At 44.7% G+C, this 71,378-nt stretch overlaps 4 protein-coding genes across 5 annotated transcripts; 1 reads left to right on the forward strand and 3 right to left on the reverse strand.

The window, feature by feature from the left end:
* Nucleotides 1-7,394: 7,394 nt before the first annotated feature.
* Nucleotides 7,395-28,497, reverse strand: LOC131262822 (solute carrier family 66 member 2). Of its 2 annotated transcripts, XM_058264903.1 has the most exons (6): nucleotides 28,065-28,497; nucleotides 17,402-17,538; nucleotides 15,565-15,867; nucleotides 7,936-8,100; nucleotides 7,686-7,840; nucleotides 7,395-7,621 (listed from the first exon to the last, which is right to left on the reverse strand). In XM_058264903.1, the coding sequence occupies exons 1-6, from the start codon at nucleotides 28,265-28,267 to the stop codon at nucleotides 7,538-7,540; spliced, it is 1,047 nt and encodes a 348-aa protein (XP_058120886.1). In that variant the 5' UTR covers nucleotides 28,268-28,497; the 3' UTR covers nucleotides 7,395-7,537. The 2 variants fall into 2 exon arrangements, with proteins under 2 accessions (XP_058120886.1, XP_058120887.1); XM_058264904.1 differs by lacking the exon at nucleotides 15,565-15,867.
* A 2,079-nt stretch (nucleotides 28,498-30,576) lies between these two features.
* LOC131262834 (mitochondrial import inner membrane translocase subunit Tim21) lies at nucleotides 30,577-31,569 on the forward strand. Its single transcript, XM_058264916.1, has 2 exons — nucleotides 30,577-30,713; nucleotides 30,844-31,569. The coding sequence occupies exon 2, from the start codon at nucleotides 30,845-30,847 to the stop codon at nucleotides 31,532-31,534; it is 690 nt and encodes a 229-aa protein (XP_058120899.1). The 5' UTR covers nucleotides 30,577-30,713; nucleotide 30,844; the 3' UTR covers nucleotides 31,535-31,569.
* A 17-nt stretch (nucleotides 31,570-31,586) lies between these two features.
* Nucleotides 31,587-32,639, reverse strand: LOC131262823 (transmembrane protein 231). The gene is made up of 2 exons (XM_058264905.1): nucleotides 32,181-32,639; nucleotides 31,587-32,117 (listed from the first exon to the last, which is right to left on the reverse strand). The coding sequence occupies exons 1-2, from the start codon at nucleotides 32,637-32,639 to the stop codon at nucleotides 31,587-31,589; spliced, it is 990 nt and encodes a 329-aa protein (XP_058120888.1).
* A 484-nt stretch (nucleotides 32,640-33,123) lies between these two features.
* LOC131264082 (inactive hydroxysteroid dehydrogenase-like protein 1) lies at nucleotides 33,124-37,833 on the reverse strand. Its single transcript, XM_058266370.1, has 5 exons — nucleotides 37,656-37,833; nucleotides 37,268-37,501; nucleotides 36,736-36,956; nucleotides 36,497-36,592; nucleotides 33,124-33,378 (listed from the first exon to the last, which is right to left on the reverse strand). Exons 1-5 carry the CDS (start codon nucleotides 37,831-37,833, stop codon nucleotides 33,124-33,126), a joined length of 984 nt encoding a protein of 327 aa, XP_058122353.1.
* Nucleotides 37,834-71,378: the final 33,545 nt, after the last annotated feature.

Below are 71,378 nucleotides of genomic sequence, written 5' to 3' on the forward strand. Positions count from 1 at the left end.
TCTCGGCCGCGGTCGGCGAGTTGACGGAAAGATTTTGTAGCCAAAACCATCAACAAGATATCGGTCACGATCGGTCGATATTCCGGGTGCCGAAGAAGCAGGAAGTACCGGAAATAATCCGAGCTTGTTTTTCTCGACACAGCTGCGTGCTCTTTGTTTGCTTGATCGTCTCGATCGTGGCGTCGAAACGGAACTCAGTTTTGGGTAATTATAAACGATCCATTTGGCGTTCCGCGACCACGCATTTGACTGTTCTCTGTTGTCGAGGCAGCTTCCCGGCGTCGTTACGGTGCGGTAAATATTATGGCGATGGTTTTATGCGCAACGGTTCGTAGCGTTTTCAACTTGCGTCGCGAACCGGAAGAAACCTCTCGCGAGCTACTTTTTGATTCGACGGATGTTTTATTAATGAGATTATTAAAAAAAAATGATGATCTCGAATACACAACGCACCAGCTGTGACGCAGTTAGTGGGTATAAATCATTGAGAGCCGACTTCATTACGAAAGATACATTTTAAAGAAGTAAGTAAGAAAATAATTCAAACATTAATTCCTAAATAAAAGAAGTACAAACATAAGCGCTCGAATGAAGAAGATATATTTTTAACCATCGAGAATCTTTTCTTGGTTATTAACGATTGATAAAATTCATAATGGAAATTAGAGTAATAAACGTCCACTGAAGAATACAATTTGTTGCGAATGCAAATTGAGGAACTAAAGTTGCATTTTTAAACGTTAAATTTTCAATTGCCATTATGTTGGCGAACATACGACATTCAGATGTTGTAGTATTACAAGAAAAAAATAAAGTGTAGCACAAATATATTTCCATCCCATTTGCCGGTGATGGATTATGCACACGTGGTCCCAACAATCACCACTCACTGCCCCGAATGACCTCCTCAATGATCTACTTTCGATGCTCATAAATCAATTACTCTCCATGCGCCACAGTGCCAATCAAAAGAAACTACTTCCTTCGCCACCCGAACCGAACCGTCCCCAGCCACCGTTGGGACACTGTCCCCAATCCTCGGCGGATTGCACGATGGGTTTTAATCACTTGATTGCTTTTTGCCCCGGGAAGAGTGCAGAGTAACCGTTATCCGTGCACGGTGGCATTATTCAGAGTGCAAGTTTTACTCCCTTTTGCGTACTGTGGCAAGGGGGTTGGAAACCCCTTCGAGGGGAGGCAGGTGACAGTCGCCTGAACAACGCCATCCGTAAACAGCTTAACGGTAGACGGTGGCGCGCAGGATAACATTTCTTGTGCAAAACAAAAAAAAAACAAAACAAGAATAAAAAAAAGTGGAAAAATAAATAAAATATGCAAATCTTACCTTCACTTTGCTCCCTTCGACGGGGCGGGGTGCTTCGAGATGGAGCCGATGACATAAAGCAATCTCTCGCGTCGCCCCGCTGGGGACCGCAGGCAGCGGTCGAGAATTATTGCAGCTGCTTATTATCCCTTCTCGGTCCCCGCCGGTTGGCTGCACAGGCGGGGCTTTTAAAGCAGACCGGCACCGACTTCCGGCACCGACGCTACTGGGTTCGCGATAAGCACACAACACTGTTTTAGTGCCCACCATCCAACACCGACGCTCTTACTCTTGCTGCGCCGGGCCGGGCGTATCAGCAAAACGGTCGGGTGGTATTTGCTTTCACCGCCGGAATGCACCCGGGTGCAAGCTCGGCTGCACCAGTGCAGCAGGATTTTACACCGTTTGCACTTCTTGATGGAAGATCTGGATGCTGCCGACTGCCCGAGGGCAAGAAAGCCATGCAGATAGCTTTAGCAAACCAACCGAGGGGGAGGGATTGTAGGTCACCGGAGCGATTTTTTTTTTCAAATACAACACACAAGTACACTTGCGGAGGAAGGCGAGAAAACGCGAGAGAAGCTTGGATGATTTTTCGTTATGAACATTTTTGTGTTGACGACCCAAGGGAAACAAGAACTGGCCCGCGAAGCGTGATATGACGGCTTTCACTGTAAATATCAATTTTAAAAATGCAAACGATGCCGTTCGAAACGATGAACCGTGTTAACCGTTTTCAGGCACGTACGCAAGCCAAACAAATACAAACACACACATACACATACACCTAGCGTACACGAACCCTTCGCTTTGACCCTGAAAAAGGGAGGGACCATTCGAAAATCAGCTGTCCGAGAACTATCGCGTCACTTGAAGCTTTTAGTTAAAAAAAAAAAAGGAAACCGGATTGAAATTTAACGATTAAACGAAGTACCAGGCCGGCGGTGGCCTTCGGTTACATTCACCGCTGTCAAAGGCACTGACGCGTTCAATTTTCTCTCCCCTGCACGGCGCGTCAACAACGTGAAGAAGGCTGAATCCTCCATGTTGTTTGCCCCCATCGGATGAGGCACACGGCTCGGGCCGATAAACGGAGAGTTCACATTGGGGCCTCGACACGGCCGTTCGGTCAAATTGAAAGCGCTGTCGGTCGATTGATTTATTTTTGGAGGCGTTTTGGCGAAAGATAATTGATTCCCAAGTACGAGTTTGAGCGGTTCGACGTTGAAGGAGGAAAGGGTTTTACCCCCCCAACCCTTATATCCGTAGTATGTACCTTCACAAATGCACTCGGACGCGATTCGTAAATAAACCAGATGGAGGAATTACACCAGCACAATGTGACGCAAACCGGTGTAAACCGCTGTGCACAATTTTGCTTTCACGTATACTTTTTGTGCGCGTTTGCATTCACACTCTTCCTCCTTCACTATTTCGATCCTTGCGGCCTCGGAGAGCGTGTTTTCCTAGCTTTGCTCCGCGTACTGCCGTAACAAACAACTGCGTGTGTATCTGATCCGCGCACGACGATCCAAACACGACAACAGTTCAACGCCAACTGCGCGTTCGAAGGCGAATGTATCAGCGAAACGGCGGACCCGTTCCCAAGCACGCTGTCAAACTTCGTGCTTTCCGTGCCGAGCGGCAGCATGGGACTAGCGCACGCGAGATGTTTACGTTCTCTCAGTTCTCCCATCCATCTGACGGCCGGTTTATCTCCGATTTCGCGTGGTGGCGCCATGGATGGGACGATGTTTTGCGATGTTTCCCGCTCGCAATGTTAAGCACACCAAGCTTTGCGGGAGCTTTTCACACCATACGGAACTTTTTCACTACGACGAAGCATGCGGAAAAGTTTCCCCATGGCAACTCGATGACTGGGCGGCTCCATTTGAAAGTGTTTTAAATTAACGCGTTCTATGTACTAAACCTTGCCGTTATTTATATTTTTTTTAGTAATTCTTTCAAAATTCACCAGTGACATGGTTACACAGTCGAAAGAATTATGATTATCATTTCTCGTTTATTATACTTATCTCGGATATCAACCTGCCTTCCTGCTTCTCGGTCCTATCAGCAAGCCTCTTCGTCTATCACTATGCTAGTGCACGTGCTTTGTCGAACACATGCACTTTTTAAACGGGAGAAAACCAATCGGCTAGATTCAATGGAAAACTGGTCCGCGAAATTAACATGATCTCGTACTTGTGAGTCAACAAAAGGGGAAAACAAAACATCTAACCGATGCTGAATTTAGCTACAATTGCATCGCAAAAAAGGTCTATCACCGATTGCAAAACAAAAATGCAAATCGAATCCGTGCTCATCGCACACGGGACGTTCGTGTTTTGCTTAGGGATGTTAAATTAGTTGATTTGTTGTTTCACCTTTTCCCCCCTTTAGTCTCATTACACGCAAGTCTCTTCTAGTATCGTTCGTTTGAAAGGCAATAGAATGTAATTTGTTACATTGCAGTGGTTATAAGTGTATTCGTTTCTAGTTTTCATTCTCATTCTGCTAAAGCTTCTATCCATTTCTACACATACAGTTGATGCCTCCAGCCACACACTTAATCCACGGCTGCGTGAAAAATATACCTGCTCCTGGAGAAATCGAAACGATAGTACAATTAACATAGATGGCACTTGACTGGTTACTCTTACGTTGCAATGATAGTTCTGTTCTGGTCGACCGTCCGAATTGTCTCGGTGAAAGAAAACTTTGATTCATTTTAAGATTGTTGTTTGCGTTACATCCAATCCAAACGTTTTGGGGTATTAAAACAAATGAACATAGTTTGTTTAAAGTTCCTATGTTCCTAACTTCCTTTGGGTAGAATAGATGATTGTGGTATACCAACGATTCGATCGGCACTCGAACCAAAGTGCAGTCAAGAATGGTTCCTATTGGAGGTGCGTAATGCAGCTTAGTTTGTAAAATTGTTTCCGTTCGTTCAAGGTTACGTTTCGTATAGCTGAGGGAAGAATTGGATTGCAAAAGAGATATACATATAGGGTGATAGTTTCCTTTCACTCGATCGTTCCTACATTTCCCGCTCGCGGATCGCACGCATCAGAGTTCAACTTATTGCCCATTGAATGGAAGAGGTGTGTTAGTAACTGATTATGATTATTTCAATCAGTGTGCGATATATGTTAGTTTTTTCTTTACATAGCGTTGAGTTAGTTTGGACTTTTCTTAATCATAAATATTAGGCTCGATTCCCTTCTCCTTCATTGCATTTTGAAAAAGCAAATGCAAGGTATGTAAAGAAAAACCTCTCGATTAGGGCGCATTGTTGTAAAACCTCTTACACTTAGAGACTCTTTCCGAATGGGGCGAATGCACTGAAAATTCCCACAATCACTTTCTGCCAGCTTCAACCGAACATAAACAAAACAAACAGGGTTTCAACGTAAACTCAAGATAAACAACACCAATCACGTGCTTCAATTGCTTCAATTCATTGGACTAAGGTAGGAAGAAGGTTTGGATTCAGGCTTTACTAACGTTCTTCACTACGTTTAATATAGCTAAATTCACTATTCGGAACGGCATTGTTGGCATTGTTGAGTGAATGTAAATCGACTTACAGAAATTGCTTTCAGGGTGCTTTAGACTAATCTCACATCGTAAGTAGTTTCTCTGATACGCTCGAAAAAGAAGAAGGAAAAAGACTTATCTAGACAAGAAAATAAACTAATTGCTTACTCGAAACGTACGCAACATCAGCGTAATTACAAACAAACAAAATCCATCTGTCTTCGTTGGAAAGAACACATGTTTTTTTGTTTTTAAGACGGGGAAGCAATGGCGGTCCTGTTGATTGCTTGGGTTCATACTTAGTGGAAAGGGTTCCTCCGGAGGAATCTCATTCGCGCGAACTTGCGAAAATGTATTTTCACACGTTAACATGTAGAGATGATTATGATTAGCCGCTGCCATTATCTACACGCTACAAAAATAAAGTCTCTTTCTTGTGACTACTATTTTACATTCCCTTAGGCGCTAGTTTTAATTTACAATTTATAAATTAACCCGTCCCCGTACCACGTTGACCACGGTGATGATGGCCACTGCGATCCCCGGTGTCCCAGACAGGCAGATGATGTTAGTTTTAAAAACCCCCCAAAAATATTATCCTATTCAAGTGCAGTAGAGTTTGCGGTTTTGGTTTGTTTGGTAGTACTTGTTTTCGTTCCCTACACGAGTCAGATTCTTAATCCGTCTTTGTTATCGTTTCGTCCCATCCTCCCCCGTTCCTCGATCGTGCGCGCCTCAGTGTGTCCCACGTTTGCTCTCCCTTCACAAGGCGATCGAAGTGAGTCGAAGAAGGATTCTCGTCGGCCACTGCTATAAAATTACTTCCGGACTTTCCTGGATGAAGATGGCGTCGAGCGAGTCGAGCCGCGAGCCGACCAACGGCCGTTGCCGTAGCTGCTCGTTTGCGCAAGCGGCCGCCGCGATCGCATCGTCCACAGCCACGTGCGCTTCGTTTTCGCACAGGTTTCGATTGCTGTCGCTGGTGCTGGTGCCCGTTCCGGAGGCTGAACAGAGCAGCGACGATATGGGACCGACGGTGGTCCGTTGGCTTCCACCACCTTCGCTGCTGCCGCTGACGGAGCAGGAGCGTTCGTTAAGGATTTCGAGCTTGTTGAAGTTGAACATATTGTTAGCCGCTACGAGCCGCAAGCTACGCGAACGCTCCACCATGTCTTCGTCCACGAGATCGTCGTCATCATCATCGTCATCGTCATCGTCATCTTGCTCACCGGCATTATTCGTCCTGCTTGGATCGTGAACCGCGATCCGAGTCGATTCATCCGACGTCCTGTGCACCACCTGGAATGCATCTTCCTCTCCGTGATGTGACGAAGCGTCTCCATCGCCGGTTTCACCCTCGTCGAAGAGAGTGTCCCCATCGTGCCGAAGGTCCTCCACCAGCCCGGACACACTAGCCGCATCCTCGCTACAGCAGCAGTTCGTCACGACGTCCGCCAGTAGGTCCGTCTGCGTTTCGACCGATCGCATCGTGCGAGATTCATGGTTCATAGTGGGTATGGTTGTGGTGGTTGTTGGAGACTGCTGGCGTTGCTCCAGCCGCTCGATTTGTTCCGCATTCATCACTGGCCACAGGGCCAGTGATGCGTGCCGTCATAAGATGTCTTCGAGCGATTTTGCGTTCGTTGGATAGTGGTGCGTCTTCGGTTGCACGGTCGGGATCTTCTCGTCGCTCGTTTCACCCACCTTCAGCCGAGTATCTTCCCCTTCGCTCGGTCTCCGACCCTTCTCGCCCAGCTCGACCATTGCCAAATCTTCCCCTTGGGTGGACTTCCCCGTTGGCGTTGCACCAACCGTAGGCTTCTTTTCACTCGAAACACATCCTCCTGCCAGCAGCGCATCGTAGTGCTTCAGGTTGCTCCGATAGTGCCCACACCCGAGAATGTACTGCTCCTTGTAGCTGTTGCTGTTGAGCGTACAACTCGAATCACGCCTCTGCTGCTGTCCACCGAGCCCGGAAGTGGCCGTGTCGAAGGAACAATTATCACCCGTCAGTGAGTGGCAGTTAAAGGCCTCCTCGCCGCCCGTCACCGCATGCCCCCTTGGGGAAGGTTGATTGTCGGCCGCAAGATCGCACAGCTCGCCCAATCCCGTCCCATTGGATTCGGTCGCACTCAAGCTCAGCTGGCGACGCTTGGGAAGCGGCAACGAGGCCGTCTTCTGCCGATCGCTAAACTTCTCTGATCCACCGCGCACACCTATGACCGCTGAGTGCCGGACGGGAGTCGTTTCACGCGGTGACGAGGAGATCGAGTGCGACTTGGAGTGATGGAACTTGGAGCCGGTGCCCAAGCGACCGTTTCTTCCGCCCGCCGCTTGAACCGCCGCTCGACCCGGCGTGAGCGAGTTGCGATCGGTGCGCGATCGCAGCGAAACCGAACATTCCGCCGCACCGAGCATACTGCTGTAGAAGGAGGAAGCGGCCGACGAAGAGCAGGCCGCTGCAAGCGGGGCCAATCCAAGCAACCGATTGCAGCCCACCCCGATGTCGCGCCGCCCCGGAAGGATCGGTGCCGTATCGTGCGAGTCGGGCGAGGAAAGGATCGGACACCCATTCGGCGAATGATTTCGATGCAAGTGGATACTGTTCTTGTTGCTATTGCTGTTGTTATTGTTGCCTTGAATAGTTGCCATATTTTGGGGGGCAAACTGCTAATCGCCACGGTGCGCGTTGCGGGGCGCTGGATTCTTACGATAGATGTAGACCTGCAGGAGAATTGCGAGATCTAAGCTGACCTAAAAATGAGAACATGATGATTAGTTGCCTGTTGGTTCGAGCCTTCTGACACGGCCACCTTACCTGCAGCGTACCGCAGATCCAGAACTGTGTCGGTGCGTTCCTTAAAACGAAGTAACCAGTCTTAAACATATCACCAGCGGTCCACATGATCACCATGCAGATGCTCATCCCGTGGGTGGACTTATTCTTGTAGTTCCTTACAAACTGTGGAAGGCCTACGAGAGAGAAAGAGAGAGCGAGATTGAAAAATTAAAACCATTAGAAAAGCGGATATTACCAACGAACGAGTCCATCTCCGGACGGCACCTACCTAGCATTGCTTCGGTAAAGACGGCCAGGAAGCCGATCGACTCCATGAACCAGGTAACGGAAAGCATCAGATACGTGATGGCGGCCCCGACGGCCCACACCACCAGCATAAAGTCGACGTACGACTGGAAATCCGTCCACTGCCAGAAGTACCTTGAATCGAAATCTACAGGTGTTTGTGTGTGTGTGTGTGCGGGAGATTTTTTTTTTATTTTGAGTGAGCAACGAATGAGCATTTCGTTTTTCATTTGCGTTGGACGTTTGTGCAAGTGGTTGGTAGAATGAGAGAAAAAAAAGTGAACAACAGAAACACAATTAATATTATTAAATTTATCGTGCCAGCTCTTCAAACAAACGCAAGACCTAGTTGGTTCCTGGGCTTGCACGTGTGTTTTCCCAACCCCGGGATTATACACGGGACATTGAGATGGATATTATTTATGTTGATGGATTGGTGGTTAGCGGGTGGCATGGAATGGGTGGCACAAATGAACGGCGAAGCGAAGAACGAGATATCCAACGAGGAGGCCGATGTGAACAAAACAAAAACAGCACATGCTATAAGACACGCACAACTCCAAAATGCCATCGCTGCGGCAGTTGATGATGGGCAGAGATGAAGCCAAACATGCAAACGAACGAACGAGCGAGCGAACGAACAAACATTCCTTTGCCGGTGATCCCTTTTGATGAAGATGACACGACGGGGGCTAAATCTGGCCTCAACAAGGGACATATTACATACCAACAGAGAGAAAAACAAAGCAAATGAAGACGACCACGGACAGAACACGAACGAACGCCGGTTGCGATGAACCTCCTATTGAGTAATAGTGAAGCGAAAAACGAGACAAAAAAAAACACACACACACTCGCCAAAGGAAGTGGCCGTTTTCCACACCAAATGGGATTATTTTTCTACATGACAAGAGCCGTTTCCTTGGACATGCGACCGTGGTCGGCACGTTTCGGTACCGATTGCACCTAGTCCACCCCCTTCTCCTTAACCTCCGTCTCCGTTCCGTTTCGTTTGGAATCCAGGTGTGGCCTCCAAACCCTGGCCATTACTTACACATTTTGTCGTTGCCCCTGTTGTGTTGGGGGACGGAATAGAAGGACGAGCAAACGGAAGCTATCACCACTCCCAGAGCAGTGTGCGCGATTTGGTTTTATTATATTTATGTTTCTCCCCTCCGCGTCCCTCACGTCGATCCGGGGGGAAGGAGCATCGATCGGTAAGACACACGCTGTGCGAGAAAAGCCGGAATTGCATTTATGCACGAAAAGGGGCAGCAAATGCAGTAGCTTGTCCCCAACTCCTACTCCCCCTTTCTTCCTCCCTCCTCTTTGGTGATGGTTTTCGCGCCCATAATTGCATGCTCACGATGGGGTGGCGGTGCGCACGACCATTCTCGCCAATTTAAGGCTCGGCACGTGCTCCGTCAGATTCGCGGGAGGACGCATTCACACTACCGACAGTAACAGCAACGCAAAGGGACAGGAAGGGTCGGGCGGTCGGAATTGTCAGTGGCACGAGCGCATCTTCTTCCGAACAAGTGATGGCCAAGGTCAGTTTGAATAGTATATTATTGATCGATTTTGAAAATGTTTAATTGTGCAAAGTGATGCGTTGGGTAATTGAGATTCAGATTCAGAAAGATCTGTACACAGAAGGAACGATTGTAAATCCTTGAATCCTTGATTCGCAAATCTTCAAAGATTTACAGGAATTTCTTGTATTTATCGCAATTTAAAAATTAACATTTGACGTATATATGAATTGTTGTTTGGAGGTTGTGAAACTGAATTCGGTTGATACTGAAATGAATAAGAGATTAACATCTACGAATCTCGTCGAAAGATTAATAAAATCTAAGAAATATTTTTCTTATAACCCTTCCTATGTTTTACCCTTCCGAAGACGATCCTTCTCGCACGCAAACTTGACACCAGCGTCCCATTATGATAATGCGCACGATAAATTGCAATATCCATGTTGGCGCAAGGAAGGGAAAACTCGGCGATCATTCGTTTCCACAGCGGATTGGCGATAGCGGCGAAAGACAAATTACATTTTTATGAAGTCCCCATCGAGGAAGGAGCGCCGGTATCCTTCGTTCGGCGCTGATAACGACCGCTGCGCTCCGAAAGGATGGGTCAGAGAAGATTGGCTTTCCTTGATGGGTGCCGTGAGTGTATGTATTTTGGATTTTCTTGTTCGGCCTCCAGTGTGCCCAACCCACATCGAAAGCTATTAATTCTGTCAAGCTGTCAAAGCGTGTTGTCCGTTCTGGCAGCATTGGAAAGCATTAAAGGGACCACCACGTGGACGCACCTTTTCCGCCATCGTTATCTATTAGCCCGGTTCCACTGGGTACGTTCATTAAAAGTGGGGATATTCGTGATTTCAACACACAAACGCACACACATACACACAGGCTGAGCCATTCCTGATGGTGGTGACATCATTAAGCGAACTTTGATTGATGATGGCCGCCGAAAAGCTGGTCCCCCGGCGCACCGTCGGGTTGTGTAAACAGAAGTGCAGAAGGAAAATCAACCAAAGCTCCGCTAAAAGCCAAATCAATTCAATAAAGCCCATCAGCAAAACATCGCTGCGGTACGGTACGCCACGGAAAGCCATCACCATCATCCTCACTGCTCCCGTGGGGTTATCCTTTTCCCCCTTTTAGGCAGCGAAGCCTCGATTGGTTCTGATTGACGTGGTTGGCAATAAAAAAAAAAAAAAGAAACACCAACAGCAACAATCTAAAAGGCCCGTTCAAGGGTAAGGATCGGTGGTTCCTTGGGGGCTTTCACCGAAAATACAAAAAATAACAACGTTTAGCCTTCGTCCTTCATAAAGGAGCCGGTGTGCGAGTTTTACGCGAGGATTAGCAAGGCTGTAAAAACATGATTTATTTCGACGCACCCACCCACATCACGTGCACGCACGTTCGGTCCGAGACGGGAGATGAGCCTTGTTAGAGCGCCACCCCCTCCCTGTCACTGGAATGGTGTCAGCTGACGTTGCATCGTCATGGAAATTGCTGTTTTCCCAACGCCCGAGAACTGGGCCCCAACATTTCCGGCAGGAGCTTCAAAGTCGAAGCTCAAGGCCAAGAAAAAACATCCGCCCCCGTTTTGACAGCGACCGAGGAGGAGGAGGAGGGGACGGGTGTTGGGTGTGCTCCTTTGCGTTTGACGAGGAACTTTGGTTTGATCGGTTTTTAAGGTCACATCCGTTCCGTTACTCCGGGACATATTGTTCCGGGTTGGTTACACTCCGGCTGGTTTGTGTACGGGGTTTTTCGTTTTTCGGTGCTGTGTTTTGCCCACCGCCCGCCTTGGGAAGGCAAAGTTCCGTCGCTTGCATGAGACATGCCATGCTTTATCACGTGCTTCATTGAATGAGAAAATATTTACCCTAATCGTTTGTTGCGAAGCCCAACCTCAAAGAAATACACAGTTGAAAGCACACAAACAAAATTATTGAAAGCGATTGATTGAACTCAATCTTTGCAAGAATGTTCAAGAGAATATTTTTTTTCTCAAATTGTTTGAGTACAGCTATTGCCACAAAATTTCAAAACAAATTTTAAATTCAAATTCAATTAATGTTGAATGTTCACTTAAATTTTCAGTATTACTCATTTTCATTGGTCATTGAAAATTGTGGGATAGATTTTTTTAATGAAAATTGATAATAATAAACATTATAACGCTTTTTAAGAAGTTTTTATATTTTATCTATGCTTCTAAAACGGAAATACGAAGAAATGTTCCTATAATTTATTTCATTTTGTTTATACAAAGAATTGTTCATCATAAATGTTAATATGAAATATGAAAAATTTAACATTTCTGGGATTTTATGCAAAATACATTTGTAAATTCTAGATTTTTTTTTATATTGATCAATGCCATATCGAATATGTTTGAGCATGTTCCATTATTTTGTATATTTTTGAATTGCATGCATCTTGCTTCGTCTTTTCCTACATCAAAATTAAGTTTTTGTCGTCAAAGGTTAAAATTCATCGCAAATCGCTTTGAAAATACAAATGAGAACATTTGCCAAAAAAGGTAGACATTAAACAAACAGTTTTCCAGGTACAAGTAGAGAAAAAGCTGTTGCTATCACTGTACACAAAGCTTATTTTTAAAAGTAATACATGGGATTAGCAAGCAAGTTTTGTAGCAAAGAAAACACTCAACGATTGCCGTGAGGGAACCGTTGTTTCCGGATCGTAAATTCATCCAATCAACGAACAATACTCTCCCCCGTCTTAACCCTGTTCCCCCTAAAGTCGTAGGCAAAAAGGAGCTTTCCCAAGGAGTGTCTACGTCGTCGGGGGGAACCAACCAAGAAAGGCTTAGCAGCAAAACACGAAACCAGCTGAGCTGATTATGCTAACCCCAAGTGCTGTCACGAAAGAAGCGGAAACAAAAAGCTTTCGCCGTCGGCGAAAACGGGCCCAAGCCGTTGAACATAACTCTTTGATATTTATGTTGGTACGGGCGGACAGGCAAAGGATTGAACGGTACGCCCGAGGACACACCGAACCGAGGAAAATCCTTCGCCCGCCGGAGAGCGAAAAGCAAGAGGACACGTTCGCACGTTGAATGTCACCGGAAGCACTCGGCCGCAAAATGCGAGGCGAGGTGTACGAATATTTGCGGTCACTGAAAAATGTGGAACGGGAAGGAGAAAATCGTTCAAATGTGAAATAGATCCATCGGACACACCACCTTCTCTACTCCGAATGGCCTTTCTAGCCGTGACCGGGAGGAACTGAAGCTTGCAAAGTTGCACTCCGCACATCCGATGTTCACATTTCCGTTGGCAACTTCATCGTCACCAGGAAGGACAGCGCCCGGATAGTCGAAAGGATTATCATGTGCAAGTTTAACAATTTGCAAAGACGTTTACCCATTAAAGGGCACGTGTGGAATATAATATAACCATCAATTCCAGGAAAAGGGGGACCCGGAACGCCATCGAACGAAAGTTCACCGTGACCTTCAAAATGCCGACTGGAAAATGTTTCCACCGTGCACCGTGTGATGCCACTCCATCATTCGGGGTATATCCCCCTCCCTTGGGTCCCTTGAGGAAACGTAAAAGTTTGCGAGCGCTACCACTTAGAAATGGATGGAGAGTAATTAAGTAATTCCCGCCGGGTAAATTCTTCCCTAAAGACGCTCGATGTGGCTTATTTTCGCCACTCCGCAAGTAGGAGCCCTGTTAAGACACGGGGGAAGGAAAATTAATCAACCGCAAGTGGTGCCGGGTGCTTAATGCATTCCGGCTGGCTCTCGGGGCTGCCGTTACCGTCTGGCGATAACATGACGTGACCGTTTGCCGGTTCTGTTGCGTTACTGGTGCTCGTTTCGGAGCGTTTCTGAGACTATGTTTAGAATGGCATATTTTTAGGGCAAAAGTGCGTACCTCTGTGACGACGTCAGCCAACAGTTCGTTGGAGTTCCTTGTTCTGTCCGATATAGTGATGTGAAAACCCGATCGGAGCTGAGAATCAATCCAGCTCCCATATGGGGTGGATCCAGCTAATCCGATTTGAAACATTGCTGTGACAGTTACCAATCGTAAAACACAAACCCAGATCCCCTGGAATCTCATACCCGGGGGTGTCAAACAAGACAGATCAAGCTCCCAAAGGATCTGAATCCTAGGTGGATCCTAAGAGACATGAGCTCAAAAGCCTCGTCGTGGCAGCCATATTGAAATTGAAACGATCTTAGTTTTGTTTACCACTAAAAGCGCACAACACCGATGTATTAGCAAGTTACTGTTACTGTAAACTTTACTGAGGACGCGGTATCACCTAATTTGATGGCCATCGCGAGGTAATCCAGTGCTTCTGTTAGTTTGTTTCCACCGATGGGTGATGGGTCATCCAAAGGCTTTATGGAAAATTATGTAAAATACCACGAGGTAATCGTGTCTTTTCCACAGTCTACGCATTATTTGGGCACAAAGTAACTGAACACGATATATACAGCATGTTGCTCACTGTTGAAAATAACAAAAATCGACACTGAATACACAAATATAATATTTGTTTGGGATGAACCCACCTCGTCTGTTGATCCACTTTGTCTGAAACAGAATTCTTAATTTGTAGTGCAAGGAAACAGAATCTGAATTACCAAGGGAATTTAATTCGAACGTTGGATCGCAATCATGAATCCGAGTGCGGAGGACCCTGGATTTTGAACCAAATCCAGATCGAGTTCGTTTCAGCTCCCATTTCCCATCACTAGTCCATTCGCACCATAGCGGGAGGGCGCAATTACAAACGGTTGGTTTATCTTTGTTATGATTTTCTTTATGATTCCGTCTGAGCCACAAAAAGCTTGAGGTTTCTTAAAGGAATTTCATTTGAAAAGTTTATTTTACACGCAGTCTTGGTCCAACTTTTATTCCACCATGTTTGAAGCATTTGAAGCACCGGCATTTGATAGTAACAACGTAACATCAGCCGAACCACAAATGCTAGCCGTGAAAAATCAGAATTAACTCCCGACACGCGCAATCCTCGCTGGTGCTGGAGGTAACAGCGGAGTTCGTTACCTTGACCGGAGGACACGAGGAAGGTCACATAAAAAGGACCATTCACATCCACCGACACGAACAATAATAGTATTTTGAAGGTCCCATCGGGAAGAAAGAAGGTAAAAAAAACAGTAACGGGGAAGAAGTGTGTGCCGGCCGGAAAAATCACTTCAATTAGTGAAAGAAACCAGAAACGGAACAAGGCTTTTCTCTATTGGCACTTTCGGCCACAATACCGGTGTTTCTCCCCCTTAACGTCCTCGAGAGATGGTCGATGGATATATTCCGCCAAAGTTCAACAACAAACGAGGACGGGGTGCAGGACTGATTGGAAATCTTGTAAAGACCGATCGATTGGATTTCCCCAAGGAGAAGGGGGTGGGTTGTGGAGTGGTGAAAGCTCCATCCACCCTGAGGAGCTAACGGTCCTTCAACTCAAGGGCGGAAAAGCGTGTGGATGAAAATTGCAGGAAACGTTCAGCGCTTGACAATCCTACTTTGTCAGCAAATTTGCTTTTTTTTTCGCCGCTTGCGGTTTCTCATCTCCCTGAAGGACCAAGACCTGAACGTACCGGGAGGATTGAGCTCCCAAATGAATGACGGGAAACGCTCTGTACGAGATGGTTGGTGGAAAAAACTTTGCTGGCAAACGGTGACGCAAACAGGGACGTAGTTTTTCCCCCCCTTCAACTGCGAATTAGTACAAAGACGACGTTGGAACTCTTTTCAACCGGAGGCTCCAAAACAAACATCATTAATTTTGTTTCGCTCGGCAAATTCTCCCTTTCATGGGCAAACCACCGCATGATGAAGGGTCATCACTTGGAGAGGGTTAATGAAAGTAATACCATACATGAGCACGTGCGAGTATGAACGGATGACATTATATGAAGAGAGTGTGTCCTCCCGCCCGACGCCCTCCATGGTAACAGCTTGTGATGTAGATGAAGATGATATGTACAAGAAAATGGCGTATGGAGGGAACACACCACACAACACACAACACACAATGGAAGAGGGCACGAGTGGCGCGGCCTTTCGTCCCGGACGTACCGAGGATGTAGTGGCGCGATCGGGACTTCCGCAGCGATCCCGGCTGCCCGGCGGAACCGTCCGACGACGGTGTTACCAGCGTCGATCCGATGCCGATGGTGGTCGTGTTGTTCGGGTTGGCCGTAACCGTTGCCGTGGTCGTCGTGGTGACCGCACCACCGCCGGTGACTGAGTGGTGGCTGGCAAAGCTGGCCCCTGAAGCACGGTGAATATTGACCACACCACCACCAGCACCTCCACCGCCTCCTGCCAGCGCTCCCTCGCCACTCTTTGCGTAGCTCTCGGAGACGAACACATCCGTGCCTGTCGTCGATGTCCGGTATGAGTGAATTTTATAGAATATTTAAGAATAAAAACAGTATCACACAAAAGTCCGAGTTTGTGACGGATTTGACTTTTCCTTTGCTCTAGGTCGAAAGCATCAACTACAAGGGGACTCCGGGGGAAGGCTCGAGGAAAAGCAAGTGAAGTTTTGCAGCCAACGATAACAACGTCAAGCGGACCAAGGAAATCGGATGGCGGGGAAGCGAAATAGATCTCGGACAGATAAGAGCATCCGGGCAAGGCACAGCTGATTGCTGACAGAGGATTAAGCGCCTCGAGGGCACTGCAGAACTGCAACTTGATCCAGCATTCCTTTCTCTGCCTCAAGTACCGATTGTTTGTTGATCGCCACTTAGGCAGCTGCTGCTTTTACAAGGAGTTTCGTACACGGTGAATGAATCTGTCTTATAACCTTCTTGAAACGAGAAACAAAAAGAACAGAAATTGATCCTATTTTGCCTTCCGTTGCATATTTTGAACAAAAGAACACTTCCCGTTTTCCTTGGACTATTCAAGGACAGGAGGGAAAAAGAAATCTTTCTGCAACGAAACTCTATTATAGCGCTGGAGCCCGCAAGAAGGTGCATGGTATGCAGCATACACCAGCTGTTGAAAAGCTGAAAGCTAGAGCCCTGTTCGATCGATTGACACGAATTCCTACACATCTTTGTCAGGAGTGACGAACTATTATGCAACTACTGTGGAGCACAAATTTAAAAGCAACCAATCCAAGAAGGAGCAGTATATAAAACGCGATTTAAAAATCAAGCAGACAAAATTTGATCTACAAAAAAACCATGGATTATTTGAAATAAAATACTTTTTTCCTTCAAACGAAATAAAACGGTAGCCAAGCAAAAACTCCAAGTAAAGAAACACCATAGTCAGCCGGAAAGCAATAAAAAATCTCTTCGAACGAAAGGTTACAGCAACGAAGCTAGATGGAATTGCCGAGACCAGGATGGCTGGTGGAACTGTCCTTCCCCCCCCATTTGGTATTGCAGCAAATTTCATATGAAATCTCTATTTACAAAGCGCCATAGAAACACATATAGAAGAAGAAAACGCTTCAGGGTACGGGACACTGCGCTGTCTGTTGGTCGGGCGGTCTGCCCAAAGGGTTTAGCGTCCCGGAAGCATCCCCACCCCTCTGATTCATCGGGGATCAGAGGGTTGTAGTAACCGCAGATAGGATTGTGGTGCTTCGGTGCGCGCGGATATTTGTAAGCGTTACGTCGCGGCCGACGCCTTCTGGAAGCGAAAACTAACCTTCCCCAACGAGGGGAGGGAAAACGAATCCTATGCACCAGGCGGGGGCCAGTTTGGTGAGGAAAAGCACATGGGGTGGGATTGCTGTGTTTGCGTTTGGGGGGAAAGGTGGCCGCAAAGTGCACTGCTCCTTCTGTCGGCATCTGTCGGCATATTTGCAGGTCATAGACGTGCGCGCACACGCACACACACACACAAGCTCGTGTGGAGGCAATGCACCAGCGATTAGTGATGCACTACTGACCTGAAAAGACTCGCTCCCGCATACGCATGATCGCGTTGTTCCGGCGCACGTTCACGCACAGGTGTATCATCAGGAACATGGTGAGGTTCATCACCACACTCTGCACCAGCAGCGGAAGCTCGAAGCGGCTGAAAAACCTGCGAGGAGGCAAACGGTGGATGAGATAAAAATACAATTAGTGTGAGTTTTTAATAGCCATCGATAATTGGTTGCACAAAGGAAGGAAATGGTGGATGATGGAAGCACATTATTATTTCTAATTATCGCACTACGGTGATGTACCTCCGTGAGCGTGAGCACTATGGGTCACCTTTTTACAATATTTACTTTCTTCGGCAAATTAGTTGCGAATAATAATATGATTTGGAGAGCGCCTTTATTGATTTTGCAGATAACACAATTCTATTTTCAATTTACCTCATTTTCTATTGATTTAGCAGATAACACAATTTTATTTTCAATTTACCTCATTTTCTAAACCTACGAAAACTTTCCCAGCGTTGGGAAACTCAACCACTCCGGTCAAAACATTCATTATGAAATGGAAATAAAATATACAAAAACGCTTGAGCACTGAACTTACTTGGAGATGTTTACCCACAGGCGGTAAAAGTTGGCACGGAACTGACAAGACAGCAATACAATATTTATGTTATCTTCTTCTCAGTGTTCCAAAAGGCAGCCCCACAAAGGGGATGTTGGGAAAAGGAGCAACTAAAACACACATAAACACACACGAGAGGGAAAAGTTTTCATTTGACAATGGACAACAAACAAGCCATTCCTCGTTCGATATTACCGAACCGGGAGGTGAAACGCTCGAAATAGATTCCAACTGTCACACTTCCTAATTTGGCAGGTGAAGTAAGTGTTTCAATTTGCATACATTTAATTGCTTTCAACCTGACGATTGGTTTGTCGAGAGGTTAAGTGAACCAACATGCGCCAGTAGAACCGTTCAGAAGTTGATCGCTACCGACGGTGGTTTTGGTAGGTAGGTCTATTTTTAAACCAACCAAGGGATAAGCCTAGCAAAAAGGGATTCAAAATGCGCTAAAACCTTCGACCGGGTCAAAAAGTAGAGTACAGTGGATGAGGCCACGGCGAAAGGGTGAATGTCAAATACCGAAAATACACCATACATTTTGCAGGACGGTATTGCTTCCCATTGCTTATGCAGCGTTTCGTACGGCTTAACTTTGCAGATTCTTTGCTCCTCAGCTGGGCGCCAAAACCGGGGGCCATGGGGCACGGAAAGGTGACACAAATCCACCCTAACCTGCGTCACTTCGGGGCCGTGGCGTTTTCCACAAAATAAAATGAAACCGCAGCTCAAGTGTGACCGGAGCGAGCGGCCTTTTTTCGTGTGGACCGTTCTTTAGCAGCAGCAGCAGCAGCAACGATAGTTATTTATATCGATTTTCCAACATCTGCGACGTGGACAGGTTCATTCGCGAGGGCGGAGCGTTCTACAAACATTTCCCACACGGGAAATTCGACCATTCCGACCTCTGACCCCTCGGCCACCGTGAGCTGCCCCTCGGAGCTTCGGTTTGTCAACAGGGACGGGCCAAAGGGGACGAAGATTTCGAGATGCATTTTCGACACATCATGCCAAGTGTACATGGTCCGTGTCCTGCATGTCCTGCTGGTTCGGTCGTCGGTGGAATGCATAACTTTTTTGTCCACTTTTCTTTCACGGCTAGAACAGTCTTTCCTATTTTGGTACCCAACGACATACCAGTACTAACACTCAATGGTTATCTTAAAACGAAACAGCTGGTAGAAAGAACAGCATCAGTTTCGCAGTAAGTAATACAATTGTAGAAGGTACAATGTAATTTCGCTACAAGGAGAACGATTCATCGGTTCATGCATACTTTATAAAAGAAATCTCGTGGATGTGACTTCCATTTCTCGTGCCTCAAGCCAACGCCAAAATATGTTTCTAGCCGTCAATCTTGAAAGTATATCGCCAAAAATAATCAAATAAAGGCTCACAGTAACCTCCCAGGCAAGACCTTATATTCAATCGCTTGAAAAAGCGAGTGTAAGTAGAAACATTTTCTTCGTCCTTCCCCAATCTCATGTTTGTTGTTGACTACATGCGCTCTAAGATGATGCTTAAAGGAGTACGACACGACACCTGCCCCAGGGAGGACTGAGAGAAAGATTGAAACCGTCTTGATCCCCGGACGGAACGGTCCAAATGTAAACCCAGTTGAGATTAATAAATCACATTAATCTCCCCATGACGTTTCGTCCGTGAAATGGTACTCCAGTCGAACCGAGAGCGAAACAAAAAACGTCCACATTTACCGTACGCCAGATTCCAGCTGCGTTGGTTTGTAATGCTTATCAGTGACACCGATTCTTGCGCCTTCGGCCCAACAAACACCGAAGCGCGCGGTTGAGTAAACAATCAATAATAAATCATGATGACTTGAGCAAATCAGCAACTCAGGGCAGCCAGGGTCCTTGCACCGCCTCGACGATAGATAACCCCCTGAGTGACAAGGTGGCCTTGTCGGAATTACAACGACCGAAGACAATTCTTGGGCGGTTTCTGTTTCAAACCAACCGGAACCCGCATTTTCTCAAAACCCCATATAACCATTCGGACCCGGAAGAACAGAATGGAAACATCTCGTCTATCGGGCTGTCCAGACCAGAGTCCATTTTGCGATAATGACGCACGAAAAACTAACTAACCAAGCTACTGAGGATGCAGATAACGCTATCTCCGCCCGTTAGTTCGCACAATCGAGTGTGTTCGAGGGATTTGGAGGATGAGCCGATAAACGCCCGTTTTAAGTTTTCCGTTCGAGCGAGGCCAGAAGAAGCGAACTGAAAGTGGAACGCCCATTTAAATTTCCCTCAACTTCTCGCTCGCAGTTATAGCGTCGTCGTTGCAAGTCTACCAATTTTAGTCCTCAAGGACGACTTGGCTTGGAAACTGAAAAACTTCATTGAACGTTTCGTGTCTCACTTCCCACGTCAAATCTCGGGGTCCAACCAACCCGTCGTCTCGTGTTGTTCGAGGCCCGACTCCTAAGTCCGTGCGCGGTACTGGCAGCGTGGTCTTTCACGTCTCCGCATCCACACTCTACGGTTCCTAAGCACCGGGCAGTCCCTGTTATCCAATTGAGCTGAATTACTCTTGTTCATGTTGTGTTACTTTTTTATGATTTAATTCGAGCTACCCACGCCAGGCGGCCTCGGACGGGGTGGTGTTTGCTCTGGAGAATGGTGGTAGGATTATCGTGAGCTTAAGTAAATTCCACCATCCATCCAATGGTGTCTGGAGCGACAAGGGGCCAGTAGGAAGAGGATCGTACCGAGTGGAGCGCCGATTCGACAGCGAAATAAAAATAACAAGCAATAATCGTGTGTTGGATTCCCGAGAGCTGTCAAAGCGCGGTACAACAAACCGTACAAAACTGCACGCACCGATAGGCTGTTGATTCGCGGTCAATGTCGTACCAGACACACACGTACTCACACATACACTCACATACATGCGGATATAAAGAAGATCACAATAGAGGATGCAGGAAACAACAATAAGATCCAGGGTCACGAGAACGCAACAGCCGCGTATATGGAGTTGGCACCGTCGTGAGTGGCAAAGGAGGAAGTGGCGTAAGACATTCCAAATAAAACTGCATCCAGATATTGCAGTGAAGGCACAATCCGGTGGTTTGACCTCCGACCATCCATGGGCATGCAAGTTGTCAGCATACATTATCGATTTTTCGGTACAAAACCACACTCCAGCTGATGCTGCCAAAAGTGCGTCTGTCGCACGTCTTTTAGGAGAATGGGAATAACCGCACCCACCATTCATATTTGCATATGGAACATGCAACAGGTTGTCGGGCGCTTTAAATCCCACACTTCAGGAGCACCAACAAAAACCCAAAATAAAGTAGGAACATCTTTGAATGCTTCATTGAATGTCTAGGTTTAGTTAGGTATCGGTTGTGTTGGTTTCTTTTCGATCTTCTTCTGTTGAGTTAAGATTAGAATAGTCTCAATATTTATATGGTTTCTCCAGTAAGTGTTCTTAAAATACCAATAATTTCCACCACAAAATGGGGTTTCAAAAAAGAACTGAAAATTTATATCTAACGATTTTAGGTACTAAATAATCACCATGTGGAAATAACGGGAGATTGTATTCTTATTGAAGGAGTACTCTCTGCCATTAATAAATCGATCTATCTACAGCCAAATAAAGCAGATTGGATTTTTATTGCACCCTATCAATGAAACTATTGAAAAATGGCACAAGTGATCAAATGTCATTCGCCGACACGAGACAGTTTAGTCGATTAGATTAATCAAACGCCAACGATGCAAATTCGATTGTGAGTCGAAATTTCATTAGACATTCGCAGAATTTCGCTACCACAAACGGCACAAGCATCCCGCGGACCATGGGGTCGATCTTCGCCTCTATTAACTACATGCACGATCCGATGGGGGAGATGGCGAGTGGAGGCTATTATCATATCAAACGGCAATAAAATTTAACCCAATACAACCGAGTTGATTCACTCCAACGCCCAAATGAAGACGTTGAAGAATTGAGCCGTTGTCCTCGAGCGGAGTTCTCCCTCTGTGCTGGGTGGTCCGCAAACGCAAAAGAAGCAGCAGAATATCTCGCAGGCAAGAGTTGGCTGAGTGCGAAGGAAATTAAACACCCCGTACAGTGCTGCCTGGTTGGTGTACTTCATTTTCCAGGCTTGCCGAGTAGCCTTTGGGCTACTGGAGCTGGGTCGGGTTTGTGGAACCTGCCCAGAGTTGGGACAGTGTTGAACAATTTATAGCGCCTATCCGGTGCGAGACGGTGTGGGAACCAACACATTTTATCAGCTGTAATCCAACCCGGTGACGTACTTCACCTCCTTTGTGGTTTAGATTGCTGGAAGGGTTGAGGTTATCTAAAACCGGTGCCACCGCTAGCGATACGATGGCTCTAAACAAAATTATTTATATACATGCAATGTTCCTCGAGATCATCATCTCGCCGTGGATAGACGATAAGAAACTGCAAATGAATAAGAGAAACAAAAAGGAAACACTCGCAAAGAACAGTGTGCTCATCTGCTTCCACTCGGAATTAACTCGTCTCGCATGAAGGGCTTTGCCACGGCAGAAACAAACGTTTCATTTCCCGCCTGATGAGATGTTGTGCGAACCGAATGATTGGGACTTCATACGACATGGTCATGTGCGCTATTCCGGGCAACACGATTCGCCGCTGAAAATGTCAGCCCGTGTCACCTGTAATTGGCCGGGACGGTGTACTACCAAGTGGTGTACTATGTTGTTTCCCCGTTCCACCTCCCCTAATCTCAACCCATCCACATCCCAGGGTACTGTATCGAATGGCACGATCTGGCGTGATCCCGGAAGATGCCGGCTTCTAATTGGTTCATCTGTTCAACTGCAATGTACCAGAACCGAGCGCCCCGCATTTACCATCAGTACCATCGCGGCGTGTAATCGTACGTAGTTTGACTCGCATGGCAAAACATCACCGTTCAACACCTCAACCACGCTATGTGTGTGTCCTCTTGTCGCCGCCCCCGGCAAAATATGTAATGCATTTTGTGTTTCATTTTGCTAACTCAATTCAAATCAACTCGGCGACAAATCGGCTCGACAACCCTTCCATTACGGAATGGAGATCGAATGGTAGGCATCAGTGTTTCGATAAATATTGGCCATGTTTTCCATCCGACCGGTTGGAGTGAGTGAGTTTTTTAAACTCCCCAGCCAGGCGCCCACGTGCGCGATGAAATTCAATTCAGAACGGAATTAAAAATACACAAATTTGCTAATGACGTTAATCTTCGAGGACCAACGCTCGGTAGACTCGGAATAAAAAGGGGGAGCACACCCCATGGATGTGTAAATGAAGGGCACGTGGGCGTATTTAGGGGGAGTATTGTTCTGTTCTGTGCTGCTGTACCCAAACGTGATTGTGTGTGGAAAATTATCCATAATTGGGGGTTACAAGGGGGAATCACAAAATTTCCTCTGCTAGAAGTGGTAAAATTTAGTTTTGAATTTTATTATATCCCAGTTGGTTTTTTTTAATTTTAATTAGTTTGCCTTTCACACTTTAACTGCCACGGTGTTTTAGTACAGTTTTGTAGTACAAATATTTTGTGTTAAAATTTGGTAATTGTTTGATTGAACCAACGGTTTTTAAAAACTAAGAAAGAGCTAGGCTTCCCAAAGGATACGTTTTGGTAATTACTACATTACAACCAACTACTACATAAGTCCAGTACTATATTAGTGTAAATGGATGATGAAAATTGTTGCTGTCAGCCGCTTTTAGGGTGACTCGCCGTCGACGTGCCAATACGCCGAGCGTTTTTAGAACATTTTTTAGTACAATCATTTTTGATGAAATTTGGATGTAAAACAAATACTGAGACTTGGTTTTAGACAAATTACAGATAGACGAAGCTTTCCTAAGGATAAATTGGTACATTTAAAATAGCCTACCACTATATTAGTGTAATAATATATGAGTTTAGTGACAAGTTCGGGATTGCCTGTCACCCACCATGTGGGTCATTGCCAGCGAAGTGAAGTGTCTGTTGAATTTGAGTTGAAGAGGAAAAATCTGTATTTCGTAACGAACTAAACGACTTCAACAGAGACACGTGTCCCCAAGAGCAAAAGGCAATTCACAGTTCTATCTAGATCCCAACCAATTATTGGTATCGTTCTCGACCAACTTCATCACCCGACGATGTTGCACGTTTATCGTCCGTTATGACAACCGAATGACGCGCGTTACCCGCCAACTGTTGCTTGCTTCCATGTACACTTGTGCCGTCCCAAGTTAGCTGGTCGATGATGCGATTTGCCATAAACATTTACCCAGCCTCTACCATTTCCCTTTCGCCTTACACTCCGTTCCACTTCTTCGACGAGACAACTTTTGCAACGTTAGAGCGCACGAATGCGTGTTGCTGTTCTTGACTTTGGCCATGACAAACAAAGGAGGGAGAAAAAAGAAGTGGAACCAACCGTCGGATCACCGGTGGCGATGACGCCCGGCACCCGGAGGAGCAAAACCGGTGCTGACTGTCGACTCGACCGGCTGATGAGCTCATGGGAACTGGTTTGACCGGGCAGCAACTCGCGCAAAAGGTTCAATCTTTGACCAGCGGAGACGTACCAAGAAATAACGTGCGGGTCGAGTGTAAATGGGGGATGAAAATAGAGCTCCTTATCAAATTAACAGGCCAGCACAGGGACAGGGCAAAATGAAATTATGCTCTAGAAATGGCAGTAAAGCCGACAATATGGGAGTATCGATTGGTGTTCCATGAATCCGTGCAAGGTGAGGCGAGAAAGACGAACTTTTCAGACAGCGCTTGAAACTTTTTACAAAACAAAATATTCCTTTTTTTTCGTTCGAGAAAGTCGACTCTAACGAGTCAAATTTTAAACGAAGAAGTTTTATTTCCAACTCCAACTCTTGCATGTGGACATAACCTACTGAAAATCTTCACCTTCAGCCGTCACACAAAGGAACAAGGAAAAATAAAAGTCTGTAGAAAAAAATGTGTCAATTGCTATATTTACAGCAGCACCTTTCAATCAATCTTCCCTTATCTCTGCTGCTGATAACTCTGCAAGCAAACAGTGGCTATTTATCTTCCGCACGCACAACAAGAAGAGTCTCTATTGATTCATTCAATTGTCGGCAGGTTTATCAAGCCGCGCCTAAACTTTTGCGATCGCTTTCGGGCACACTTGACACCTGTTAGGGTCAATTTACACCTTCTATCCTTGGAACTTCCTTGTTCCCCGCGTGTGTAACGGCTAAAGAAACAGCCTTTTGGACGGCGAACGGCAGGCCCCAGAATCCCTTCGGGAAGAGTAGCTACCTGAACGTACGACTTTAGCACCGGTTAAGTTCAAGGTACTTCTTTTCGAACTCAAAGTGAACCTAATGTCATTAGTAGGGCACCTTTCCCCCGGTACCGAACGCGGACGTTAAATGTTGGTTTCGGTTTTGTTCCGTGAAGAGATTCACGGTGAGTCGTCAACGGAACGACGACAACCGACACCTTTTCCCGACCTACCCGACCGGGAAAAGGGCCAACATTTTGCCTGGCTTCGCTGGCGTAATACATTTCTCGCGAAAAGTTTTACCTTCAGTAGGGACAAGACAAGAAAAATAAATCGATAGACGTGAAAATGAAAATCGCACCTTGAAATGGATACTTTCTTGGCGCCTTGGGAGTGAACTGCAGGAAAAGGAAAATAGTTTTGAAATAAGAATAAATACCTGATCCTTTCTTCTTTCATTCTCGCTTCATTCCGGTTTACCTGTCGAATTTATAACAAACTAAACTGTCCACCAAAAACAACACGGTGGAATGCAAATTTTCTATTCTTGACGGAACTATTGACGATTTCAGAGCGGAAGGTGAGGGGCAGTAGACGCGATTGTGGCACATTTTGTCACGTCCCCAATGTCCAACCCGGCTCCGGTCGGTCACCATCGATTCGTTACGATTGATATTCACGGTCAGACTCGCGGATCCCCAATACACCATCATGTTGTTTCCCGCTTTCCCTTCGATAAAAAAGGTAGAATCGATTGTCTGAACATATTTTAAATCGCGTGGGCCGGAAACAGACCATAGACGTTTGTTGTTACTTTTGCACACAGTTCCCATTTAAAACTAATATAAACAAAATGAATCACTTTATCGAGCCGGCAAATTATAATGTTTGCAACGGACAACATTTGATTAAGTTATTCGTCATTCAAACCAAACAGTTTTATCAAACGAAAAAAAGTTTGAACTAAATAGAATCAACCAGAATACATTCATATCTTAAGAAAAGTGTTTGTCAGAATGCTAATATTTTACTTAAGAGTTAGTTGATAAATTAAAGCAATGGATTCTCCCAAATTTCTCATCTTCTATCCATCGTCGCAATGATCGACCAAATCCTTTTAGGTTTTGGCGCATCGGAACAGAGTATTATCCTCCCCCCTGGCCACCCACTATCGGTATGCAAATTCAGAAACACATACGAGCGCCAGCCACTGCAGTAGTAACATTCGTAATATTTGCATCTTATATTCGCGTCCGCCCCAAGGTGCTACCCGTTTACGGAGGCCTCTCCGGCACAATTTGCGTGGAATAGCTGGGACGATGAGCGCGCAATTGCGCCTATTGCGTTTACTTCCGTCTATTCTAACACTTCCCAACCTCAGACCTTAGGCCCATCGACTGGTATTCCCCTGTCGAAGCCCTTGCGAAACCTGACTCTAGCGGGGAGGAGCGTGTATCTCATCCAATTGTTTGTCTATCATAGGCTCACAACGCCAACATTCCCGTCCTGCCACCTTGCGTCGAGCCGGTGGTTGAAAGACATGCTTGGAATTTCTGATCCAACAGTCATGGTATCGTGCACAGCGTGGGATCGCATCGTCGCTTATCTTATCGGCCAGCCAAACCCTAATTTCGTATCACGAACCTGCCATCGAAGGTGTCGTAGAGCATTCGCTTCCGAGTGCCTATTTAGCTATCCTCCAGCATATGGTTCGGGTGTGGCAGAAGTGTGTGAGTAAATGGCTGCGATTATCAGCGTCCATTCGCTAATGATTTAGCAACATTCCGCGTTCCGTCGTGACAATGGTGGATGTTGGTGACTTTACCCTTTGGATTTCAATCAATATCCTTCAACTAGAAGCCATGACTAATATTTATTAGTCATGAGTAATAATGATGATATTATATGGAAAAACATTCATCACCAAGCCCAATGCAGACTTATTGGGTGTCCCAGTTCAATGTAGATAAATAAGTTCATAAGGGATTTTCTGCAATAGACAAAATTTATTATCATTGGAAATAAATACAAATCCAACCCGACCGCTTCATGTTACGGTATTTTTCGAGGGTCATTGTGGGTGATGCTTGTAGAAATAGCCCATAACATTCTGCCCACTCGCCCATTAACTCGACCGATAAACAATCCAGCCAAATGCCATCGCCAAGGGCGGCATCCCTTTCGGTCCATTTCGCATGGCCCAAAAAAGCCCTCTAAACTCCGGCCAGTGGACAAGGCGCGCTAGCGACCCAAAATCGTGATAAAACGTAAAGCCCAAGCGTCGCCGGTAAAACGCACCGGAGGAGAAGTAACGAATGTTTGAGCACGACTTAGAAAACCGATGGAAACCCGCCGGTTATCGATATGATCTGGGGTCGGGTACTGCAGGGTTGTGGTTATGTTAGATTTCCTTTCGCCCGAACCTTGCCCACCGGATATCCGGCCAGCCCGACGGGGGTCGGAAGGAAAAATGGGAAAGGAATATTTCCTAAAATTTTAATATAGGGAACGGTGGGTTATGCACGGCATCACGATAAAAGGACGACTCTTTTGAGGGTCGAACCGCGAGGTAGAAGGTCGAACATTCCGAGACGATAAGGGCGGAAAGTTCAAGTTCATTCCAGCACCCGAGGAGAAAGAAAAACGGAATCGTTTCACCGTCTGGCGTTCATTATGTCGGCTTGGTTCGCCTGGTTTTTGGAAATAAATTCTGCTAGGTAATGTGTTCCACTACCATTTCCTTCGCTTTGGGCTAGAGGGTGTGACTCGGACTTACCAGAACAGTATCCGCAACGAGTTGGCCAGCAGGAGCGCAAGGCAGACGAGCAGCGAGAAGCCCTCCGGGTCCTGCGTTTGCTTGATCTGCCGGTACTGGGGAATGTACGGCAGAACACCGCCAACCACCATGAACGAGGCCGCCGACCACGTGACCAGGTGGCCCACCGTAAGCCCCAGCTCGTCGTTGATGATCCAGTCCATCGTGGCGTACCCTTCGACTGCCGGAACGCAAGCTACACTTTTCGAAGGCGCTTTTACTCTTACTTAGGATGCAATTTAGAGCGCTTCCTTACACCAATGCTTCATTACTATCGTTGCCCCATGCAGGAAAAAAGGGTCGGGATGCTTCCTTGCCCTCGTTCCATCGAAGAATTACCATACCTTCGGGGCGTTTGCATTATCCAGGGTACGCTTTACAAACGGCCTCGAGAGATGGTCTCAGAAGAAAGCTGTTTCATTCGTTCGATGGAAGGAAGAAACCTTAGCCCGGCGTCTTACTGGTGTGTTAAATTATTACTATTTTCCGATTTATAATGCGCCGGTCACCAAAAGATGGTAGAGGATGTTGCGTTTCAGTTTGTTTACAAAATGGAAATCAAGGGTTGCTTTGTTCCGCCTTTCGTGGATGGCGTTCGGTTGCTTCACATCAAAGCAGCATCGTTTGCTTCTGTCTGCATCTGGTTCAATGTTGACTGCGATCGGGAAGGGTTAGACGGAAGAAAACATCTCATCGCATCCGAATGGCAGCTATATCGTTTCCTTTGTGTCCCGCCGGAGTCTGGGGCCCTCGCGGAAGGTTGACCACCGTCGGAGACAGCCGTTCGGCTAAGCTTGTGCCGATAGTGGTTGTTTGTTCAGGGTTCTGTTTTATTTTTTTCTACTTCACTCCCGGAACACTGATAACACGTGAGCCAAGACGGCACTGGTGGAGAACAAAAACAGAATGTAAACACACACACATAAGATTAATTGCACGTTTCCGTCGTGGTAGACGCGTCACACGTTGCGTTCGACTGACTGCACCCGCAGTTTTTCCCACCAGTTCACCACCCGCAGTACAAACGCAACGCGGAACGTGGGGGAAAATGCACACCACTTTTCCCACCAGCCTAATGCCGTTTTCCCACTTCAAATAATGCCGGCGAGGTGCGGTCCACGGTGTGTCGCTACTGAGAATCCAATCGCGATGCGGATTTTCTTTGCTTTTTTGCCGGAGATTCGCGATTTCGCCGACTGGCCCCGATTTTTTTTTGTTCGAATGACTTTCTTTGGCCTCTATTTTCGCCAACTTTAGCAGCGGTTGACTTAGTTTGCTTCAGTTGCACACACAGACACAACTCCGGGAAAAGAAATGCACTCCATGCCACACATTAGACGGCTTTCACGGACCGAATATTACAGCCGCCAAGGAGCGGCCCGGGGAAGAGGGAAAGCGCAAAGAAAAACCTACTACGACTACACACCATTCGCGGGGTACGGATTTTAGGAAAGGGATTATATTTTTAGCACACGACTCAACGCGCCGATGACGATTTGGATGTTTGGTATCGGTTATTGCTTTCATTTCCTACCATTTGCACTGCTTTTCGTGGAGCTTTCTTTTACTTTTCCCCTGGGGGAAACTTCCGGAAAATTAGCTAAAGTTTTCCCCCATCGCAGCACTCTCAATTCTTAATCTTTTCCGTGGCCAAGAAAAAAAGGGCAACACTAACCAAAGGAAGAATTTGCTAGTTGGCCTGTTTGGCCTCGAAATGGTCTTGCTAATCCCTCGACGTCCAGGTCGCGGACAACAGATCACTTCTGGTCGACTGTCCAACGCTTTCTGATAGCGTTATCGTTCCACCACCAACGACGACGCGAGACCGACCGATTGAAGCGACTCTTGAAACTGATCACAACAACGATGGACGATGCGCAAGATGGCTTTAAAAGGGAGGTTAGCTCATCTAAAACAGATTGACGCACTCCTAACTGTCAAATCAGTACTAAAGTCATGGAATGTCATTTTACTTCAGAAAAGCATACCTTCTTGTTACAACCAACCTTGATAATCAGCTTGTGCGGTTGAAATGTAATTTACAGAAGGAAGGAAGATTTTCTAAATCAATCAGGTGATCTTTCTGAAAATTTGATCGGTTCACAATTATTGGAACGACAAAAAAGGCAGCCCCCTAAACTACCTCTTGTAGCATAAATTTAAAATTCAATTTCAAAGTTCATAGAAGAGGTTGTTTTATTAGTTTACCAAACTGACAAACAGCCGATGTTTGGAAAGGAATTGTCAGAGCACAAGCTGAGTATATTAATCTTGGCAATTCAACATTTATGTAAATAATGAACGAATGCATACACAAATTATGTGATCCCTTTTCCTTCTACTCTGGTAATTGATGATGTCCAAAAATTTTCTGCCAAGCCAAAAACAGAAATTGAATAAATTAATTTTCAAGCTTAACTTTGTGCCAAGAACCTTGGTATGCGGATGATTGTAAACAAAACTGACAGCTAGTTCGCCGGGTTGCAAAACTGCAAAATCCATCATATTTTTGCATTTTTGGTTATTTTTAAGTGTTTTGTATTTTATAGTCGATATACTGTTCCAATATTTGGTCGAAAAGTTAGTTTTAAGAAAGAAAAATTCTTGCAGGTAACGTAGAATTATCAAACTTCCAACGAATCTATTCATCATCATCCTTTACATAATTGTTTGTATCTTTGCAAAAGTACGAATCAAGTGAATTACCGTGCAGAAAAAATGTGCTTCTCTTTGCTTTTAGAATGTCTCTCCTTGCACTGCGCTCACTTCTAGTCAAACAACGGCAGGTTTCGTTGTCTCTATTGAGGTGCTCCGTATCACCACTCCCATCGCTGATCCGCACGTATGCATCCGGCAGTGCAGAGAAACAAAGTTCAACGTCCCGGTCACTGGCGGCTGGTGGCGATCGTACCGACGTGTCCACCGATGTTCGCCCCATCGGTGAACGCGTGAAGGAAAACACGAAAACCGCTAGCTACATGGGCGTGATACTTCTTGGCGTAGGAGTGACCGGGATACTGTTCTACGTCGTATTTTGGGAGCTGTTTTCCTCCAACAGCCCGAATAACGTTTACTCGGAAGCACTGGAACGGGTCAAAGATGAACCGAGGGTGAAAGATGCCCTCGGAGCACCGATCAAGGGTTTCGGAGAGGAGAGTCGGCGCGGCCGGCGGACACATGTTGCGCACACCAAGTACGTTAAGGACGGCGTCGAGTACATTCGGATGCAGTTCTACATTCAAGGCTTTCGCAACAGAGCAACCGTGCATTTGGAGAAACGAAAGACAGATTCCGGATCGTACGAGTACCGGTATCTGTTTGTGCAGTTGGACTATAATCCCCACAACCCGATCATACTGGAAGACAACAGACTGCAGCAGGATGCGATGCATTCTGCACCCGGCGGTACCGCTCCGCAGCCGTTTCTTTGAAGAGCAAAGTGTGAAATACAGTCGGTTACGTTAATGAGCATAACCCGCCCAGTTAGATATATTTTTCTTTCCACGGCACTACCTCCACCGCTCGAAGGTAAAATTGTTCAAACAGGTATCGCTTCACCTTGGCGGTAAGCCACAGGGAAACAAGCAGCAGTGGAAAATAACCGCTCCAGAATTGGCAAACTTTCCACCACAGCGAAGTTTTATAGAGCAAGGCCGTCTCACGGCTCTCGGTACCTCCGATGGAAATTTCTACCGTAATGTCTATCGAACCCGAATCGTCTACCTTCCAAGTGACCTGCTGGGAATGCAGCTGAAAGTATGCCGGATTGGAGGTGAGTATCTGTTCGCTAATGCTGTCCGGTTTGAAACCTTCCAGGGTAGTGTTTTCGTTCGGGTAGTATCGATGGTTGAAGTGTGACTTTTGGTTTCGCATGAAGAAAGGACACTGCAGGGCTGTTGTTTGCTTTGCCCGAAGCACACCACGATGAATGATTGTGCCCGATGGCATTTTTGATGTAGGTGATGGATGCTTTTCCAGTGAAACGAATGCAGGCACTTCAAAGCTGCATTGTGACTACAAGCATACAATGTCATTTTAATAAGTCACGAATTGCAACAAGATGATTTTGCATCTTACCTTCACCTTCGCTTCTAGGAAGAAATAGAACGTGTAGTACGTCAACCGGCTTGTCGTTTCCGGTGGATTGAAAGCGATTCCCACAGAGAGATGATCTATCGATTGGTCGTGATCGGAATCGATGGGCACAACACGAATCCCGCTACAAGGATGCAACTGTTCCGTCAGCATGTTGTACGATACGAACGAACTACACGTTACGACGGATGTGGTTGGCTTGTCGTCCACGTCTTCCAACTCGGCGAGAAAAAGATACTGGTAAGGAAATGCTACATTGGGCTTTTCGTACAAAAGACGGTGATTTTCCCACAGCTCCCCATGTTTGATAGACGTAAGCAGGTAGTAAGGTATGACGAATGCCGCCAGTGTAAGCGCACACACTACGAAGGTTGTGGTGGAGCAGAGCTGATTCCGATATTGAATTTTCACTGTTTTACTGTAAAAATTAAACAACTTCATTGTGCTATTCGGATGAAGTACTTCAATATGAGCATACTTTGTGATCGCTCTCGAATGTTTGTCCTTGGTTGGTATCCTAGCAACGGACAATTTTGTTTGAAACTTGTAGAGCCCTCTAGAAACGGAACGATTTTGAACTTGATTTTCTATATTTTAACACGTGGTCAGTTTGCAGATATTTCTTTCGTTGTATTTTAAAGTAAACAAATATTAAATTAGTCTTATTTCATTTGTATAGAACATTTTTTGTCTTGAAAGTTTATATGACTATGCCAAGCGACTCGTGTCTGTCGGAAATGAATTTCAATTAAAACAAACATGAAATGCTCCTTTCTAGTCTAGGGAAATAAAAACTTAACACTACTCTACAACTAGCAACCTCAGTCTGTGGATTAGTACGAAAACGACGATATACGAAACTACAAATGCATTGCACAAAACGCCCCAGTGAGGCGCATCGATTATCCAGCTCGAGAAGGGCCGGCTAACCCGACTGTGCCGGAACGCCAAGCTTCTGCTGGTCGTAATACTCCTTCCGGAACTGCTTGTTCATGATGCCACCGATCACCGTGCGCAGCCACTCCGGGGCTAGTTTCATGACGCCGTACTGGATTCCGTGCGACCAGTAGCCGGTAGTTTGCTTCGTTTTACCGAGCGTAAATGTGGCAAACTTGGCGTACATCTCCGCGTTTGGTATGAACAGGCCACCCTCCATGATTGTTGTAGAGAAGTTGTTCATCTGGGGAAATCAATCAAAGGTTAGTGGAAGATCAAACTGAGCAGGTTTGGAAGAATTAATCATGTGGTAATTGGGGTGAATAAATGAATATTCTGCGATCTGCTCTCTTGCCAGATGGGTACACTGAGTGTATGTAAGATTACAACTATCATTCTAATTTGAAACCATTAAAGACACCTGTGGAAACCTCTAGAGATATCGGGAACCGATCGCTGATGCTTTTTTAACCAGCAATTTATCATCCGATTTCTTAAAGTCAAGGACAACCGGTGTATCATCCAAACGAGTTCTGTGAAGATGAACAGGTACGGGGGTCGGATGATGAATTACGCAACACGATGCACGATTCAATGTTAAAAAGAAACCGTAGAACTTTGGCTGTACATCTATCAGCCAATGCCTCGAAGAAGAGAACGCTCCCAAGTGTAGATCATTCGGTGCGGTATTTCGGCCTGAAAACATGTTGTGCCCGGGTGGCTTTCCCACCCGAACCCATGGGTGAACGGAGGAAACCTGTTTCGCATACGCGGTTTTCAACCTCTCAAGGACCACGGACCCCACCATCGGTCGGCACGATTGAAGGAATGTTCGATTCCAGTGTTTGGATAGTTAATTTCAATTCACAGGGGCATACCTAGTGTGTGGACAACGGGGAAGAGCAGCAGAGGGTGGGATAAAAGTGTGCGTTGTTCCGCTTAAGACGAATGAAAATCGAACGGCAAAGGAGGAATTATCGGACAACTCCATTTGCAGAGATCCGATCGCTCAACATCATGCAGCGACCTTCTACGGAGGAGGGAAAAAACAACATAAAGACCGACCGATGATGCAACGCTGAAGCCGTGACTCTGGCTATTTATTATAGGCTATAGGGTGGGCTCGGTGCGGGTGCAAAGTGGTTTGGTTTTCATTTACATTTAGCACCATCTAAATAATTGAGTTATGTTGCGAGATGTAGGGTGGTATAACCCCGAAAAACAGGTTTTTGTGGGGGGAAAATATCTTTTTTGATATATGATATGAAGCAGTGTGCTTCAGTCGATTTTCTTATACAGTTTTTACGTGGTGTGTTAACTCACATTAATAATGATTTAAATTAAAGTTTATACACTCTTTACTCAATTGCCAAATAGCCTAAACACAGGAAATGGAAAACGGAAAAGCCTTCGAAATCAAACATTTCAAACCAGCATAGGCTGGAAGCAGATGTTCACCTTGTTGAAGGACCCATCAATCGAACGATCTTCACCGATCGTTTTCGATTTTTGGGAAGGGTAGGGGAATAAAATTAATAAAAAGCCACCTCATATTCATATGAAACTAATTGGTGGAAGCCAAACGTGGCTGAATGAGAGAGAGGACGAAGGAAAAAACGATCATAACTAATTTTGAAAAGCTTAATTGATCGAAACCTATGTTGACCGGCATGATTTTAATAATAAACACGCAAAGCTCATTGTCGAAGCAAGTAAGCTGTCCGGTGTAACAAATAATTGGAATATCGTGTTTGAGAACGAGTGCTGCCGGTAACGATCGTTTCTGATTAGCTGTGCAGATGTTGAATGCACGCACAGTTTCTTACGCCAATGCACTTCCAATGCGCGTGGCGGAAATTGCATTCGCTATATAAAAATCGAAGCGATTTTAAAATATCCTATTTTTATTGTCCGCCAGTTTATGGTCTCAGTGTGTGCGCGGATAAGAGCAATAAATTTAACCGTTCCGCAATCAAGGTAACACAAAGGATAATAAACTGAACCACATCGTAAAGTGACCATTCCATTTAGTTCATATACTTTTAAAGGGGCAATCCACATAATGAGCCTTTGGTGATTGTTGCAGTTGTATAAAGAAGTTTAGTTAAAACAAATGAAAAACAAATTCTCAATCAGTGCTCAAGCTGTTCAGTACCATTCCGAATAAAGGAAACGTGCGATCTTCGATCGTCACAGCTACAGCAAACGACCTTCAGGACCGTTATGTTCTCATCGTGACTTTCCCGTTTCCCTGCTACGAGAGGAAATCTTGAATAGGAACAAGTCCCGGACCTACCGCACTTATGCTTCACGACACACGGAATACCGGTTATCGAATGTTAAGGACTGTCAAGAATATTGCATAACACGTTTGTATCGAAAAAGCATGAAGCCGGGTTTTCGTCTGACCGGCAGGAGTATAATCAAGAGCCGCATTTTGCCAGCCGTTGGCCTTGCGCTTTTTGATAATTTGCATATATTTTCATTTCAAATGGGACTTCGAAAAACATATGATAATGTGTTCAGAAAATCTCTTGTCTTTGGATCTTGTTTTTTAAAGCTTAAAAAATCTGCTGCTCTCCAAGTTAATGCGTTTTGCAGAAATAGTGAAAAAACGATTCTGAAGTTAATGACGCGTTGGCGCGAGACACAATCGTGGTCGAGGCCGAACGTCGCAGCAGAAAGTTGTTAAACTGCGCTCGGCCGGCAAAAATATGTGGACCAAACATTTCTTGTGGTCAGGGGCATGCGTCAGCCTAGGCACCACTTTGTAGGGCATGGTTGCGTGCAGATCGTGCGTGATGTTTTTTTGTGTTTACTCGTTGAATGTGAAATATGGACACATGGGTTTAAAGATCCCATGGTGGAAGATGTTGATGTTTCTATGCCACTCTGTCCGGTTGGTCAATATGTTTGTGGTAAAAATATTGTCCGATCTGAAGCAACACTGTTGCTCGATTTGGGAAACTCTTATTTTGCTAGTCACCAAACTAGTTCTATAGATAATCTTTTCGATTTCGTATGTTTCAAAAGAAAAGCGAAAGTATCGCTGATATAATTTCTGAACAAACAAGTTCGGGTTACTTTTTTCTTTTCATTTTACTATCTTCACAACCGGTTGGTTGATGGAATTGGAGCGCAACATTCGTTTCACTATGCAACCACCGTCGGTCAGCGGTTGAAAAGCATTCCGAAAGGTTGCCGTTGCACTGCGCGAAAAAGTTCACGACTTTTAAAAGCGGTTCCACTTGACACTTGGCAAACGCTCGATCATCGACACCGGCACCGCTAGTTTCACGACTAGACTTTGGCACCGGGTTGATTACAACTTTGGGGCACAATAGACGCACTCGGTAGCTTACCTTGGTCGTTACAAACATCGGGCTCACCAGCTGGCAGGTGATACCGAACGGTTCCAGCTCATGCTGCATCGCGAGGGTGAAGTTGTGGATGTAGGCCTACGGTAGCGAAGGAAGAGAATTAGATACATGCTCACTGTTGGTACCGTGGGATGACAATGACATTATGGTGGGTTGTACAAAAAAAAAGTCAATAGGGCGATGATATTGGCCGATGACACGCTTGGGAGTGGGCACTTTACCTTCGTCGCCGCATAAACCGTCATGTATGGAAGCGGCTGCAGTTCGCTGCCGGAGGAGATGTTGACGATCGCACCCTGGCCTCGTTTCTTCATGCCCGGTAGCACGGCCCGCGTGAGCATCGTTACCGCACCGACGTTGATGTTGATCAGCTGCCACAGCTTGTCCTCCGGAATGTGATCAAGATCGTCCGGGTAGTCCACATTCGCGCCGACGTTGTTTACTGTGGGGCAGGTGGAGGCAGTGTGGAAAATGTATCGCTAAGCTAGATTTTAGAATGGCAACATGGCGCAATCTAGAACGGAAACCGATGCAGAATCGGTGTGAATGCCCATGACGTGAATGCAGTAGGCGATGTATAAAAGATATGGTGACGTTGGTAGCCTACTTTGCATAAGCGAACGAATTAAGTATTCTAGCCTATACGTTTTGAGATGTGTCGTGGGGCAACTTCAAGCCGTTTCATGACCGTTCTAGGGCCGCACTCGTACGTAGATTTGCGTCCGGATTAGCGACATCGTCGCCAGAACTCACCTAGAACGCCAACGGGCACCGAATCGAGCTCCTTGCGCAGGTGGTCGTAGATCTCGCGCCCACTGCTGAAGTCGATCGCAATCCACTTGGTCTTCACCGAGTACTTGGACTCAATTTCCCGCGCCACAGCGATCAGCTTGTCGGTGGAGCGTGAGACCAGCACCACGTTGAGGCCACGGCTGGCCAGCTGGAAAGCGTACTGCTTGCCGATGCCGTCCGTCGAACCGGTAATGACTGCACACCCCGTTGGTTGTTGGACGGGGTTAGCGAAAGTGCACGAAAACAAAACGGACAGAAATAAACATATCGCACGAATTAGCGAAAGGCCATCATACACCAACTAGGGTCGTCCATTTCCGGCTTCCGGTTTTACGGTGACAATACATACCGGCCCATTTGCCATATCGTTCCGTCAGGGATTTCTGCTCGGCCGGGGCAAAGTACGGTGCGAGTAGAGCTATGCAGATCTGGGCCAACGACTTAAAGTTGTCGTACAGCCAGCAGGTAAGCGCGTACACTCCAATAAGTGCAAGCCCCCAAAGGGCGAGCATAGCCGGTATCATCATAACGATTGTAACCCCTCGTTTCTTCTATCAGCAGACAGCTTGGTGTGGTTGGCCGGTTGTGCCGGTTCAGTTGATAAGGGACACACGCACACACGCACGCACGCACCGGATCGAAGGCCTGCGGATTTAGTTCACGCTCCGTCGTGGCCGGACACTGTTAACACACGCGAGTGCGCATACGCATAAGCGATAATGTTTTGCTCACACACGAACGTGGTCGATGTTGGACGGCGTCGTTCGAGACCGTCATGAACCGCGGTTATGGACCGAGCTGCACTGCACCACTCCGCGATCACACTCGATCACACCTATGTTGTGACCCACTATGCGGCACCCACCAATTGAGCCCCAAACACTCCACTTCCTTTGCCACCATGTGCTACTCTGACACTGGAAAGATCACGCACGTCCGCACCAAGGACTAACCGCACACCGTAATCCCCTTGCCTTCCGACGGGGGAACTTTCAAGCCACATACACGTTGTTGGAGCCGCAGTACTGCGCGAGCTGTTGCTTCCGTTCCGTTCGAAGTTCGGCATGGAACTGACGGGCTAATGTGCTGCAGAGAAGCGTTCGACCCGTGGTTCATGCCGGCAGAATGAAGTAGACGTCCACGTCGGGGTAGAGGGAGGGCCGGTTGTTTAATGTAGTTACTCCTCCGCACCACAGTCCCTCCGAAGCTACCCCCCTTCTTCGGCCAACCAAAGTTCGCGTGATAGTTTGTGGAAGGACAGCTCGAACCACGAGAACATCTCTCGCTGGTACCGATGATGGTAACGAAACGAGACCATCTCCAGAAGCTCTTAAATGTTTTTGTCCGCGTCAAATGGAGATTTCAGGTCTTTTAGCGGATGCTTAATTTTCTCGTGACCTTTGCCGTTTACCGTGAGGGTTGCTTTGTTGATCATAGGCAGAAAAGGGTGCTTTACCCTGGTACTCGTAGGGTTGATTGTGTTGGGAGTAACTTGAACAACTCTTCTGCGTTGTTCGGTGATCTTCACTAGCTAGCTTTTGGGAGACAATTTTAATAGTAACACACTTTATTATAAGTAATTAACTTTTTATCTGTCTTTGCTAAACCTTAAAAAATATCGCTGGATTAATTATTAGTTTTTGTTATGATTTTTATGTTGTTCAAGTAGATCAAAACGTATAAATTATATCTACATCGTCTAGTTTGTTTGTCTCTATTGTCGACCTTTACCCAGCACTCTCTGGATAGCATCTCTGGATAGCATTGCTCGCTAACGTTAAACGATTTTCTTCTCCTGATAAGATAGATGACTTTCTTCTTTTCACACTGTGACCCTGTATTTCAAATAATCGAAATATCAGATAAGGACAATGATGGTTAGTTTTTTTTGGTTTGTTGTGTGTTTTTGTTCAAAAATGTTGCCGTTACTTCTCTCGGCTAATTTTAATTTATTTCGTACCGCTTGCTTAAGTTTTTCAAAACTTCCTTTCACCTTATCCGAATAGCCTTCGCGTCGGCTTGTTAAGTTTGCTGGCCGGCCGCTTAAGACAACAGCGCAGAGTTCGCGTTGATGCCATAAGATGTTACCCCCTCTCCTTCGCGCCTCTTTGGAGCATTTTGACAAACGGTGTCAACGTCTCGCAGTTGCGCCATCACTCAAAATAAAAAAGCCCTCTCAGGCGACTGAATGGATGGAATGGCGGTGTCTTGTGCAACACGTTTCTGACTGCTAAAACGGTTTCTTCCATCCGAAACGCGTAGGGAAGCGCAAGGGAAAAGGAGTGGAACCGAGAAGGGCATCCTTCTGGCCGTTGGATAAACAACACACGGGGGGGAGGGAATGTTTGATGGTGCTTCGGCAAAAAAAATAAACCGCCGCCAAAGGGGAAGGTGTCGATTACAGAAAACTAATCGAGCGCCAACTTGTTTTGTCGGTGGCGGACAACTTTTAATTAATGGCAGGAGTTGAGTAAATCCGCTACCGTGACGTTTTCTGTTGCATCCCTGTAACAAGCAGAACAATAGGAAAATTAATTAATAGTGTCACAACGCTTACCAGAGTTTTCATTCACTTGGGCTTTCTTCTCCCTAGCAGAAGGTTAGCGATTGTTTCTTTTGCTGTTGGCAAGAGAATTAGCTTGTGTTTAATTTTGAGTCTCTGACCTTTAATCAAATTTACTCATTGTTCCATATGGCATTAAACATTGATTGCATGTTATTTGTGTGTTTCAGATAACTCCATTCTTATCAGTTGAGTGAGGCTTAAACCAAGAAGGAAAACAACTACCTTGAATGCGTTCTCGGCGTCTCATAAATCGTGGGAATGTTAAGTGAATTAACACCTTTTCGAGCCAAAAAAGGGCCAGCTTGCGTTCCGCTAACATACTGCACGCGACGCAAACAAAATGACTGTGAAACGTGCGTCCACCTCTTTCGCTGGGGCTGTGTCAAACCGACTTCCCTACGGAGGTCACAACTGCAGGTTGCATACCGAGTATATAATAACTTATTTCTTTTTCCCACGCCTAGACAAGATTAGTGATAATCATTTAAAGTGAGCTATTAACATGCGTAGATAAACGTGTGGAGTCACGAGCGCCATTATAGTTATCTTTAGCGGGTTACAGTTATCGTTGTAAATGTAAATGAATGAATCCCTCGAAGGGTCATTTTATTAATGTCGGTTGTTGGAAAATATTATTTTTATCGATATTAATACTTATCGATAATTTTAAGATATCTTTATGAGTTAAATTTGAAAAATAATACCATTTTTTCACTTCGCTTTCAAAGTACTTCGCGAACCTCGCAAGACTCTGTGCACTGTATGGAAACGAAAATCAATTTTGCCGATCCCTCGTGATCGATTATTCGAGGTGAATCATAGATTTCATCCAATCTGCACGCCGGATTTCATTATGTGGTGTTGCAAGCCGCGCTGCTGGCATATTCGAGGTAAAAACAAAAGGCCCACAAGGGGTGGAGTGGCTTCGGTGGAAAGTCTGCATACCGGTGGAAGGAAAATCAATTAAGCCAAGATTGAGGCAAGATTTCGAGCCGCCTTTGGTTCGGCACGGTTTGCCACGCGAGCGACGTTCGGCGTGAACTGCAACATGGTAATATTGCACCAGCGTGCGCATGTTAAAAGTATGCTTGTAGCTGGAGAAAACCGTTCGATCTGGTGTGATCGGGTCGTGGAAAACCACGGCGAGGTGGTTCGGGCTGACAGCAACCGTCTTACACGACTCGGAGGCTGTGTGGCTTCAGGCGAACTTATGCTAAGTGGCCGCTGCATGCCGGGCTTGCTATGCTGGGGACTACTCACGTCAGTTGCTCGCCGGTGCTCGATGTATAATCTGTTTAATTGCCCATTGGGGGCGACGGTACGCCAATTGTCCGGCGAGGCGAAGGTCGCTCGTTTGGGTCGAGGATGGTTTGAAGAAAAATGGGAGGACAAAAACATCAAACCGTTAATATGCGCCGCATAGGTGAACAGCAAATGATGTGACAACCAGGTGGAGCTTAAACTCCTGAGCGATATCTATCATTTTGATCGTGCGATCGTCACGCTTGGTACGCCATGAAGTAGCGCCGGGTAGGTATTATTATTAGTATTTAAGATCAAAAAACAATGTTTTCCCTCAGTTTTCGTGCTGCCGTTTTCGAAGGTCGCTCGAAGTTAATCACTGTAATATTCCAAACTTATCTCTTCGTTATGGTGTTTTCATTGTGACGAACCAGAACGCTTTTTTAATGCGCCATTCGAGTTTTCCCTTACCCAAGTTGTGAAATCGTCTCGGTTTCAATATGGTGTTCTACTAAATATGTTTTCGCTTTATCAAGTCAATCGTAACTATTTGAAAAAAAAAACTATATTGATTGAATTTTGTTCTTCTTTCGGCAAGCTTGCGTGTCGTTTTAAGCCTTGAGAAGGTCATAGGTTTGGCTTCGGGCGTACAACGCATGACGCAAGTGGCTCATTCAAACGATTAATATATGAATCGTGCAAAGAAGAAGGGGTCGGCTTAAGCTCGGAAAATCATCGAGAAGAAAACTACTGGTTTGCCGGAAGTTTGGTTCATTTTTCCGTTCCAACATAAAAAAAAACGTTAACAGGTGTTGATTACATAATTTTTGATGGTCAAATTAATCGCTCATTATTACGGGAAGTATGGATGATTGGCCTGATCTTATCTCCTCTTGTTTTGATGTTTTTTAAATATTCTTTTTTCTATCTTAATCTACACGGTGTCCAATGTTTTCTCATACAAATTCAAACGCAAATTATTTCATAACACTAAGTTAGATTTTCTTGGTACTTTTTTAATTGAAAGCTGTGTTTTTAAAGATCCTTTACAGCTTACGTTTTTCAAATCCATTGAAAAGGGTCAAAGTGATCATGTTTTGAATGAATTTATTGGACTGATATGTGGTGAACTGGAAATTCAATAATTATTTATTAAAAAGTCAGTCTTATTTACTAGTTATCAGTTATGTGTCGAATTAGCTGACTAAGCATGTGTTTTATCTTGTTTCGAAATGTTACCATCATTTTTTCTATGTTTATCTTCACGACAGTTTACTTCATTTTTCGATAAAACAAGCGGTATTTTTGACCTTTTTTTATATACCCGCTGAACTATGACAGAAGTGGGGTACTGAGGAGTTTTTCTATTGATATTCGAAATATCTTAAGAAAATATTAGGCCACAACCTGCCGTTTTGAACAGTCTGGGACTACTACAGGACACATATATTTCATCGCTAAACACTCTGCCAGCTAAGAAAAATAAAGATAAAAAGGTTGCTTTTTCGAGCATTTTTAATGAAAAATTGTAAAACTCTGTCAAATCCGATGTTTTTTTCACGAACGGCTTACCCAGGTCCGACAAAATAATATTGTACGTGGTCTTTTCGGAGACATTCACATCGGGGGCCGTTTTAAGTGCACAACTTTTTGATTTTCGTCCAGTTCGTTTCCAAACAACTTTTTAACCTCTCCTTCAGGACAATCTAAACGACTTAAGCAGGATCAAACCAGTAAATCATACCATACCTTTTAACGTCAGCTTTTCATATTCTCAAAATTCTTCAAAATAGATTTATTTAAGAAGTATTAATACGGCCTGACCGTTCAACCCAAAACCTGATAAAAATTTGTTTATAGTTTTATTTTTTCATCTCAACCTTAAACTTTTTCATCTTTTATTGTCCTCGGATGAACAATGACATATGTAAGCGCAGTAAATTCTTAGAGAAAGATGTAAAAAGTATATGAACACTAGCGTTTCCACTTCCGCTCGATGAAAAAAAGTGTATGGGAATATATTGGACACCGTGTAGTTATTGTATCAAATTAACGATCTACGTTCTTCGTTCGTTTCATTCGAGCATTTTCGCGAATGCAGTAGCAAACAATAAGGCAGGAAAGATTGATGCTTCGCGTTCCACGCACTCAGGAAGGATTAACGGGTCGGTGCGGTTCTTATAAAAAAAAGTTCTACCGACAAACTGGCCAGCATTTCCGCCTGAATGGAGCACAAGAAATCTCCCCTGCACCCCTCGGAGTTGCATCGTACTAAATCCGTATGGCGCGATGGTCTAATGAGCAAACACGTGGCGAAGGCATGGAACGGACGCGGAAAACTCACCGGCATTTCGACCTCCTCGCGTCATGCGCGCACACGCCCAAGGTCTCACGGGGGTCCATCTTGTGTGGACCAGTTTCCGGATCGAACCGATGTTGGCCGGTTCTCCATTCCGTTGTTGCTTTTGCGATCATGAGTTTTCTTCTTCGCGGTAATGCCTTTTGTAAGCTAACGATCATTTTTGAGACCCCTTTTAGGCCAGTGAAAAATGACCTTTTCCGAACGTCAAGCAAAATAAACCGCCGTGTGTGTGTGTGTGCCCATGCCGTGCTGCCATGACAGTGAAGCTGTAAGGTCTTCCCCTCATGGTGGGGTGAGTTTGTGGGTCTTTTGAACGTTTGTTCAGCGAAACCGTGCATGAGCGCCTTGAAAAATGAATCTCTCATGCATCGAGCCCGCGAAGCGGCCAACCCCACAACTACCACCCGCCCTGCTTGACACACAAACACGTTAAACGCTCGCGGTTCTTGTTCGTATTGTTTGCTGTTTGCGCGAATGCATTTTCACTCTTGCCATTGCCATTGATCTTCAAACGGTCGGAAAAGGCCGGCCAAACGGTGGCGCTAAGGGGACGATCGTCGAGGGTTGGCGGTTCGGCAGCGCTTCAAGGCCACCCCTTACGATGGGCTGGGCGGCCTTGGCCGGAGTCAGTGTGTCACGAGCGATGGTCGAGGGGCTGCGTGTTGCGACGTGGCTTAATGATGTGCGCGGTTTTCGCTTTTCCATCGTTCTTCGATCTTTCATTTTACGCCCTGAGAAACTCGTCCGGTATCAGTCGAAGACAAGTTCGAACAACTTCCTATTAGGGACGAATGTCGTTAGTGAAGACTGGCGGCGTTATGGTGCGTGTTTCGCTGAACAGTGAAACACTAGAGGATTGGTTTGTTATGAATGTGGCGGTGGAATGCGAATTGGTTCGCCCGACTAGGGGCGTGATTTTAGTCTGAATATTTTGAATTGTAAATGAATCTATTTGAGCTACAGTTGACCAATTTCCGGGTGTGAATTTTGATGAGAATACAGAAGAGGAAATGTTTGATTAATCAATCAAATGTATTAAACAAAAAGCTACATTAATTAATTTGTACTGATCGAACTGATTTAACTGATCAAAAAATCAACATTGCGAATAATCTACAAAACCTGATTGTGTGTAAATAGTTTCCCAATGGTAGTTCTTTAAGATCATACTTAAATATTTGGACGTAATATAAAAGTACGAAACATACGAAATATATAAACAACTGTTGAACTAGCGGTTTGAATATATAAACGTGATTATAGTTCCGTTACAAACTGCTCTGGATATGAATTCGGTGAACAAAAATTCCCTACACAATCTTCAAATCCACAATTGAAACAGCCAATTGTGAAAAAAAGTAATATCGCTAGCAATTCAACTGATATTAATATCGCCAAATATGTATGCGTCGAGTTTGAGGATTATTGTTTGAAAAATGATAGCAAAAATAAGTGGTTCTTAACTAAAGAAAATGAAATAGTAGAAATGAAATATGGTTTAGAGTCCAATGATACTATTTCGATTCACGGAATACCAGTCAACGATCAGAGGTTATTTTTCAAAAACCAATAAGATCCTCCTATTTAAACATTTATGTTTCATCTTTGACACAAAATTCGCAAATTCGCAAAATTCGCAAAATGCTCGAAATTCGTCTTGATTTCATTTAAACATTTACAAATTTTAATTCCGCAAGCATAGAACTGTTCAACGGACACATTAAACGGAGGCCTGTGATTGGTCGGCCCGAACCGGTCGAAACCGGTTCTCCGAAACGGTTCTTCCACCAGATGACGCTAGTGAGGCCACCAGATGGCGCCAGGACTATTTACGGCATAACCGGTTCGCTGGGAACAGACCCCGGTGATTTACGATTTGTGACCTTATTATGACCTTCAAGAACCGTTTTGGAGAAGCGGTTATTTTGACCGGTTCGATGACCTTCAGCCCCGGACCCGCGTGATTTATGACCTTGAAGAACCGTTTTGTGCCATCCTGGCGCCATCTGGTGGCCTCACTAGCGTCATCTGGTGAGCGCAGCCTCGTACTACTCCAATTCCCGGTTCGAGGACATCTGTCTGCACCTTGGTCATCCGGTATATTTTTCTGCAGCTACCTTGGTTGACGGCTTCGAACGAAACGGGAATTTTGACATTGTTGTAATGAGACAGAGGTCGTTGAAACGGTTCATCGAAATACGTCGAAAACCGGTTGAAATGTTGCAAATCTTTCATTTCAAATTATTCCGTTGGTCGTTGTATCTTAAAAAAGAACCTCGGACGCATTTTTTGCAAACTTTACAATATATTAGCTGATTCTTTCTTAATGATCAAACATTAACAATAAGCTATCGTTTTAAGATTTGCAATTCTATTCTACACCAGTAATAAAGCTACAAAAGTTATCGAATTGAACGATTATTTAACAAATACAAACACTAATCTGCGACCGGAATAAATTACCAATCGAATGGGAAAAGAAAACAAATCATACTATCCTCTGCCCCGCATCTCCGTGACAGGTGGAAAATGTTTCCAACTCACCATGAGCAGTTGCTTTTTCTCATCCTACATGCCCCGTCTTCATTTTTGTCAAATTCTCTGACGGTGGCACGGAATGTTCCTCCTTTCTCGGGGGGTCCGAGTATCGCCGGACACGAAGCAATTTATGCATACATTATTGGCATAAATGTTTTATCTCCGGACGATTCCTCGGACCGCAAGAGTGGCGGAAGGTTTAGCGCGGGTTTAGCTGACTCTTCGGATTCGAACCAAATCGAAACCGACACAGCAGGGGTAGCGACAAAATGAAAAACCCAAAAAAAATGCCGAGGATATCCTTTCGCATGGAACACAATACAAACAAACGGTCGTATGTAAACTCCCCCGACCATGATCGTTTATCGTAAATGATGATGTAGAAGATATCGGATCTTTTGCGGAATTTGCTGGCTCTGCAGGATTTGTGTGTGTGTGTGTGTGTGTGTGTGTGTGTGTGTGTGTGTTGTTATGATCCTATTTCAAATATTCTTTTTTCCACCGGCAGGAAAAGGGGTTCGGCGCAACGGTTGTGAATATTTTTGCAAATTAAGCTGGACATTCGGAAGTTTTCATCCCGTCGTGGGCGGGAAGTGGGCACAAGTATGGGCTTTCCCTTCGCTGGATTTCGGTTCGAGAAACTGAGTCAACTGTTTCTCGTGGGTCTCGTGCCATTTCGGGTTTATGCCGGACAGTCGCACGATGTCCATCGGAATCGGAAGGATGATGAAAAATGCGATTAGACTTGTAAAATTTATGCTAATTCAGGAAAGGTTTGATGTACTTTGTTGAAGTGGGAGGGTCTAGCGCACCAAAGGGTCAGCCGGGGGTGAATAAAGGGATACATTCCCCGTGGCGGAAAGAAAGCAAAGAAAACGTAGGAAAACAAAAACGTTCCACCTAATGTCGGATAATAAATGAAGACGTGAGCCCCATTGGGGAGGGGAATCTTTCTACGGGCGGAGGGAATGGCGAGGCCAAGGGATGCAAATTTTTATCAAATTTATTTATAAGAAAGATGGATTATGCCATGAAACGATGAGTATGAGAAACGATGTCTTTGTTTGATCCCGGTACGGTTTCGAATTATTTGAAGAGTGAACCTAAACGAAGCCAAATGGAGTTGAAAGTGGGTTGAAGCAAAGGAGTCCACGGCGATGGGAGGGTAATTTATTTATGATTGCATTCATGTATGCATAAGGCGATCATGCACCATTTTGAATGTGCAAAAAAAGAAAGTAAATCTAATTTGGAAAAGTATCCTCTTCAGCGAATGTTATTGCAATCGAATCGGATTCAGTGATTCTAAACCAAACATAATCCTTATTGATGCAATCCGAATACATTTTATTTGAATTAATGCATTGTATTTGTTTTGTTATCATACATTTCCATTGAATCACACTCTCCTGCCAAATCAATTATTTCTTTTTATCATATTTTCTGCTTCATTGTTTAGTGATTTGAAAATCGCGGAACGATGGAGAAAACGCGGTCGTAAATCGATCAATAACATCAAAATTACAGTTAAAAACCCAGAAATAGACAAGATAACTAAGATCGATTCAAATTTTTCACCTGCTAGACCCAGTAGATTCCTAGAAGTCAAAGGAATGATAAAAATTTACTCCTGTAAGCGAACTTTTATTGATTGATTGAAAACTTTGAGAGTATTGCTGTATTTAGAGGCGGATCCATCCATTCCGGGGCCCCGTTTTATTGCCCTAAATGTGTCTGTACTAAAGATCAAGATGAATTTGGACATGTTTGCACAATTGTCATATTATTGTATGCTTGTTTCTGCCACTTGTTACTCTCTGTTACACAAATTAGAGATGGTCTAGTCACCTTACTTTGAAAGCTGCACTCTTTGTTTTTTTTTCTCCAATAAATTTCAGGCTTTTAATAATTTCAAATCTTTTCGATAGTTTATAACCCTTCTCGATAATATTAACAATGATAAAGCAATATTAAACTACGCCAAAAATCTAAGATGGTCAATCTCAATAGCTTTTTATCCGAACGCCCGTAAGAACATAACTCGCCCATAGGTAGATCCGCCTCCGACTGTTATACATCATTTGAAATTAGTCAGCTCTCTTGCTCATTTTGCCACCAGAAACTGTAGGGTATTTCGAAAAAAAAAAATGGTTTGTCTACTACAATGTTGATCTGTTTACGTTTCTTCGTTTAGTGTTATGTAATGAAGAGGTTTTGTTCTTGAAAATCTTGGACCAATGAAACAAAACAAACCACCATTAGCTACACTTACTCTTAGTTTCATCCAAGTGAATTTTATCCAAGCGAAAAGTGAAATCACGGAAGTCCTTGGAGTGCATTGGTAAGCGTAAAAAACGCCACCGAATGAGTCAAATTGATTCACAATAAACTACAGCTCAGAAGAAGTGGTTAAATTGGCAAGAATATTGTTAATTAGAGGTTAGGTAGACGACAATTATAAGGAAGTCAAATCACGGTAGTCGTTTAAATCAAGTGAAAAGTTCAAGATCATGTTTGTATTCATAATGATTATACAGAAATAAGTTTGTAACCGCTAAGAGTACTAAAAATAAGCTTGTTTCAAAAGCATATGCCCTGTAGATTTCATAAAGGCGCAAAACTACATTAAAATATCGATAATTACTTATTTGGGAAGCCAAAGATATTGACCAAAACACATGCAAAAGGTATCGAAACATTGAGAAAAGGCCGCCGAATTTGGCTAAAACAAATTATTACCGCATTTTCGATACAATTTTCCTCATTGTGCGTTGTTTTGAAGGGTTTTGCATTGTTAAATTGAGTTAATTACGTTTTTTTTTCAAGTAGAAAATCGATCGATAAAATAAATAATGGTTAAGACTCCATCGAGACATTTCATAACTCCCATAACTCCTATTTTCTCCCTTTGGAGCCGCCCCAAAACTTCGTCAAGGGTCACTAAAATCAACCTAAATTCCACAGAGAAAACGATGACTGGAAGATTCCGTCACGGGAAAGGTGCATTTTCCCTAACATTTCCCTCCCCGGTGGGACCATCGGAAAATGGCAGCGCGAGCACGATGTGGTCTTAAAACATAAAAATGGCGTCCGGCTACCAACTTCCAATTCCCCCCAGGGCGTCGGCATGCTAGTGTTCCGCTGGGATTGGTTCCCGTTGGGGTCATGCGTGCCAAACCACAAGTGGCCACTTGGAGAGAAAATACCCTCCCCCAGGGCAGTCCTAGGTAGGCAGAAATTTGTCTGGCCATATTATGGTACCACTTGGAGCGAGTCGCTTCCGGGAGCGTATGATGCTTTTACGATGATTAGAGTTGCGTTTATTTTGCTCCACATTGTGGCCATTGTTTGGATGTGATTGTTCACCAACTATGTTTGTGTGTTTTTCCCCATTTTATTATAGTTTTTCTGTTTGCTCTTTTTTTTCTCGGCCATTCCACCCCATCTCTAGTGATTGTTTGTTGCGGTTGTTGCCTCGAAAGAAGTCCCGTGAAGCTGCTAAACAATCGTCCTAACCTCAAAAGCTGCTGGGAGGGTGGGGTGCAATTTTCTAGCCCGAGGACCCACCGGAAGGAATTATCGAATTAATTTGCCTAATGAAATTGTTTTCGAAGCGTAAATAAACCGTCCGCCAAGGTGCACGATGCGTGTCACTCGCTCCCGGAGGGAAAATTGTCGGTCGATCGGCTCGAGTGTATGTGTGTGTGCTTTTGCGACTTTTCCTTCCTTTCTTCGCTGTCCCTCGCTCTCTCTCTTTTCCTTATATTTTTCCTCGGCTTCGATATGTTTTAGTCTATTTTATTTCATTAGTCTTTTTCGGGGTTTCCCTCTCGGCTTTCGAACCGATTCCGAAAGGACCTCCGGTATTGGAGGGAATTGTTTTCGGTTTGGGGAATGCAACCGGGAGCTCATCCCACCCCTTCCCCCAGGATCGCCCTCGGGTGCGTCTTGTCCGGAAACGGAGGCCCGCGGACAGTGGAGTCGGTTAAGTTTATTAAAATAATAAAAGAAAAGAAACGGAAAGGCAGTAATAACAATTCCGCCGGCTAACGACACCTAGAGGCGCTAATTCCAAGGCTGTATTTCTTACTTACATTCTCTCTTTCTTTCTCTCGCTCGCCTGCCTGACGCGCTAATGATAGGGATGGGACGGCCGAGGGCATGCTTTACGGGCCCGGCGTGTAGGCTTCAGCGATCATTAGCATACGTGCGCATGTTCAACGCGATCGCCACACGATTCCGCCAATAATGGTGGTCATTTAAAAGTGGAACAAAAACCCGATGTCCTGCGCCTTGTGTGTAACAAAAAATAAATAAATATGAGCGCCCGTTCGGTGTGCTAAAATATAAAATAAAATCGCATGTCACTCCGAGGTGGATCCGAGCCATCTGTTGAGCGTACGCCCCGAAATAATTGAATGTCTTTGCATGTTTGCCTCGGCACGGTGGAAAGCGAGGGTAACTATGGAGTGATTACATTTTTGCGGTGCTGCAATTTCACTTAACTTGTGCGACAAACTGCAACGGGGACAAATTATCGTGAGTTAAACATACTGTTTTCGTGCATTTAATTCCCCCACACGCCACGGGGTACTAAAGCAAAAAATAAAACAAATTGCTCGCTGGGTAGGACCTTTTACGTAATCAATAACACATCCCCGAGGTGCGAGTGACAACAGGTGATGACTGCTGATGGCAAACGTTCGCTGTCCTTCAACCGCTTCAGGACATCGAATTGAAGATCGATCGTAATCTTATGCCCATTGCCGTGCGAGTTGATTGCGCATAAGTAGGTCCTTTTTTTTGTGTGATCACAATTTTGCACTTGCTTTCGCACGTGACGCTTTTATTCGTGATAATTTCAACCGTGCTCCGTTAATAGGTTAAGCAAGAGACAAGTAATTTGTATCGATTTTAATCTAAATTACATAGTTGAGCAGAAAAATAAGTGCGATGGCCCAAGGGTTATTGAATGTTTTAAAATTCACACTCTACATTTTTAAATTAAATTTAAAAATTTGCGCACAAGGTTTAATTGCAGATAAGATAGTAAGAGATAAGATAGTCTATAGATTTTGAAAAGTAAACTTAAATATTTTCACCCATTCTTAAACAGTTTTGTGGTTTTATGGTAGTACTCTGAAAATTTCGTAAAAAAATAATTTATTCTGATATTTGCGAGTGAAATCTCTAACGATCCATATGCCTAGCATATTGTATTGGATTATATTCTATTTTTTATGGAAATCGATGGTGTTTGTCTCTTCTAGTCGTAAAAATCTGAAAGTTGAAACTCAAATAAATAATAACATAAGTTGAAATATGCAACAACATTTTTAAAAAGATATAAAGAGTATTTTTCTTCTAGAATGACCATGGACTTAAATGTAAATTACGTAAAAAAATGTAAATGTCTTAGGGATGTTTGAAAATCGAAAAAAATTATTCGTATTTGTGTCAGCCTCGTAATTTGCGTCATCCTCTTTTCAATTTCTTAATTTTAATAAAATTACTGTTATCAGAGTACGGTGTATTTTTTCTCATCACAAAAGACATAAGTAAGTAGCATGGTTTGACAATTTGCTGAGACTTCTTGGTTCACAAATATTCTTGGAAGTTGGAAGAGATATGTATTACATTGAAGTTGAATAATATTTGCAGAATAATTTTAGCCAATATGAAATCCGATTGAGTTTTAAAAATATTATAAGGCATTAAAATTACATTCTGTATTTTCACTTTGTGCCAAAATTGTGCCAAAATGCTTTTGAAATAAATTAGTTTGGGCATTTTGAAGCTAACTTTCAATTATTTTCTCTGTTTTCCTGAGAATCACATGCTCACTTCTGTTGGACGTGTTGCATCACTTGATCCTTTGATGTCCAATTACTGCCTACGCCGCGTGGTAATTGAGCTGTAATACGCCACCCGGCTGTACCACACTCATCTCATGGTTCATGCCAAATTAAAAACATCCCTATCGCAAACCGGCTGCCGGCTGGTTTACGTCTTCGGCTGGTGGGCAATATTCTAATACACACTTGCGCCGAGGACGAAAGCCGACATCTTAGGACCTTCGAAACTCTAATGTAACCCTTTAACCGTTCCTTATCTTTCCCGCCAACGTTACGCAAAAGGTGACTTCAAAGGTGTGCGGCCGCTCGATTCGGGCCGCAAATTAATACCCTCGCCATCGGTTTTTTGGGGCAGCGCAGTTAGTCAATTGAGCAACTGTTGCACTTTGCATTCGGCATCGGAAGTAGGCAGCTTCCTGTACGCTTTCACTGCTTCTTCCCCGTCGCATCGTTAGCAAACGATGGCGTTAGGGATTTGACGCTCAAAGGCAGCAAAAGGCGGCGGACGTGTTGCTAAATAGGTGCCACTTAGTCAGCCCCATGCCCCCCCCCCACCTCCCTCCACGGCCCGGGCGGATTAACAATATGGCTACAAAGTGTTTTGGGGATGAGTGGATTTTACCTCCTTTTTACGTGTCTGCCGCGTTCGCTATCTTGCACTTGACTAATTCTCTCACGCCACATTAGCTCGCCTGGATCTGGCCACACTCGAATCCGGTGCCAGATGTGGCCCGCAACGATCCTCCGCCAAAGTGAAGCTTCCTGCGAAGTCCTCGCAACGTAACGTGCGAATTTTGGCCATCGGTTTTTTCGGCATCGCATTTTGCAACGCCGACGTTTGCGGACTTCGGACAAATAAACGCGAGACGTGCGAAAGATAAGGGCGCACCGGGCTCGCGTAAGCGCAACCCTCCGGCCTCCGGGCGGCTTTTCCTTTTCCGGGCTGTTCGAGCGTTGTGCGTTTTCTTCTTCCCGCCCGCTCCGATCGGCCGGCTTGTAATAAAGGAGAAATCCATCTTGATAATGAGGGTAATCAGCGTTTCGCAAACCTACCATTAGCGTCCCCGGGGTCCCGGTCAAGCTCAAAGGGAAGCCGCGCGGCGCGCGAGGCTCGCGAAAAACCGCCCGGCCACACTCCCGGCACTCGAAAACGGATGGATTCGTTTTCTCCCTTTTCGCTTGCACCCGCCGGGCCCGTTAAAGGATTGATTTTGAATCGATCCCGGCTGGAAGGGCTCTGGGCCTTGTTGTGGTTGTTGTTCTGCGCCATGCTGAAGACACGGTTGAAGGTGGAAAAATGTCAGATTGGTTTTCCTTCAGCGGGGCGAGACGAATGGAGGAACGGTTGGAAAAGAGCTAGGGATCGAGGGAAATATGATCGTTCAGGAGAATAGTGTGAGGTCCTTGAAACCGATCAGTTGCTCGTGAATGCAATGCTAAAACTCAATATAAACCATAAACAAGATAACACAGATGTTTAATGAACATTGTGGTTTTCGAAAGTTCTAAAGAGCATTTTTTTGAGAATAATATTTGTAGAAAATGTTCTATTTGAAATTTTGAGACAAAATTACCACTAATTTTGAAAGGTTTTTATTTAAATCATGTATAATTTAAATTTATCTTTTAATTTTGAAAATAATGATGTATTTTCTATCATAATTCACAAACAATTTGTTTGTCTTCTGCATTATCATTTTTCTTTAACTTTTTTGATACAAAATCTCATCGACTTGTCGCTGTGCGCCTGCACTGTTAGCATTTGCAGTCCCTTTTTGTCAACCTCACCCCCTTTTCCAACGAGTATGCAAAGGAAAAACAGATTGTTTCACACCGTCCGAACGAACCTGGCCGGCCAAACACCCAACCCAACACCAAGGTGCATCGGTTGATTTATTGTTTCGTGAGAAGTGCTAATTAAATTATAAAACGTAAAACCATTCCACGGACGTCGCGATCGAATTGAAGGCGCCTGGCCGGAAGATAGAGATCGAGAGTGAGAGAGAGAGAGAGAGAGAGAAAGGTGGACGATCGGGTCGGGATGGATGTTGAGGACAAAAATCGCAAGCTTTCGCGAGGGGCGCATAAATAAAACATAAAAGCTCCTCTCGAAAAAGGGGACTGAGAAGCTCTCTCCCCCCCCCCCCCCCCCCTCCCCGTCCATCGTCTGGGCGTTGAATTGGACCGTTGATTTCTGTGTCGCAGTTTCGCGTCCTCTACCCCGCCCTCCACCACTCCGGGGATCAGGTCCGGTTTCGCGTGGTGTGATCATAATTCGATCGCTGCACTCTGTGCAATCCGACCGACGGGGACACGAGGAACGGGTTTCTCGCAAAGTGTTAAGTAAATAACTGCTCCGGGACGCGTGTTTCCCGGTCGCTCCCCTTTTCCCGGCCCGTTCCTCGCGCCGTTAAGCGATCGCGATCGCGGTCTCCGATGACCAATCATAATATTCCGGGGAAATGGGATGGCTCCGGGGTGGGGCAGACTCTTTGGGTGGTTGAGCCGTTTCTTGGCTGCGACCGTGTGTGTGATTTATGACGGCCGGATTGGCGTGTCCCGCGGTTTCCCTGCGGAGGACAATCCACTAGCGCTCTACACAGTCTGCGATGGAAAACGGATCGACGGGTAAACTATTATGATCTACGTTAGATTTCGCATCCCGTTCGCATGAGTTATGGGCTATCCTTTTTGACGTCCACGTGGTCGAATGGGGTTGGAGAGGAAAACAAAGAGAAGAAGATCGATCTGTTTTGAAGTATGGAGGAAGTGTCGCAGCATACCCGATCTGAACAGACAAGAATTTCCTGTGAAAGAAAGATATGTTGCGCAAAACGATAGCTAGTCCAAATCCAAAACAATTGATAATAATCAATCTAATATATCAAAGAAACTAATTCAAGTCTATTTTTATAATCAAAATAGTCAATTTTCTACGATTACTAACCATTTGTGAGGTTCCAATGATGTGCTTAAAGATTAGTTTGTTTTCGCAAACTAACTATTAGTAAAATATTTACATTTTGAACGGTGCGAAAACAAAGAAACTGAAAAACAAAGCTGTTTTAGTTTTCCATTTTCGTATGTATAAAGATTCATCAAATGATGGCATAAAAATTGATTAAAATGGGGTGAAGACACCAATTTGGATTCTAACAAAATGATATTTTTATATTTTAACCACTCATAGAAATATTGTAGACTTTATATCACATTTACCAACACATCAGATAGATTCTGACTGAATCGAAATAAGGTACTATCAGGAAAACAAAATAAACAAAGTAAAAGTATTAGATTTGTTGTTAATAAAAATATGTGCATAAGTTAGGAATAAGATAGAATCCTGTTGTGAACGTAAACTTCTCGGGCAAAGCTAATATTACGGTTGCCAATTGTTTAGTTAGTGACCGAAAATTCAGTTGCAACGTAATTGATTTATTATTGTTGTGTTTTCCTCTTATCATGTACACGATTTGGTTCACCTAGGGTCAGTTACTTTAAACCTACTCCATTACCCCAGCGTCATAAAAAATTATATAAATTTTGTTTGGCAAATGTATTAATTTTTTAATCTACTTCAGCTTACGATCATTTGAAACATGGATTTAAATGAAGCTCCAAATTTATGAATGAATCCGGTACGACAATTTTTTTATGTCCCACAGATTGTTAATTGAGTTTCTAGACTCTTTGGGAAATTTATTAAACCGCACAACTTCTTGGAAGAATGATGGTTTCGACCGCCCATGAATATTGTGACAAAATTTCTCCGGATACAAAGAATAAGAAAAAAAATATGGTTGGTGGAAAACATGGCCGCCTCAAAGTAAGAAACAAATTATTCCAAGATAAATCAACCGCAGCGGGGCGATTGTGGGATGACTGGACGCGCTGAAGGAGTTCTGAGAGAAAAAAGAAAACATAAATCCCTTGGTGAATCCTCGAAAGTTTCTGCCGTGGAAATGGTGAATGTTTGTATGAGTTTATTTTTCATTTTTTTTATTGTACATTTCTGCTTTCTTCAAGTGAACCCATATCGTTCGTGGAGATCCTGACGGGGAGAAAGAAACCCGCCGGAGGTGGCGGCGGTGGTTTTCCTGCCCGATAATAGACCTCAATTAATCAGCTGTCTTTCTGTAAGCATTTACCAACAAACGAAGCCTAATCCCTTATCTCCCGCGGGAGAGGAAAGTGACAGTGGACAAGTAAAACAACGCCATACCGAGGCGGAGAGGGAAAGGAAAAAAAGAAATGATAAAATAAAACTTCTCAACCTGCGTTGTGGTTGGTGTTGGTCGGACGTCAATCCTTCGGCCACGGGAAACGCAGGTGTAAAAAGGATTTCACAAAACAAAACAATGAGCCGCACGGTCGTTTGTTCGCTCGAGGTAAGAATCGTTTAAGAAAGGATTTTCTCGCCCCGAAAGGACTCGAAAACTTCCGAAACTCATCCGCCGTCCTTTGAACGTCGGCAACTCCAGTCCGGCCTGGCGCGTCTGGCACGAGGACATTCACTCGCTGGCGGCTTAGTTACGGATTTGTGCGAGTGTCCGCCAGTGTTGGATGGGCCTTTTTTTCTTTTCCCTCCTCGCGGTGTGTAGTTTCCTTCGGAAGAAAACCCAAAGGACATACCGGTTAATGGGATTTCCTCCGCCTAGTCCGGCTCCTAGTTCGCCGTTCCGAACCGGTGTCTAAGTCACCTTTTCCTTGTAAGGAACCCATCGGATGAGGTGCCAGAAGAGTCCTTAACCGTGTCCTTCCCATTTTCCCGGACACAAAAAAAAAGACCAACACGTTTCGAAACCATTATCCCGCTGTCCTGTCCGTGGTTCGTCCGGGCTCTAATGAAAGGATATCGTTTTACATCGTTGTTCCGAGCCCTTCGAGGAGCGAAGACAAGAAGAAGGCAAACCATTACCATCGGGCATTGTTGTATGTGCTTCGGGTCTGTTGTGCCAACAATTGGCCAGCATTATCTCGCGCATTTTCTGCAAATGTAAATAGATGTAAATACCGGGTTTTGGCAAGGGCTCATCCCCCGGGGAGGGTTTTGCCCTTTTTCGGGCCCACCCGTCGACAGCACCTTTCCCGCTAGGTGTCGAGATTTGTTTTGACTCACCCTTCGGGGCGGGTGACTTTTTGGCTTTCATTTGTTCGGCTTTCTTGGCTCGTCGACGGAAAAGGAAAACATCCCGGGCCGGGATCAGCCCAGGAAGGAGGAAAATACCTCCTACAGGTGTGAAATCGAGATCCCGGCGACAAACGATTCCTTAAGGACGATCGGTTTTGCCTTCAGACTTCGGGCGGGAGTTTGGTTGTATTTAAAAGTCAATGCTTCAAACAAACGAACGGCCAGTCCTCACCCACTCAAGGCTCGCTGTTGGCGATGTCATCGGAAGGCAGCGGGAGTTTTGGAAAACCGATCGTTTTTTTCATTCGGTTCGGCTTGGTGTCCATCGATGACGCATGGGAGGAGAAACTGCATATGAAAGGTGTTAAAGTTAATGTTCTTTTACATTGGGCCGTGTTTGAACGAGGTTGTGCCTGCCAGCTGGTATATTGTTTGATCGAAGGACAAAATTATGTCCTTTGCAAGCTTTTAGCTAAACAAACCAGCTTTCCCTAAGTTTAAATAGTAATCGTGAGGTAAATTAGACAAAGGTATCATTTTTACGAGCAAAATTATACAAGGACAAACGTTGTTTGTTAAAAAGTAAGTAACATGATCGTGTGGGAGGAACTTTCCGCGTGCCAGAAACATACGCCAAGGGCGCAATTTAGAAGGTGTCCGTATATTTTTTCCACCCTGTAAGTCCATTTTAATCGCTCAAACTTCGTCCATGTTTGTTTCCATCGCGGGTCCTCCGTAAAGGACGAGACCCAAAGCTTCCTTCCCCGTCGAGCAAATGGAACCAAGTGTAAAAAACCCTGTAAGCGCAAAAAACACCGAGTGAAAAGCAAAGTTTGAAACACATTAGAGAGCGTTGGGGAAAAAGTTTTATCCCATCCGTGCGCGCGAACGACGCGAAGTCGCGTGAAACATAAATTCGCCCGGAGGCAAATAAATCATAAAACTTTTCTTTACCTTTGACCGACTGAAGGTGGTCTCGGTTTTACTTTCCCCCCACCCCCCCTCCCTCTCTCTACAGCCGGTGGTTAGTTGGCCAACGTTAACTTATGGCATAAAAGCGCGCATCGGGTAGACGGTGTTCGTTATGATGCCGGAAAAACACCCGAAAGACACCCCAAAGCCTCGTTGCAGCGATGCAGGTTGTGCATCGGTGGGGTTAAAAAATGGGGAAATGGGGGCCAGAGGGTTCGGGGTGGAATAAATCGTTCATGTGTCGCCATCCTGGGGGTGTTTTGGGTTACATTTTAATTCCTTCCACCAGCGGTGCTCTCCAGCGGTGCTAACTTTCTTCGACATTCCGGCCAACGGAATGGTTGAGGCCCCGTTTGGCGATGTTTTGGCGTTTATAATTTCCCGTCTTCTCCCACGCTTCCACCTACCTGTGCAATAAAATACCACCCCTGGGGTCGTGAATTGGCCATACCGATCGCATTCAAACATAGAACTACCGCAGCGCAGCGACAACTAAACAACATGCATTTCAATGAGGTCGTGTCGAAGTTGTTCTTGTGCGGACCAGCACGAGGCTGTACAAGAACATGCAACTCCTTCGTTGAACAGGTACCAGTAAATGTTACCCAAACTAATTTGGAGAGAGATTTTTTCATTTATTTAAAAGTAAACTGTTATGTTATGTTCAAAAACATTATCAAAAAAAGTGAACGGTTATCTGATATAAACAATTTATTTTAAAATATTTCCTGTTTTTATCAAATAATACAACAAAAATTGGTTTCATTGAACAAATGACCAAATAAAAAAGTAGGAATGCTACGAAGATGATTTATTTGTTCAGTCTGGTGTTCCACTGTTCGCCTCCGCTCGCGTGGCCGCATCGATGTGAGGCCCTGTTTCGATAATTTATGCGCATGAGATTAATTAGTTTTCTTTTGTGCATTTGATATTCACCTAACGATAACGATGATAAATTTCCTACGGGCGAAAGTTAAGCTTTTGGGGAAATGCTAACCGTTTGAGGTGTGATAAGATGGTGAGATGTTGAAATTAGTTCCACTTGACATTGGTTTGGTTGCTCATAAAAGTTCTTATGGAAACGAGATAAAGATGATCATATGATCATGGAAATCTGGGTTTTAAACAGTGGTCAAAATACTAAACGTTGAAACGGTTGAAGATGTTTTCAAATATAAATACCAATTAATTCCATTTGGAATTAAAAATGAATGGTGTTCGCTTTGGAGTTTAATTAAAAACAAGCGAATCTTCGACATCCATACATCTCTGGCGCAAATTAAAACAAACCTCGAAGTCCTGCTTCTCGCTAGAAAAGACAATGGGAAAATTAAGTTTGTGCAGCGATTAGGAAAATTAAAAGATCGTCATGGTGCGCTATGAATGTTTCCTCCTCCCTGCATCCCCCGAGGAGCTGGTGTTGATGAATGAAATTAAAGCAATATAAAAGAAAATGGAAAATCACTTCAAACGTGAACGGTTGCGGTGAGAAGCGTTTTCCATCTGCGAATCGAGTCTCGTTCTTTCGCTGATGAGATTTAACCGCAGAAGGTGCGCCTTCGGGTGGGTTTAATTAACTTTTCCCGCTCTCGTAAATTTAACGCCCAACTGGATCCGGTCGGAATTGGAAAATGGGGCTCCCCCTCGAAAGTCCGGTGGCAGAAAAACGATCGACAAAATCTTTTTCCACGCATCGACGCGTCGAATGGAAGGGCAAAAGCAAGACTTCCCCTGAGATGACCAGATGACAGACGTCAAATGTTTGCCGGATTCGATTTTTGGTCTTGTGCTTTGACCTGGTTCCGATTGGATTTTTTTTTCCTGTTTGCCGATCCCTTTAGCTCCTTTTCATCCATTTTAATTTGAACGTCAAACATCGGTCACCCCGTGTGGTCGCCGGGGATGCGTGTGCGTGATGAATTGTTAACTTGAAACATTGTTAACCGTCACGCAGCAGCAACAAGGGAAAACAGGGGGCAACAGTGTGGAATACGATTCTTTTCTTCACTTGCACGGCCACAAGGGTCTCGGTTTCACACACAAACCTCGTGAAATCCGAACAGAATGGAGAACAATAGGGCTAATGGGTGGCTCGGCAACATGACCCAGATTGGGTTGTGTTTTATTCGGCAGCGTCTCCTGCGAAAGCCGCTGTTTTGACATTCCAGATGACGGATGACGGGCACGACGACCCCGATCGGGCCAGAACCCGGCTTGTTAGGAGCCCGCTAGGGTTCCGGCGGCACAATGGAGCAAGGATCAGGCGAAACAGATCCTTCGGGAAACGGGTCGACCGGGCAGGGGTAAGAAAATGCCGTTGTCGATCTTTTTCGCAATTAAGAACGCATTTAACCGATCGAACCATTTCCTTCGGAAATCGTTTCGGTTTCGTTCCTCCTCAAGGAGTGTTTCCCTGATTTTCTCGATCATACTTACACAACCAGATCTGGTTTGGTTTGATTTTTGGCCTCAAGAGAAGCCTTATTTATGGCATTCATTGTTTATTTACTTCCTATTGAGTGACCTAAGGAGGGAAAAAAAAGCCCGACCATTCGCTCATTGTTCCGGCACGCCGTTTTTCCACCGGTGTTAGGGCCAATTAAACGAAGGAAATGCCTCGTAAGATCGTTCCGTTCCGTACAAGGGCGGCCGTAATTTAATGGCACTTTGTCGTAACGAATTTCAATTGATAAGCGCGCAATTTGAAGTAACACGAAATTGGTGTGTCACCTTTTCTAAGCTGGAAATCACTGATCAGTTGATCGTGACGAAAGAATATTGGGAAGTCATCGTTTCTTTGGGACGTTTTCCTCTTTGAACGACAATTCGAACGATTTCAAATAATGAGGGCAAGCAACAATCAAAGTATAAATTAATGTGTTTTCCGTCGCCCAAGCATAGGATCACAAGAGCAAGTGAAGTTAAATTATTAAGATGATAATAATAGTAGGGAAAACGATTTGAAAGTAGGTTGGACATCTTTTCCTCTTCAAGCGACAATTGAAAAGAGCATTTCATATCGAGGGAAAAACCTAAAGAAAATAATAAAAGACAAACGTAACACCAAGGTATTTATCCACGACTGTCACGATTCCCACGACATATTTTATTCCTTCGTTGTTCAAGGCTTCCAATAAAAGTGCGCAAGAGTGAGGTTATACTTCCATTATTGAGTCGATAACGTACCATTCAATGATGGATTCATGCGCGCAGACAGGTCTCACAGTGACATATCCGACCCCGGGGCAGAAGCTATATTGCAAATGGCGTCTTTCGCGCCGTTCCCTCACGGGTGGCCGGGGATTGAAGTCTCAATTTTCCCTCTTTAGCGATCCACACTATCATTACTGGCGTTCGCAGACATGATAATTTCCTATTTTTCAAACAAACGGATTCGAACCCCAGTACCATATCCGGGAGGGAACATCGTGGGTCTAGCAGAAGACCCCCATAGGAGGAAGAAGAAGGACCAGAAGACAACTCCACGGAGGGGTACGTAAAACAACTTAGCACACCGGGTAATGACACGTTGCGCGGGTCGAGACCGTTCGAAGGTTGGGGGGGTTTCGATTTAAAAACAAACAACAGCCGACGAGACCGGAAATGGGGTTTTCCTTGCGCCGCCAGGTGCCTTCTCAGAATGGGTAAGTAATTCTGGGTGGAGTTCGGGTCCGAAGAAAGCGGGCATCGGGCATCCCGAACCCTTAAATGGTTCACCTCGTCGGGCAAATCAACGGTGTGACACCGGTAATTTGGTCCGAATGGAAATGGCAGGTTTCCCCTGTCTAATAACTTAATCAGACAGCAATCGATAGACATCGGAGAAAAAGCGTCCACCGGACGCCATTTGCAAAGAATTTGACCTTTTCATGCTGAAGAGTTGAGAGTTGTTTAATTTCTCCTTGAAATAGATTCATTTAGATTTTATTTTCACGATGAATGAATGTTTTACAAATAATCTTAACTCCTGAAGTCGTGAAAATAAAGACAACTCTTGGTTATCCTCAATCGTTTCATTCAGTAAATGAAAAATTAACACCCGTTCGATTTGTACCTCAACCACACTCACACACTTTTTGTAGCTCGTGGCGATAAATGGACGCTGTTGGCACAACCATCGCCACCAACAAACAACACAACGCTACTACAAAGTAGCTGCGTAATTTATGAAACACTTCACATGTGCTACGAAAGCCTGTTTGCGCCTGTTTTCTTTTCCCGTCCGTGCCTCAATTGGACCACGCTGGTCCGATGTCCGACGGAGGTCTGCTAATGGCGGGAATAAATAAATAATCGGCCAGCGCGAGGCAAAGATCCACAAAATGGAGCCCACCTACGACGGCTGGACGAGGGCAATCTCCCCGGTTCGGATGTTCGTGTTCGCCGACCTCCACTACCATTCTGGCCCCCTGTCAGCGGACCGGTGCGTGTGTGTGTGTGTGTGTGTGTGTGTGTGTGTGTGTGTGTGTAAAAGAGGCGACATTGGAGGGGCCAAATCTTACACGCGCGCGAGCCACCATTAATCAAACGAGCAGCCAAATCTCAGTTTCAGGCTTCGGAGCGTCGGACACGTCGGAGGTCCGAGCGCGAAATGATAAATTTTCACCCATTTCGCTGCCCAAACATGGCGACAGGACAGTGCGCGCGCGTCTTGTTGCTGACCCTCACGCAAAGGGGTAGGACCCTCGCTTGCCCACCCATTAAGATGTTCGTCGTTGTCGTGGACGGGAATGGGGAGGAGGTTGAGAAGAACGTACGAGTGAGGTTTACACTTGGAAACCGTTCGGTTTTGGACTCCTAACCTTTGCCGGGTGTTCGGTGGTCTTTCTTGAATTTGGAAGAAGCCGTTTTTCTATGTACACTCATCGATCATGCTCAGGTTGGTGGTATTAAACCGGGAAGCCTTCTGGTTTGGAAGCTCGTTGTTTTCTTTTGAATAGACTCTGGTTTCAGGCACTTATTGTTTGTGGTTTCAAAAACCATTCCTTTATTTCTTGGATCGTTAAAGCGATCGTCATATGCTATTTTATCAATTTTCCATGGTGCAATTACGTGCCGTGTTCCGTACTTAAGATATGGTGCATGCAACCCGCTCGAAAAGGGAAAACGAACTCATAATCCGACCGCACTTAAGTTTAATTCGATAAGCTCGTCTTTCGCAAGCGCACCAATTAGAGGCAGAGAGACTGACTCTTGAAGGTGTCAGTTTTCCTCACGACGGCGTTCCTTGCCGATCCATTTTAATTTTTTCATTTTAACTCATTTTGATCAGTTTCTTTCCGACAGTGGCCATTATGCGGTTTAAAGTTGAGTAATCTATTTCTTTTTCATTCTTATCTAATTTATCTTCACCAATCAAACGGCTGCCTTTTCGAGCCGGTAAACGGTAGCGGACAAAAAAATGTTCACCGGTGGTTTGTTTTTTTATTTTGGCGTGCGCATTCCTTCAAAATGGCGTTGCATAAATGGCCCCCATGATGATGCGTTTCGAGCGAGCAGTCGGAAGACGAAGGTATCGCCGTCCATTACCCGAGAATGGGTGTCGGGGGTCGGTGAGTCGGTCCTAAAGACGAGTGGTTAATGTGTGAGCACTTGTGATCGTTCTGGAGGAGGCAGAAGTTCTTGAACGCGGTCTTCCAGACGGGTTAAGAATGTCTTACACGGTTAGCCTGGCCCCAGCGCATGTGCCTATGCGGTTGTTGGGTGCATGAGCTCTGCTCCAATATATTCCCGGGGTTTATAATTTCGATAAATTATTCGTAATTAATAGTTTGGCGAGTTTGCATTTTTTTTTCATGCCATGGCGTTGCAGACGGTAAGGAGGGGAAAAACCTCAAGAACCATTTAAGGTCCCATGTGGGGTGGAAAGGGGGAGCATTATTGCGAAAACGAACCAATCAACGATGTGCCCACGCGATGGAAATGGCTCCGGTGTTGAGTTTTCTTTGATAGACAGCTCGTTGCATGGGTTGAGCTGTTATTTTTCCTGTTTTTCTGTTGCTCATTCCCGTTTTTTCCTGGCAATGGACAGCGTTTTGTTTTTTACTGACATCTCGTTAATAACACTATCGTAAGGCTACTGGTTTTCTTGTTTTTATGTGCATGTGGGTATCAAGACAAAAGAAAAAAGCCATAGGGCAAAAATTGAAATCAGTCACAATTGGAAAAAGCAGTATGTGAGAGTAACGCATTCGTGTGGAGCGTCATAATTCATCTTTTTGTTGTAGAAAAGTCCATTTGTTGGAGGTATTACCATTTTTTATCGATTGAAAAACGTATTTACCGCTCTATTAATCCTGTCAGTTGTACTTTCAAAAGGAAATGCAAATGATAAGCGAGTGCACTGGTATTATTTGAGTGTTTAAAATATACTTACGTCACATAAAACCAAAAGAAATGATATTCGAATGGCTTGCTTACAATTCTGTTATGGTTTTCAGATAAAAACACTATTTTTCTCGTTTTCTTTTTTCGTGTAACAACTTTAATTGTTTTGTGATATTTTTAATTATTAATTTGTAACGGTTTTCTTCAAATAACGGTTTTGTTGTTTTCGCTCAGCAAAATATGGCACTCTTCCCAAACGCGGATACAAACACAAATGGTCACATAATTAGAAGAAAAGGACCAAAGGCAGACGCAAGCCCTCGGGGCCGAGGATAATAACATTATTTTCGAACCTTTTGCCACCCAACGGCATCGTTTCCGTTCGGGTTTGGTCAACCTTTTTGTGTTGGCTTGTTTTTTTGGACGCTTAATACTAGCGGCGACAGTCTGCCAACTGTGTGTCCTCGTGCCACCATTACTTTGTCTTTTTCCTGGCGCAAAACGAAAAACAAAAAAATGGAAGATGAACGAACACGATCGCCGTGGATGGACACCGAAATGATCCGGAGACATTTTACCGCCACAAAAAGAAACCCGTGAAAGAAAGCCGCTTATTTACGTGTAACGTTATTTTCCTCATTTGCTGGTTCTTTGTAATTCCGGCTAAATTGTCAAACATTGAACGGTGGACAAAAGGGACCGAAATTGCCACCGAAGTTTACAAAAGTCGAACCGTTTTCCTTACGGTACATAGGTCAACATTTCTCCAGTAAAGATTTTTTACTTTCTCCGCCTTTTTCTGGGCCGGTATTGTTTAATGAAAAGGCTCGTCAACTTTCTTTCAAATAATCAAAAAATGTTGCCCTCTCGTCCTCGAAGGCAGCATTGAATTGCATAATTAAAAAAGGCCCTGGCCGGAAGGACATTTCGGAAGGAGCGTTTTGTGGTTTGGGGAAAAAATGGGAGGAAATGTGTTCGCTCGCAAGCGCTACCGGAAAGGAAAAGGAAAATTGAGCCGCTTCTGGCGGCATTTTCGGTGCCTTGTAATTTGAGAAGGTGTCATCCGTGGGCACACCTCCGGTGAACTGTGGGTCTTACGTTTCCGTTTGAAACTGAACCGTTTCGGTCAATTCCAATCCCGGGACCGACAAAGAAATATCCAATGACGGTGTTCCAATAAGCTTCAATCAAATTGCTTCCGGTTGCAGACCACACACAAACACCGAATCGGTTGACGGGCTGAGAGGGCTAGGGAGATAATTGAAGAAAAGGTTCATGCTTTCTGAACATTGGTCGCCAAAATACAGTTTAGCTCTATTTGAATGTAGTATTTTTTTCTATATATATATAAATATTTGTCTTATTGCATTTTTCCACATTGAGTCAATCGCATATTTCCATTAAATCGATTAATACAATCAAGCCGTTTGCATTCGCCGTGCGATTGCTAATGAAGTGCACGTTTGTTTCATCAAAGCTGATGGCAGCGGCGCAAACCCGTTCATTATTTCTTCACACTTTGAAGGCAACCCCCGGGGTCGGCAACCAGTCGTTTTGCATTTAAAAAGCGGTCAAAAAGAGAGTTGGCAAATTAGTGCACTCCCTCATCAGAAAGGCAGCCACAAACCATTCGGGCGGCCATTCCGGTTCGTTTGATGAGGTGCTACCCGCGGCCGGCATTGTGATGATTGGATGGAAGGGCTGAAAAACCCACCTTTCCGATTGCTTAGCGGCCACACAGGAAGCGGACGGCGACTCTATTTGGCGGCTTATCATCGTATCGCGCGAGTAAAAGCAAGGATCAGACGCGCGATCAATCGTGCGAATGGATCGAAACCGGCACCACGCAGGTCGTGGAAAACCGACCGATCGATGACTAATGAAGGTTAAATGCGAAAACATGATAAATTGCTTCTCGCTCGCGAGAAATTGCATCGTTTTTCTACCGACACTCGAAACAAAACTAAGAAAACGTAAAGGGAAGCGTCTGTTTTCCTCGGTTCACGCACAATACGATGAGGGCTCGGGTGCCAAAAGGAAGGGTGATGCCAAAGGGTGATCTGATGGGATGGAAAGCGTGCAGGAATGGGCCACCTCGACTTAGGCTGTGCGACTTCCTGCGTTCAATAATGTGCCATGCTCATTACTTTCATCATAAGTCATCGATTGCCTGGCGGTCGTAATTAGTGGCCCGGCACGGCGTACGGCGAGAGGTCGTCAGTTCGAGGTCCCTGCCGGGCGAATCGATTCCTTTTCTTCCCCCCTTTACCACGTCCACTCTATTTCTCTTTTTCCCCTTTGTGCCAAAGGAGGGAGGGGGGGAAAGAAAGAATATTGTTTCAATTTCAGGCGCACCCTTAATCGATCGCTTTTATTGACCCGGCTTGTCATATTACGGCGGCCTTTTGATGGCATCGGGCGGCGGCCGCGGCGGCAATTGCGAAAAAGGCAGTTCCCCAATTACATTACAATCACGAGCGCGATGTTTGTAATTTTATGCTTCCACCGTGCCCCCGCCGGTGCTGTCCATCCTTTCGAGCGAGCGTAACTGTAGGTGTTTAAGCGTTAGTTTCACTGTTATCAACACTCTTTCATCTTCGACCGGGGCGGCAATGTTCAAAGGGGCCCGTTCGGATGATGGTTGGAAATGGAAAGCAATCGAAGCACCGGATGGGAAGACGGGAAGAAGACAATCTTTAAAAAGCGATGAGGAACGTCGTGCCGAAAGGGTCGCAAAGTGCAATAGTTAAGAGTGTGCCAATGGGTTGGTTTCTTTTGCAGCTTGAAGGGGAAATGGAAGAAAGTTGTGTACTCCACATAATTTACTGCGATGTACCTTAAACTAAGCCTCTTAATTTACTATGAATTGAAACAAAATTACAATAGATAATCAGTGTATAAGATTAAGAATAAGAATAAACTCTTTAAATTAATAAATAAAAATCAAATATAGTTTATACGGTTCTATGTATGTATAAAATTTAAATCAAACACCCTTTGAGTTAACATCTTTCCTTGGTTTAGTAAGAAATTCATAATGATGGGTCTAAAATAAAATTAGTTAGACTTGAACGGAATTCGATTAATTTTGTGAGAATGAAAAATGAAGATCTGAATTATCAGGTTTGATGGAAAAACCAAACTCTTCAAATGACGTAGAATGTTAAATTCTTTTGACAATCCGGGTTTATTTTGCATGAAAGATATATTTGAAATATTAATAACATGATTCTAAAACAAGATGCACATGCTTTTTCGCTTTGTTTTACATGTTAATTAGTAATTAAAATGAAATTGATTGACTGATATTAAACATTATTTGGGAGAAAATATTGGCCCACGAGCGCCGAGGTGATTTAAAAAACCTTGCAAATAAGTTACATGACTAAATTCAGTAATTTTAAATGTAATGGATGAGTGTCAATTATTCAAATTAACTTAAGAAAGGTTACAAATTATATGAATCCTTTGTTTTTGTCATTTCGTTTTCCGCTTGAGGAAACGAGAACGGCTTGAGAACATGATCTCGCTTTTCAGTTTAACAAGTATGTAGGCTATTCCGAAATTGATACTGATTTGAGCTCCAGTTGTTCATCCGTCTCTGTTTTGTTTTGAGTTTTAAAATGAAATAAATTTACTGTGTACTTGTTAAAACCCGATTGCTCTAAACGATCGTAGAAAGCAGAGCCTTATTTCTCAGGCTCACAGGCTTTTCCAACTGACGATTTATAATTCATTACGTCATGCAATTTTTCACTCAATGTTCTCAATTATTTTGTCGACAAATTATCTCCCAAGCAAATAATCACACCGTGGAGCGATATTTATAAATGATTGGGAACGCATTTCCCAGCCTGAACACTGCAGCAGAACAAAGCATACGATATCAATAATAAATATGCTTACATAATACACCAGTCCAGTTGAACAGGCGCACTTTGGAAAGGAAATACGACCCACCGGGGTAAACCCGGACACCCACCGAAAGGGGTTAGCAGGGAGGGAGGTCGATTAGCTTCCCTTCTAGCGGGTGCGAGGAAAAATGGCGTCCATTTAGCCGTTGCTACGTACGTGTGTGTCGAACAGGCGTTTATTTTCCATCGATTAGAGCGTCTGAGCCACTTCAAATCAGATCCGCCTCGCATGGAAAGGCGGTGGAAACCCGGGAACGGTTCCGGGGAGACAGGTTGTCGAGCTGCAAGAAATTAAAAGCCAATGAAAAACCCACTCAAAAACCCGGGGGCCGAGGAAAGCGGCCAGATTGCGCAACCGTGGCTCGGGTGGAACGCGAAACTGTGGACCTGCTTTGCGTCCGCCGAAGGTAATCATCTGGAGATGGAAGTGTTCACGCCGCCCAAGAGTCGACCGATCGGGAGGCGATCGGGAAAGCGGCGTAATTGGAAGAAGGGAAAAACAAACCGGCGCCCTCGCACTAAGTGGGGTTAGCGCGAGGCGCACTTGAGAAAATCGCCTCGATTGCGATTTCCCGCGAGGCAAATTTTAGGAAGCGTTCGGTGGGGTACGACGGGGTGGCGGGGAGAACCATAAGAACCGGCCAGCGTACGTCATCTGTGGAGTCGGTGTACGTTGGCTTGTGGCGGCTGCGTCATTTCCGATAAGCGTAAGCTTATTTATTTTCGCCCCATTTTCCGACTCCAATTCATCGATGCCGTTCGTAGAATCGTTTCCTCCCGTTCCTTTTTTTCCCCCCTTGGAACGGTCCTTGGCGACCGGACTTTATTGATATTGCACCGGAGCGCATTTAGCGCGCCGCAAATAATCTCGGGCGGCATCAAGGCCCTGGACTCGGGGCCGGAAGACTCGGTCGGATGTTTTGTGATTTTCTCTCGTTTCTTTTTCTCGTTCCACCCCCCGAAGGGAAAAGGCCCCCGTTACGAGGGAAAGAAATGCGCTAAACGATTTTCTCCCGCCCCAAGAAGACTGTCTCGTGGAAGATGCGGGATTTGGTATGGTCCCAGAAAGAGAGACCAATAGAGCGGCAAAGGTGGATGGAAAAGAGAAGCTTACCTTGTATCGTATTCATTTAGCAAAAAAGAGTTCGCCGACGAGGTCCGTCAGTCCGGTTGCGCGACCGGAAACCAAATGGCGTTTATTTTATTTAAGTTTTTTCTCCATTCTCCTCGTTGCTGCCCGAAATGATGGGTGTATTTAAGGTCTTCGTTTTTCTTTTTCTACCTCCCTTTCTCTTTCTCTCCTTGCTGCATCGCGGCTTCAAAGGAGCTGGGTTTGCTGGTTTTCACAAAACGGATGGTAAAAGGGTTAGGTTTGATTTTGTTTCTTTCCAACCCCATTTTGCCTCGTTTATGGCACGTTCCTCCCACATACTACGGGGAAGGGGGTAGGCACCCGGTGGTGGATGGAAATTTGTAACGAAATTTATAAATTATGTGAAAAAAGATAAGCACCATATTGCCGGCTGCCATTACCGTATCGTTTGGTTGGCTGATATTCGGTCGAACTGTGTGTTTAATGGGAGGTATTTGTTGTTTTTTTGAGAAAATGTAGGATTTTTTATTCAGTTATCCGTTTTGTTTGTCTGTCTGTTAGGATAAGAGAAGAATTTAAAAGTATATCTTTAAGGTGTGGTTTATTTTGGAATGCTGATGAAAAAATTAATAGCTTGCGTGAAAGTTATGCACAAACATGTAAAATAATTGCTTTCCATTGATTTAAGTATTCTTCGGCAACGTTCATCTGAAACGGAAAACAATACAATTGGAAATCTAATATGTATTACGTAAACTTTATTTTTTTTTTGTTTTTATTTGCCATAATGTTTTAGGGTAGGATAATTACATAAAATTGAATAACACATATGAGAAAACGCACAAAAAAAACGACTAACAGTAGCATACAAAGAAAAAAATTGGCTAGTTTTGCTTAAAATTGACGAAAATGCGACGTGTCTACATATTGCGCAAAAAAAACTCTGTTTCCGAAGACTCTTTTGCTAAGTTACACGTAGACTTCTTATTGTGGTTTTATTATTTTTGTAAACAAATTTTATTACATCGTAATATTATCAACTAAACATTCCTACACCCTTTCTTTGTTCCGATTCATGTTCTTCCCGAATTCATTGTGATTTCTTTTTTTTCTCTCTTGGTTAGCCTCGTTTTTGGAATCCAATCAGAACTCCTCGTTGGCCATATTCTTCACATAGTTCTGAGCCATCTTGAGCGTTGCTTTGCACTCGGTGGACCATAAACGCACCCATCCCGACCCAAACCGTTCGTGTTGATTCTGGTTATGCTCACGTTTTAGCTACTACGCACCGGAAGGGGCACATAAACTCATAAATAGTTTAATTCATTTGTTTATTGTATCGTGTAGGAATGCTGCGATAGGAAAGAGATTCAAAGATTCAGTCACCATCTTGCCAAACCCCGGCTGGTCGATTCTTATTCTTTCATCACGGACCGGGTGTGACTTCGTGCTAAGTAAACCGCAGTACCGCCAAAAACCGGGTCATTCTATAGGCCCGAAATGAGGAGTGTGTTTGGTGTTTTTCCCCTTCCCCAGAAAACCCAACGGTAAGCTAAGGAAACTCTGAAGAGAAAAGACTCTTGGAAGAACTAGAGAAAAAACTGGATTCAAATTCGAGAGCTACCGAAAAGGAAGTGATCGTAAATCTTTCCGGTGAGTGGTTTATGGTCTGAAGTGTAAATAAAAGGCCCTACGAAAACGCCCCAGAGAGGCTCCGCAGCGGAGAGCCGGCAACAGAAAGGGCAAGGCGAGACATCACACCTTTTCGTGGATTGTTCGGTGCTTGTGGGTTTTATTGTCCCCGTGGCGGAGTGGAATTCCTCCCGGGCCGCATGCGGTGACTCCGGGGCGCAACCGTGGTTTGTATTATCCCGGCTTTTGTAACGCCAAACCACTGGCCGGAAAAATCGCCAATCGAACGCAAAGCGCTCGCTGCGGGCTTACACTTCTCCAAGAAACTAGCAGCAGGCCTTTCGGAGGATTTATAGGACCTCAAAGAAGAAGAAAAAAGCCAACATCTCAGCTTGGTTCTTCCTTCTCTCTCTCTCTCGTTGAACATCTTTGCCGAC

The sequence above is a fragment of the Anopheles coustani genome, chromosome 2, assembly GCF_943734705.1.
Source record: "Anopheles coustani chromosome 2, idAnoCousDA_361_x.2, whole genome shotgun sequence".
Classification (NCBI taxonomy): Eukaryota; Metazoa; Arthropoda; class Insecta; order Diptera; family Culicidae; genus Anopheles; species Anopheles coustani.

Coding starts and splice junctions, on each gene's coding strand:
- LOC131262834 (XM_058264916.1), top strand. CDS start 30,845: ATGTCTCTCCTTGCACTGCGCTCACTTCTAGTCAAACAACGGCAGGTT.
- LOC131262823 (XM_058264905.1), bottom strand. CDS start 32,639: ATGAAGTTGTTTAATTTTTACAGTAAAACAGTGAAAATTCAATATCGG. Junction 32,118..32,180: donor TCCTAGAAGCGAAGGTGAAG/GTAAGATGCAAA, acceptor GTATGCTTGTAG/TCACAATGCAGCTTTGAAGT.
- LOC131264082 (XM_058266370.1), bottom strand. CDS start 37,833: ATGATGATACCGGCTATGCTCGCCCTTTGGGGGCTTGCACTTATTGGA. Junction 37,502..37,655: donor ACGATATGGCAAATGGGCCG/GTATGTATTGTC, acceptor CGGGGTGTGCAG/TCATTACCGGTTCGACGGAC. Junction 36,957..37,267: donor GGTGCCCGTTGGCGTTCTAG/GTGAGTTCTGGC, acceptor CCTGCCCCACAG/TAAACAACGTCGGCGCGAAT.
- LOC131262822 (XM_058264903.1), bottom strand. CDS start 28,267: ATGGACTGGATCATCAACGACGAGCTGGGGCTTACGGTGGGCCACCTG. Junction 7,841..7,935: donor CTTTACCGAAGCAATGCTAG/GTAGGTGCCGTC, acceptor TCTCTCTCGTAG/GCCTTCCACAGTTTGTAAGG. Junction 7,622..7,685: donor GGATCTGCGGTACGCTGCAG/GTAAGGTGGCCG, acceptor TCTCATTTTTAG/GTCAGCTTAGATCTCGCAAT.